At 46.6% G+C, this 71,526-nt stretch overlaps 5 protein-coding genes across 5 annotated transcripts in view; 2 read left to right on the top strand and 3 right to left on the bottom strand.

The window, feature by feature from the left end:
• Positions 1–4,163: 4,163 nt before the first annotated feature.
• PtA15_1A534 (uncharacterized protein) lies at positions 4,164–8,851 on the bottom strand (the record flags this gene model as incomplete). Its single annotated transcript, XM_053165572.1, has 7 exons — positions 4,164–4,433; positions 4,509–4,996; positions 5,063–5,090; positions 5,216–5,471; positions 5,585–5,767; positions 5,841–5,933; positions 8,808–8,851. The coding sequence occupies 7 exons, from the start codon at positions 8,849–8,851 to the stop codon at positions 4,164–4,166; spliced, it is 1,362 nt and encodes a 453-aa protein (XP_053016750.1).
• Positions 8,852–16,854: 8,003 nt separating this feature from the next.
• Positions 16,855–17,852, bottom strand: PtA15_1A533 (uncharacterized protein; the record flags this gene model as incomplete). The annotated part of the gene is made up of 2 exons (XM_053165571.1): positions 16,855–16,907; positions 16,973–17,852. The coding sequence occupies 2 exons, from the start codon at positions 17,850–17,852 to the stop codon at positions 16,855–16,857; spliced, it is 933 nt and encodes a 310-aa protein (XP_053016749.1).
• Positions 17,853–38,867: 21,015 nt separating this feature from the next.
• Positions 38,868–42,086, top strand: PtA15_1A532 (uncharacterized protein; the record flags this gene model as incomplete). The annotated part of the gene is made up of 13 exons (XM_053165570.1): positions 38,868–38,989; positions 39,052–39,172; positions 39,257–39,336; positions 39,431–39,611; positions 39,704–39,796; positions 39,873–40,056; positions 40,128–40,242; positions 40,311–40,512; positions 40,593–40,854; positions 40,931–41,363; positions 41,456–41,581; positions 41,667–41,825; positions 41,921–42,086. 13 exons carry the CDS (start codon positions 38,868–38,870, stop codon positions 42,084–42,086), a joined length of 2,244 nt encoding a protein of 747 aa, XP_053016748.1.
• Positions 42,087–61,348: 19,262 nt separating this feature from the next.
• PtA15_1A531 (uncharacterized protein) lies at positions 61,349–62,327 on the top strand (the record flags this gene model as incomplete). Its single annotated transcript, XM_053165569.1, has 5 exons — positions 61,349–61,379; positions 61,447–61,551; positions 61,682–61,915; positions 62,002–62,130; positions 62,209–62,327. 5 exons carry the CDS (start codon positions 61,349–61,351, stop codon positions 62,325–62,327), a joined length of 618 nt encoding a protein of 205 aa, XP_053016747.1.
• An 8,874-nt stretch (positions 62,328–71,201) lies between these two features.
• The window catches only part of PtA15_1A530 (uncharacterized protein), a gene marked incomplete at both ends in the record, with an annotated part of 4,320 nt that continues 3,995 nt past the window's right edge, over positions 71,202–71,526 (bottom strand). Inside the window, one exon of the mRNA XM_053165568.1 lies at positions 71,202–71,209. Coding sequence (XP_053016746.1) covers positions 71,202–71,209 — 8 coding nt within the window. The remainder of the gene's footprint in view (positions 71,210–71,526) is intronic.

Raw genomic sequence — 71,526 nt, 5'->3', positions numbered from 1 at the left:
CACAAGATCCAAAACCACCTGTTGCTGAAAGCCTTTCCGCCGGTCTTGGCCTTGCTGAGCTGAAAGCCCAAAAATCCAAGGGTATCAAGCTCCCTGAAAGACGCCACCCAACTGCCTGATAGCAAGGCCAGGCTGATTCTGGGCAAACATTTAACAAATTGTCAATCTCGGTGCAACAAGCATCATTACTCCCATCAATCTGATTCTCTACTGGAGTCCAATCTCTTCTGTCTCCTCATCCCAGTCTCACACACAATATCCTTGTATTGACACATTTCCTATAAATGTTGTGGCAATTCAACTTTTATTTCATATCTTTTTGAGATGTATTATTTTCAATTGACCCGGGATCTCAATCCTTTCAGTTTGGTTTTGGCCAAGATGATGATGATGGAAGAGATCTCCCTAATTCTAAAGATCATTTGGGCTTGCAAGGGGCCATGCGTGGGTGTGTGTGCAAGGGCGGTGTTGCAAGATGCAGGGATATGTTGCGGGGGTGGCAAAGTTCCCGCCACGCGCCCAAAGGGCTTGGGCCCTGCAGCGGCGTAGCGGCTTTGGCCTCTAGTCTTTTACCAAGTGAAAGACTTGCTGCAGGATACCTCAACAGAATCTTCACCCAGAAGACCTATCAGAGTAGGCCTCTGTATAAGCTGAAACATGTGTGAAATTTGAATAGATGTATTGGGTGGTTTGTCACAGATCATGGGGGAAGTTCATTTCCAAACAAAAAAGACTGTTTTGTCATGATGTAATGTGATTTGATTTTGGAAGATGGTGAATTAATTTTACGGACTTACTTTGTGCACTGCGAAAAACTCTTCGCGCACTGTGGGGGTCGTCGTCTCGACGTCCCACCCCCAGTGCGCGCTTCCGCCACGGCTCTTCGCGCACTGTGCATTCCCCCAACAAAACGGCTTACTTTTCTGGAGATATTTTTTGATGAGTCAATAGAACAACCTTTTATGACCCTCCCAAAAAATAATCAAGTCATTTGGTGGTCTCCTTGAGCCTAGAGAAAATTGACATGAAAAAATCATATTTTAACGCGGCAGGGACCTGTAATATCGCTTCCTGTGCCCCAGTAGCCCCAAAAATTTCACAGTATCATGGTACATGTGCAAATTCATTATCTGATAATTTTTAGAATTTTTCCCAGAGATATAAGGGGTGCGCAGCAGGCTTAGTAGGAAAATTACTGCTAACTGTATAGCTTTTTTGTTACACACTCAAACAGTCCCAAAATTTCAGAATTTTTTTTCATTGTAGATATTCTCCGCGCCATAAATTTCTTGGCAATAGTGCGTCATGATAACATGAGATATAAGGGGTGCGCGGCAGGCTTAGTAGGAAAATTACTGCTAACAGTATAGCTTTTTTGTTACACACCCAAACAGTCCCAAAATTTCAGAAATGTTTTCATTGTGGATACTATCCGCGCCATAAATTTCTTGGCAATAGTGTGTCATGATAACATGAGATATAAGGGGTGCGCGGCAGGCTTAGTAGGAAAATGGCTGCTACAGGTATAGATTATTTGTTACACGCTGAAAAAGTCTGAAATTTTCAGGAATGTTTCAATTTTGCATATTCTCTGCGCCATAAAGCTCTTAGCAATATTGTGTCATTAAAACATGAGATAAGTTAGCAGTCATTTTCCTACTAAGCCCGCCGCGCACCCCTTATATCTCATGTTATCATGACACAATATTGCCAAGAAATTCATGGCGCGGAGAATATCCACAATGAAAAAATTTCTGAAATTTTGGGACTGTTTGGGTGTGTAAAAAAAGCTATCCTGTTAGCAGTAATTTTCCTACTAAGCCTGCCGCGCACCCCTTATATCTCATGTTATCATGACACACTATTGCCAAGAAATTTATGGCGCGGAGAATATTCACAATGAAAACATTTCTGAAATTTTGGGACTGTTTGGGTGTGTAACAAAAAAGCTATACAGTTAGCAGTAATTTTCCTACTAAGCCTGCCGCGCACCCCTTATATCTCTGGGAAAAATTCTGAAAATTATCAGATAATGAATTTGCACATGTACCATGATACTGTGAAATTTTTGGGGCTACTGGGGCACAGGAAGCGATATTACAGGTCCCTGCCGCGTTAAAATATGATTTTTTCATGTCAATTTTCTCTAGGCTCAAGGAGACCACCAAATGACTTGATTATTTTTTAGGGGGATCATAAAAAGTCATCCTATTGATTCATCAAAAAATATCTCAAGAAATGCAAGCCGTTTTTTTGGGGGAATGCACAGTGCGCGAAGAGCCGTGGCGAAAGCGCGCACTGGGGGCGGGACGTTGAGACGACGACCCCCACAGTGCGCAAAGAGTTTCTCCCAGTGCGCGAAGTAAGTCCGTAATTTTATGTAATTTGTTTATTCATCAATTGGGTTTGTAATGTAGGCCAACTTCTTTTGTAGCAGCTTGCTATGACAGCTGTATTTTGAATGAAGTTGGTGGGCAAATGATTTTTATAATCCAACTATGCAACAATAGATCTAACTAGAGGCCAAGGCGGCTTTGCCGCTGCAGATCCGGTGTCATGTTACTTTCTCATCCATGTTCAATAGCTTCCAGTCCCAACCTGGCAAGCATAGCTCCCCCAAGAACACACCACCCCATGGAATTAACAAATACCCACAAGCATGATAGAGTTTTTTTAGGGAGCAAGACACTCAAATTAGTCATGCTTCAATCAACACTAGAGGCTAAGGCGGCTCCGCCGCTGCAGGGAAAAAATCCTCAAAGACACATTTGTTACACACAAAAAATCATCTTACCCATTTTTGAGCATGTCTGGATGGTTTAAGGGCAAAAAAAAAATGAAGCTAAGGGGCAAACACATGTTTACTGGAAATGCTTGATAGCCATCAGTGTAACAGCAGTTGTTCATCTTTCATCTTCTAGCATTTTTAGCCCCCATTTGCTGTGCAACATACGCATACAAGCCACCATGTGTAAAACTGATTCATATTATGTAATCATAATTTGTGGTTTGTGAAGCCCCTGCATGACATCAAATCTGCAGTGAGGCCAGTGACTTTGGATATGTCCGCGGATTGGTTCCGCTACAAGGACAAAACCCCAGACCTCCGCTGCACTGGCACCATCAAAACGCAGTATTTACTTGTTTTGATGGTCACAACAGACTACAGAGATTACAATTGATTTTTAGTATATACTGATCATGAAGGTCTAGTGAGAATATTTGTTATTTGGGATTGTGCATGCAGGGAGATGATTGGAACAACTGGTTGTCAAGCTATGTACACACATTCCTTCACAGCATAACAGAACAAATGAGAAATCAGAACTTGAGCAGGTGTGCCCTGATTGTTTGTGAGCCAGACACCAGGGTTGCCAAGGAGAGCTGCACATGTGACAATGGCCAGGAGATTGCTGGGTATAAAATATACATATTTATCTCCCCATCTTAAGGGGTATAGTCTAGCAGCACATTGCAGCTTATGGTGCCAAAAATAATCTTGAGGGATGGATTCTTCAAAATCAAGAAATTAACTTGCACTGCAGGCTGTAAAAGATCCTTGTGAAGAAGGCCTAAATTAGGGGGAAATCTAGCATTTCTTTCTAGTGACTCTTTTGGGTGCCAAAAACATGTTCAAAAAATTCATCAGTGCTAAATTCATTCATGTCATTGTTCACCACATTTTACAAACCAGGTTAGACTTGATTTATGAAGAGATCAAAGCCTTTAGGACAGCATGATCCAGTCCTCTCAAATACTTTGGAAATGTGTATCCAACATTGTGCAACAACTGCAAAATGCTGCGAATAGTAATGTCTTACTGAATGCCTCATGAAAAGGGGGGAAAGATTGATTACAACTGAGTAGGAATATACATGAGAAGACACATTAAAATATGAAAAAGAGACTTTCTGTTGAGCATAAATCATCTCCACATAATGATGGAGCGCTAGTTGAATACTAAAGTTCAAGTTTAAGATAAATAGGCAGGAGAAAGGAAAAATATGGACAATGGTGGGGAGAGCCTTGGCCTGCACAAAATGGTTGGCAAGGTGTGCCAGAGGTGCTCAGGATGGAGGCATGTCTGTGGGGGACGATGAGGGTTATGACTGGGGACCAAGCAATCAAACTTGTATGCGCTGAGGTCCTTCTGGAGCTTGTGGTTAGTGGTTGTCCAGAGCGACCGTCGTCGTTCGCGTCGTCATTGTTGAGGTGAAGGTGGAGGCCAGGAGGTCGACGCTGTGCACTTTTTGAGGCGCCGGCGTGAGTGTCTGCGGCTTTCGCGGGGCACACGTTGCAGCTGATTCGGCAGGTTTGACAGGCCGGGAGATGGGTGTCTTGTCGCCCAAGTCAATCTCCGGCTGAAGGGCCATGGGCGGCGTGAGGCAGCGCATCGGCGGCTCAGGAGGCGCCGGACCGCTCTCCGGGCTGGTCTGTGCCGAAGAAGAAGAAGACGACGCTGACGACGAGGTTGTTGTTGTTGTTGTTGTCTGCCCCTTCGGCGAGGCTTCAGAAGAGCCGTCGGGGGCGAACATGCTCTTGAGGATCTCGAAGTGTTTATGTACGCCGGGCGGGGCCTCCTGCGGGGCCTTGCCTGCGTCCGTCGTCGTAGGGACGGGCAGGGGGTCGAGTTCAGACGGGGAAGGGTCTTGAGAGTACGCGGTGATAGCCCGGACGCGGTCAGATGAGAACTTAGTGCGAGGGTCCCTCGAGCCTTCGCCGAGATCGATGAGCACGTTACAGGACGTCCACCACTCTTTATACTCTTCCTGGATCTTTTGGATCACACTGTACACGCGGTCCAGCGCCCCGGGACTCACTTGTTGACCAGCCGAGCCCGAGGCCGAGTCTTCCTGTTTCGCGGGGAGGTCCGGCAGCCGGTCCGGCTCCTGATGCAAATCTGAATCACTATCTGGCTCGTCCGCATTCGAAAAGCTCTGTGGACGGAGTGTCGCACGGAGCATCTTTCGATACGTCCGTCTCATCGATTTCAACCCTGTGCAGTGGGGAAAACAGTCAGCCGTCATGTTTCGAAAATTTCCCGGAAAGACATGGGACTAACCCTCAATTCCCCTGGCGAATTCCTTGACCTGATTGAGTTCGGTTTAGAGGCGCCCCTGCTGGGACGTGATCCTCGAAGGAATGCGCAGCTCACCCATACTGTTACTGCGTGTTAGGTTAGTAGGGTTCGGCAAGTTGCTGATATGGACGAGACGATTGGAGAGATCGTGTTCGCCGTCCGAATGGGAGTGGGCAGGGGTTCCGAGTAAGGCACCATGTGATTCAAAAGCACGCGCGTGTTGTAAGGATATCGCGCGCCCCACGCGGACGAGGTCGGGCTGAGGTCAACATGGGCTTGACCAAAAGCTGAGAGCGAATGCGCGAGGGCTGCGGGCGCATGTTTGACGCAGTGCCAGAGCCCTAGGATCGTCAGGGCGGAAGGGCTGGAGCAAATTGGCGGCTGGTCGGGCCTGGTGGAGGACCAGCAACAGGGAGGGTAGGAATCTTTCAACTGTGAAATGAAAATCATTGGCAAGAGCCCACCTGTTCATTCTCTCTGTGAAGACGAAGGGAAAGGACGGACCAGATAGTTGGAAGACTTGGGCCATGGCCTTGGCTACCTGGACAGAGCGGTCGGAATCGCGCAGCGCGGCAAGCTGAAAAGATTCCGGCGAGGATGAGGGAAGGGGTCGGAGAGGGCGGGCGAAAGAACAGCGCCATCATTGACCACTTGTGCTCAAGCGCATGCAAGATCAGCGTCTCGGCCCTGGAAACACAGGCCTGTGTCAGCGTTGCCTGTTTTGTTTGGATGAAGGGGCAGAGGTGGGGGCAGGACGCACGAGGCGTCGAGCTTGATCTGGTAGTTCGACGCCTTCTTGGGAAGATGGTTGAGCAGAAACAGCGCCAGTTGTGGGGACGTGGAGTACGGTTGACTGGGCAACAGCGTTGTAGTTATGACGAGGGCGCGATTGCAGTGGAATTGTGCACCCTCATAGTCAGGGCCGCACGGTTTGTATTGGGCAGTGGCGTGGCGGTGGGTTGTTGTTGTCGCATGAGATGCGGTAGAGCTGCTGTATCGAGTTGGCAGGTGTGTATAAATAGGAGCTCATTGGGTTCAATAAATCCTCAGGCGTCCTCTGCCGCTGTACTTCCAGCGTGTGGTTCGTCCTCACCCCCTCCGCTGTTGCACTTGCGCAGTTTGAGGGGCTAAACTTGTTGGCCCCCCTTTGCATAATGCCTTCAATGCGGCGCGCTGGGGGTCATCCTCTCACCATTTTTTAACCCTGCTAGACAGGGATGAATGGTGGGCCACGGTGCATCAGCTTGCTGATGTTAGGTGGCTGGGTGCAGATTATTTTTCTATTTTTGGTTGCTGTAATATTGTGGTTTTTTTGTTGATTTGGGAATTTGTAGAGGGAAAACCCTTAATATTTTTTTTTCTGGAAGTTGTAGAGGGGAAACCCTTGATTTGTTTTTGTGATTTTTGGAGATTTGTAGGGGAAACCCTTGAATTTTTGTTTTGTGATTCCAAGGCTTTAATAAACTTGGATTTCTGCCTAATTCAAAAACAAAGAGAATGATTTTGCTGTAAGTGGAAATCTACAGTATTTTTATCACTATTGTAAGATATTCCACAACTTCAATTTTTAGACACCCTTACAAATGTAAGAAATTCTGAGTGACTGAGTCTCTCAATTCTAAAATTTTTCATAACTTCCCAGTTTGGACACAACATTATGTAGAAATTATAACTCATCAGATTTTTGAAGAGGAAGATCATCAATGGCCAGATTAAAACAGAGTGTAAGGTTGAAGATGTCTTTGTAGTACACAGAGTATTCCCTGGTTGAGCACTTGAAAATTATATGGGGTTGGATAGTTGTTGGTGACCCTACCTTAGCTTCATTTTTTTTTATTGGGGTTGAGCTCCTCAACCCGTTGGGTACCAGGGAAGCCCAACTGCCTTCACACAACACAAGAGAAGAGGAGATCAAGAAGAAACAATAACACCAGCTTCTCTCTAGCCAATATTAAAATTCTAAGAACCCACCAGGTACCCCGGCAGGTTGAAGTGAGATCTGCTGCTGGTGGCGGGAGACAGGGTTGCACAAGGCACCATCCCAATTACTGCCTGCTCATAATACTAAAAAAAACACAAGATTCAGTGATTACCTTCAGGTTGGGTATCACATTGGGGAGAAGAATCACTTTGGCGCAGCACTTGCAGTCACACCCATAATCTGCTTGCGCACCACCTTCCCGTGCAACCTTGTCAAAAACGTGTGCAAACCCGTTTAGGCTGATCCATCTTCAACTGGGCCAGCAGGGCACCACGGCCCAAGCTAAGGGCGCCTGTTGAGGAGCAGGCACGGGAAGATCTGCTGCTTTGAATGCACCTTCCGCATGAACTGCTGTCACGGGAACTCTTTGAAGACATTTCTTCCACGAGCCCAGAGGTTTGTTTTTTGTTGTCAAGGGGTCCTTCTCTCCCAACAACAAGTCCTCTCGCGGCCTTGGAGGGATTTGTTTGGAGGAGTCATTGAAGACTTCCAGGACGGTTGAGTCTTGGGAGTCCAGCTTCTTAGGCGGGGGGGGGGGGGGGGGGGCAAGGGAGGAGTTCTTAGCTGTAGGAAGGATGTTGAAGACCTGCTTGGAGTGGTGTGCCTTGCTGTCGGAGTACCGCATCCATTTGGGCGCGGGGAGGCCCGTCCGCGCTGATCCGTGATCACGGGAAGCGCTCTGCGGGGTCGTCAGTGCGCCTGCTTTGCGGCGGAGATGCTTGTGCAGTCGCGGTGTGACCCGGTGCGAAGACAGGCCGTCCCTGTGCGGCGAGTGCTGGCCACTCTTCTGGCGCGTCTTCCGTGGAGAGGTCGAGCGCACGCCCTTCGTCGACACGGGCTATACGCGCTCTAGCGACTTTGACGGGTCTCGATTGGTGCTTCGTGCTCGGCTTCTGCTTCGCCGGATTGCCTGCGCTCTTCCATTCGTCGGGGCCAATCGGCTTGACTCTCTTCTGCTTAGCCGGGGCAAGCATGAATGTTTTCTCCTCCCGGGCCAAGAAGGGCTTGATGGGAACGGTCGGAGTGTGACAGTACAATGCAGAAGCCTGCAATGGACACTAATGAGAGTACTGCCGCTCCTGCTGCTGCGTATACATATGATGTACCATGAACGGTCCAGGATTGCTCACCTATTTTTACTGCTCATCAAGGATATTGCACGCCACCATCGCTGCATATACTCCCTTGAAGGCTAGCCACGCTTGGCGCTCTTGGTCAATCTGCGTGCGTTCGGTCGCAAGCGTCTCTCTGAAACTGTAACACATCATCCTTGGTTGTTGGTTACTTAAGCGCGGAGGGTCCGAAGAAGGAGGGTTGGGGAAAGCCAGTGCATTCTAGGGGGATGGTGTCGGGCGCTCGGTTCGTATGGGTGGGTGGTCAGGTTGGACGGATTAGCTAAGCTGCCCGGTAAGACTGGTGAACTGAGCCAGGTCACGTGGTTGGCAAGCTGCACTCTAACATCCAATATATTTGACTGGATCAGAGCCTCGAATCAGTCGGCCTTGTGGGTTCTTGGCCAGCCGGGCATAGGTAGCTTATAAATCTGGCGACCACGTCCAAATCAGATACATACATACATAAAGATAATTGTTGGATTTGTGTGCATTGCGCAGAGGTTCTTGTCGTGGGCAAGTCATGAGCTGCAGACCAGATACCAGGATGTATGACATTACACTTGAAGAATCACTGATGTAGTCAGCTTGTTTGTTGCCCTCCTTGTTGACGGACAAGTATGTACTCACAAACAAAATAATCGAGCTTCCCGGTACTTTTGCCACCTTGGTGGCCATGCAAGAGAGTGGTTCCTTTGATGTCCTGGCAATCCAGTTGACCACCCGAGCGCGTTGATGGACCTTTGCACAGGCTAAGGTGGGCAGGTTATGCAAGTGATGGTCTTGGCGATGGCCCAGCAATGGGATGACGAGCTTGATGTTGTGCCTTGGTATGTAAGAGCTGATAAGTGTGTAGATGACAACAGGGGTACATATCAGGTTGCTTTGCGGGAGGGCCCAAGGGCTGCCATGGCAAAGACAACTGTAACAAGACCAACAGGGGCTGTATGTACAACAGTGGCGGTGGCAGTTTTGTAAATGCAATGGAAAATGTGGCAACGGTTACAGTGGCAAGCGATACCGCCCAAGGGAGTGGGAACGGGTCAGTAACAGCTGGGAATGGGAGACGAGCTCGGATGTGGCTGGTGGCGAGTGCTTGTGGGGGATCCTCCAGAAAGCTTATTTAAGGAGTGCAGTTCCATGAGGTTGTCCCCCAGGGGCTCCGGTTTTGTCCTACCCCCTCCCTGGGAGCCCACTAATCACTTGATTAGGGCCTTCTTGGACTACTCTAACAACCGGCCCACTTTTGCTTGTTGCTGCGGCACAGCTGGAGGGTCATCCATAGGGCCTTTGGGCCTTTGGGGATTTTCAACTTGTGCCTGTGTTTAATTGTTGTGTGCTATTTTTTATTGTAGCTTTGTCCAAAAAAAACACCCCAAAACTTAGATCCAGTAGTCTAGAATTCTGTGGATTTAAGAAAGTGGGATAATATGCCTCCCTCTCATATAATGAACCATGAATTTATGTAATTTGATACTTCACTAGAGGAAAAGGCGGCTGCGCCGCTGCAGGGACCAGGTGCCCAGCTCAACTGTTTACTCTGTGGCAGTAGTTCATGCAACGGTGGTCCATACACTAACATTATTTGTTAGTGTAGTGTATTTTAGCCAAAACCAGCTAACAATAACAACATTTCCTGTTATCTTGTTTTTTGTGTTGTTAACAATACAGGAACTTGCCCAGGAAATAGTGATGGATAACAGCAATAACTGTTATTGTATCCTGTTAGTAGCAATAAAAGGCCTGTTATTGTTGTTATTGCTGTTATTTCCTGTTGTTGTTAGTATGGATACTTCTTTCTGAGATAAAAAATAACATAGTATGGATACTTGTATCTGAGCTAACAAATAACATGAATTTGGGAGTCAATAAATAACGTTAGTGTAGTGCAGTGGCCCATTGCTGGTTCATGTGTCCATGTTTTTGAATTCTGAATTTACAAAGGGTTTTGAGATATTTTTCATCCAGCTTGATTTGTATTTGGTGCCACAAACTATTCCTTAACCATGAATACAGGCAAGCACTTGAAACCCTAAACCCCTTTGTGCACAGAATTTGCTATGTGGTTAGGCAGTTCATGTGGTTTCAAGAGTTAGCTAGACACCAAAATTAAATTTTGGTGGACCCAAATGAGTGTGGGGTTTGGAAAGTTATGCCCTTATACATGAATGTGATTTCATAGGTTTGACTGTAACTTCCATTATCCATGATTGACAAGCATCATTTGTCTACCCAGGGTTTCACAATTAGAATTTGAAAAACTTTAGTACCCATTTTTCTTGAGGATGTAGCTCACATTAATGATGATTTTATGACTTTGTAATATAAAATCATGTACCTAGCTCAGAAACTCCTGTGACATTTGTCTCAGTGAAGAACTAAATACCTGTCACAAAAATTTTAAGCTGTTTATGATTTCCTTTTAAATTGATAAGCTGCATAGATCAATCAGCAATACTCAATCATGGAAGACTTGCCACAAATTAAAAAAAAATCCAAGTTTATTGAATCCACACAATCATGGAGCTCAAGATCATGGTTTTGGCCTATTTTTTTTCTCAAAAAACTGTTGAATTTACTCCCCAAACACTCCAGAGAGCACCTTGGAATCACCCTCCAGCCCGTGCCGCAGCAACACGCAAAAAAGGGTGGGTTGAAATGAATTTCAAGGAGGGCCTAATCAAGTGATTAGGGCAGCTCCAGGGAGGGGGTAGGACAAAACCGGATCCCCTGGGGGAAACACACCTCCTCCTCCCTCCTTAAATAGACGTTGGGTCGCCACCCAACTCTGAACCGAGGCAATACATACCTGTTTGTCACCCGCGGCCACCGCCACCGCCCACGCCTCGCTGTCGATAACAACGGGCTCCCACGCAACCTATCCGGATCAAACTCGTCTGTCTCCGGACCCTTCCCCTCGCCTCGTTGGTTCACAACCAACGCCACGGCAATAGTACCACCAAGCGGCATTAGAGATGTCATCAGGTACCTCTTTGCGGGTACCTTGTGTCCGTGGGCGGGTACCTGTTGGCGGCTAGCAGGTACCCGCCGGCGGGTGCGGGTGTCTGGCCTGATGAGCTGCTACCCCCCCACTACCCGTCTACCTCGCCAAGTGGAATCCCTCATGGCGAGCGGTATACAAACAACCCCTCGCCAAGAGGGATTCCACTCGGTGAGCTGGTATACATATACCAACTCGCCAAGATGAATCCTTCTTGGCGAGTGGGTATACTACACATACACCAGCTCGTCGCCGAGAGGGATTCCTCTTGACGGGCTGGTATGATACACCAGCTCGCCGAGAGGGCTTCCTCTCGGCTGGCTGGTATACATACACCAGCTCGCCGAGAGGGCTTCCTCTCGGCTGGCTGGTACAGCAAAAGCGAAAAAGCTTGCGGGTGCGGGAGGCCAAAAATTGCCTGCTGCATTTCAGCCACACAACTGTACAGCGGAGCTGTACAGGATGTCACATCGCCTCCGGGCGACTGGTTGAGCTTGATTTGCGTGTCGGGCCGACTGTTGGGTGGGGCAGATAGTCCTGGCGAAGGGGCCGATGAGGGTAAAATTGCACCAGGATTCCAATGGTGCAACCCTCAATACCCCAATGTTGATAAAGAAGGAAATAGCATTTTTCTTCCAATGATATTCCTGTATGCAGCTTGACATACAGGACCTATACAGGCTTGAAGGGCAGTGGCTAGATTCCAAAATTGGGCCTGCCGGACCGCAAGCTTTTTTGCTTTTGCTGTATACATACACCAGCTCGCCGAGAGGGCTTCCTCTCGGCTGGCTGGTATACATACACCAGCTCGCCGAGAGAGCTTCCTCTCGGCTGGCTGGTATACATACATCAGCTCGCCGAGAGGGCATCCTTTCGGCTGGCTGGTATACATCCACCAGCTCGCCAAGAGGGCTTCCTCTCGGCTGGCTGGTATACATCCACCAGCTCTCCGAGAGGGCTTCCTCTCGGCTGGCTGGTATACATACGCCAGCTCGCCGAGAGGGCTTCACGCCAGCTCCCAAGAGGGCTTCCTCTCGGCTGGCTGGTATACATATACCAGCTCGCCGAGAGGGCTTCCTCTCGGCGGGCTGGAACACGTACACCAGCTCGCCAAGAGGGCTTCCTCTCGGCGGGCTGGAACACGTACACCAGCTCGCCAAGAGGGCTTTCTCTTGGCGGGCTGGAACACGTACACCAGCTCGCCAAGAGGGCTTCCTTTCGGCGGGGTGGTATACATACACCAACTGGCCGAGAAGGCTTCCTTGCTTACTTAGCCGCAAAAATTCTCCACACCCGCGGGTACCTGCTTCCTGCTCCTCAGAGGGGTGCCGGTGCGGGTGCGGGTGCTGAGAATTAGTGGTTTTTTGGGGAGGTACCCACACCTGTGGCGGGTACCCGGGTATCACGTGACATCTTTATGTGGTATACCCAACGTAATGAGTTCATTTGTGTGCAACTGAAATTGACAACAATTTTTTTGATATTTAGCTTGGTGCCAGCACTTATCCTTGCAATTGGGACTACAAATGCTTGGGGTATATTGCTGATTGCAAGAGTGTTTTCTTGATGATTGATTTCAGTCTAGCACGTTCCACCCCTTGATATGACAGCTTTTTTTTGTTAACTTTTGATGTTTGACAATCTAGATGGCCCATATCTCAGGACTGATAGGCAAACCAGTGGAAACCAACCCCTTTGAGGAGTATGATGTGGTGATAAAGACAAACACAAAATGTCTCAATGACCACGGTCAAGAATGATATGTTTCTGAAAGGATAAAAATGAAACAATCAAGGATTGAATCTAGAAGGCGGTGTTCGCGGGCTGCCAGGGCGGGCCACACAATCACAAAATTGCGGCCATAGCGGTGGCTAAGCCGAGCTTTGTACATTAAGCGCGCCTAGCTTTGTAGATTAAGCGCAAGCAGTGATCAAGAACTGCAAGGCTCTTCTGGCAGAATTGTTGAGCTTGGGCATAACTGGAAGCAAGGTCAAGAAGATCTGTGATCTATGTTGATTCCACCCCTTTGTTCAAAAAGGATCCTTCACTTTTTGCCTGAAGAGACTCTCACTCTTGAGGTGATTCCTTTTTTTCAAGACTTGTTTACTATTAACAAGACAATTCCATTTCTGGTGACAACAAGCCCATGTACCAGGATAAGTCCAGCTATGAAGGTACCTCAGCAATCAACACACATCTTAGGAGATGAGTGAGAAGGCCAACTTCATGCATTGCTTTGTCCAGAAGCTAGATTTTTGACACTTTTGAGCAACCTTTTCTTGTCATCATCTCACTCCCCAAAGCCTTCAGGCCGAAAGCAGTCAAGTACTTCATCAACCATTCCGAGACAAGGCTGGTTGTCAACTCCTGCCACATCATTCATGAGCTGCACTACGCACATGTGACCTTGTCCATTAAGGTCATCATCTCCGCCAAAAGCACAGGAACTCCAGCCTGTTGAGCCCAAGACTGTCTTTGCTGCGGAACAACCCCGGCACCTGAAGTGATTGGACTAACAGCTTGGCATTAGCATCCAAGAAATTGAAGCAAGGATGTTGGATGCAGTGCTTTCTTTGGGACAAAAAGTTACACATGTGTAATGAAATCAACAACCTTTCACCAAAGCTTGAAGTTGTTCCCATCCTACAGCTCACATTCCTTCAAGTCCAGCCTCACTGAATTCATTTGGCTGCACCTCTGGGATGCTCGGGATGCTCAAAGGGGTTGCATGACTCAATCAAACCATTGCTCTTGTGTGGTTGTGCAACTGACCTGGCTCAGGTTGGACAAAAGGGCACAACATTGTGTTCTTCTCTAAACTCAGTGGCTACTGTGTCTCAGCCAACTAACCTATATATTTGATTGCAGCTTAGCTATGTTTTGAACTGCACTGATGCTCTGGTTAGTGAATTCTGCCTTTCTTTTCCCCCTCCCCCCACTTCCCCCACATTTTGTTATTTGTGACTCCTTTGACCTGCCAATTTTAGTTTATTTTTTCTGATGCTGGAGATTAGTTTTTTTTTTTCTGCAATGTCATGCATCCTGGGGGAAGAAGAAAAATTAAAATGAGGCCTGTCCTGATTGGGTGTTATTTTTCTTTTTTTGAGTTTTCTCAGATGTGTCAAACTGTGGTGAATGTTGAATGAGTCCCCTTGAATCTTTTGAACTGACTTATTTGTGATCCATACTTCAAATAAGAAGAAAGCAAAGTTTGATTTTCTCAAACTTATGGGTCTTTGTCAAGTTCACCCAGACTGTTCTGCAAAATCATGCAATGGTTGTACAGTGTCAGCCTTAGAGTCAACACAGCTGACCTAAAGTCTGCCTTTTTCTACTTTTTACATATGAATTACTTCATATCTTTTTCATCTTAAGAGATATCCTTGTTTTGACTTCATATTCTGTTTCCTCATGCAATTTTAACCCTAGTTACAACTTACCAATTCTCTGTAACTCTACTCCTTCCCTGAGTTCTTGAGTTGTGGCGCGCATGCGCAGTTGTGACGTGTCAGCGCTACCAGGCGCGCCAAACCACATGTAAATATGTAATTACATAAGCAAACTGTGAAAATTTTCGAAGTCAGGATCCCCCTTGCCTGAGGAGGATCTACAGACTTCAGCAGACCAGAACCACACCTCCAGACAACCCAGGATCACCAGAACAAGGCCACTACACTCCCAGTATCACCAACAGGAATATTGACAGTTAGTACCCTTTTCATTGAACCTTGATTATCTCAGAGGAGTTCCTCTCTGTCTCTTTGACTGCTTTCTCTCCTCTCTTGTTTGTTTCTCTCATCTTTGATCACAGGTACATATACCTCTAGACATCTACTCTCAAGGATCAAATCACTTCATATCCTTCTTTTTCTGTGGTTTTTGTCAGTAACAAACCACATAGGTTTCCCTTTAAAGAACCTTGACTATCCACAGAGAAGTCTAAAAAATTGTGGCTGATTAGACTTGTCTAATTCAGATACCTTCCACGTTTCCATTGTGAGAAGAGGCTGTTGCAATCTCTGGCACAGCTTGGCAGCACTCCCTTAAGGAGTAGCATTGCTAGTGGATGTTAGTTCCCACCTACAGGTCAACAGAACCTTGAATATCATCTCTCAGATCATCTATTTCTCTCTCTCTCTTTTTCTCTTACTGTTTGTTATTTCTTTATCCCAAGAAATCCAAGCAGTGCCCACCCATTTTTCTTGTGTCCTGCTGTCACATAAGAGACACAGGCTCACATACAGTGCCCTATCAAGTGTTTAGGGTGATGCCAAAGCTTTTCCACCAGACCTCTGGCTAAAAAAAACTCATAGGAACCTGTACATACCTGGTAAAATTGCTTTGTTGAAAGGTTTTCCTCCACTGAAATGTGGGAGAAATACTATGGAAAGATTTTCAAGTTTGAATTTGAGCTTGGTGGCCTCTTGCTGTGCTGGGGTTTGCAGCGGCGAAGCCGCCTTGGCCTCTAGTATTGAATAAAATAAGAATTATTTTGGTGTAAGTAAGGAACAGATAATTAGATTTCAACAACACAGCCCATGAAGTTGTGTGTATAAAGCAGAATCCTCTTGTGCACAATGTCATTTTACAGGCCTTTTGTGAAATTTATAGGGCCCACAGTTGAGATTCTCTCATTAATGCAGGACATTTTACCTTTTCCTGAAGGTGCTATGTCATGTGCCATCCAGAACCTGTGAAATTACAGGTCACTATGTCAGACAGGGCACCTGTGCAAAAGATGCCTGCCTGAAGTCCGTCACATACACATTAATTGTGCAGTAGTTTTCACAGAGCTTTCACTCTCATGACAGCTACCTGAACTGATGTCTTTTATTTTTGACAGGTCATGGCACATGCGCGTCCATCATGATTTGTGACATGATTGTGCAACCTGTAACAAAGTAATGTCTCATTTTCATGTGGTGTTACTATTTGCAACTCCCCCAGTCAAGCTTGCAAATCTGATAAGAAATTGATCTTAAGCACTTAGCACATACATTATTTGAGCTCTTCCATGTTCTCACTTTTTCTATTACTTATTATTTAATAATAGCAAATCAATCTTTCAATGTATTCCTTTTTGTGGTTTATTTGCTCCCCTTAGCTCCCCATTTTTAGTTTTCTTTGGATATATTGAAATCACATTTTGGCGTAGAGGCTTGGAAAGAAATAAAAAAAACTGATGAAGGGTGAATGTAATAATTAGCTAATTACTAATTAGGCACCTATGTGTCACATCATATTCATTTTTTTAAATTTTCTTTGCTTTGTCAAATTAACTGCCTCCTTGTTTTGGGATTCAGTGAGAAATGCTTCATAGTTTGAGTAGAAAATAATCTTATGGACCATCTCCGCAAGGCCAACTGTGTCTAATGGAAAACCCCCCTTTTTTTTGTTGGCGTAGTATCTAACAATTGACCAGGCAATCCCCACGAGGTCTGATGGAGAGCTCACACCCCCCAAAGGTGTATTGAAGCGCAGCACATCATGCAATCTCTGGCCAAAATCATGCTTGAGAATATCATCTGAACCTCTTTCAAGATCTTGCCAAACGCTTTTGAGGAAAAGCAGGAAATATTCAATGTAACCTTTTGTCAATTTCCCATTTTCATGTTGGTGGAAAACTGCAAGAGAGGCTATGTGTAGGAAAGTGACACATTTGGTTAGTCTTTTGATCATTTTAATTCTTGGCGGAATTGGATTCTCTAGTCTCGCGTTGGTGTGGGAAACGTCCTGTAAGTTGTCCTCAAGTTTCAGGGTCATGTATTCTATAATTTCTTTTGAAAAAACAGCATAACCTTCAAGATTAAGTTTTTCGTCTGACAGTTCTAAGATGGTGTTGAACGTCCGTACTTTTCTTTGTGAAGTTGTTAAGATTTTCTCGTCCGGATAGGGAACCTTTGATCTCTCCGCTCTAAACCGGCTAATGAAGGTTCGTTCATACTCTTTGGGAATCCAGAAGTATTCATTACTGGTTTGATCAAGCTCTTCTTTGAAGAGTTCTAACTCGGTATTCCTTTTTATTTCTCTCATGGCTTTGAAGAAATTCTCAGTGTGGTTTTCCTTGGACGCGCTCTGAGATCTGTCATCACTTTGCATGTTTGAATTTTTCCTGACAAAACTCCAGTCTTGAACATCAAACAGTACATGTTTTCTTTCATCCTCTTCGAGCCGGCCGAGCCTGATGTCCTGATTTGGATCATTCTGCGTAATTTTGTAGTTTTCAATTGTTTCCTTCTCTTTTTGTTGCAATTTCGCGGTTGTAGCTGTGATGCCTTCCGGTTTACTTGCATTCTCGACTGGCCAGTTATTTTGGTATTTTAACCTAGTCTTCTGTCTTTGGTCCAGCCTCAGGTCAATCGGCGCCTCTGTTTGTCCGTGTTCTATACTAGCACCAACAGTCTTCCGCTTGCGGGGACTGGTCGGATAATGATTCACCCGAAATGTGTCTGACGTAGAGGCCATTGGCAAGCAGTGCAGTCCGACTTGGTCGCTTTGTGCGACAAAATCTCCCTTCAAAGAATCGGAGAGAGGAGTCGGTTGTAAGGGACAAAATCGAGGCGTGGTAGGAGGCTCATCCGGCGGGAACTCGTTTAAATCGAAAAGTAATCTAGGAATCCTATGACCTCCTGAGTCCAGCGTGGTGAGTAGAAAGGCATTCTTGGTCAAGAGAAGCATGAAATGTAGTTGTCGAAAGAAATGGAATCCCATGTTGTCCAGTTTTTGTTCGTAATGAACAGATCTCTGCGCGAACTTAGGGAGTTACGCCTCAAGTGAAGGCCCAACCTGGAATTTTTGTCTCTGCATGTATGATCATCCGGAAGTCCAAGGCCCTTCCTGACACCAACAAGCCCGGAATTGAAATCACGAAACACGACCAAGAGGTAGGTATCTTCAAGTATAACAGATCGGAAAGAAAATGTTGTATCAATTTATGTATGCCAGTGTTCCAGGCTTATTATTTCTATATTAGGGGGGTTCAAAATTAAATCCAGGTCTCCAGGAGCTCGCACAGGTCCCAGATTCCAGGAAAAAAATCCCCTGCCAAAAAAGAGGCTCTGGGCTTTCAACTTTGAATGCCCCATGTTGGTCAAAAGCCACCTGTACTTGCATTCCTGAGCATCAGGTCTGGCAGTCTGGGGTTTCAGGAAGTCCCCTCCCACAACCGGGGTCCCAAAGTTCTGCCAAAAAAAAAAATCCGGCTCGGTTTCCCTGCAGTCATAATCGGAATCCACGGCATTCAAAAGGGTGTATGTTACACATACCCTACTGGAAGCACCACTCCCCTCCGTTGAACAGCCCAGGCTGGTCAGCCAAAGCAGTACACACCAGCCACTGGGAGCAACGTATTCCCATTGATGGCCGGTTTGTTTGCTCATCGGGAGGAGTACGCTTGTCCGTTTGTTCATTGGGAGCTCCCCTTGATGGACTGTCCTTTTGGACATCTTGAGGAGTATGTACTCCTCAAGATGATTGGTTCTTTCCAGCAAGTGAGAGGAACCTACTCCTCTCAATTACCGGTTTGTTCCAGCCATCAAGGGAGCATGTAATCCTCCCAATGACTGGAACAAACAGGTCATCAAGAGGAGTATGCACTTTTCTAGATGACCGGAACGGGCCGTTCATCCAGGGAAGTGATTACTCATATCATTTCCCTTGATGAACGGTTTGTTCCGATTGTTGGGAGGAGTACATACTCCCTTGATGACCAGCCCATCATGGCCACCAAGAGAAGTAATCATTTTCCTCAATGACCGGTTTGTTCCGGTCATCTTGAGAGGTACATACATGCTCCTCTCAATGTCCGGTTTGTTTTGGTCATCTTGAGGAGTACGTATATGACCGGAACAAACCGGTCATCAAGAATTATAGCAAATGGCTATTGATGGGCAGTACGGACCCGGCGTTAAGGGAGGAGTGTACTCCTATCAATGACCAGGCCGGCCATTAAGAATATACAGCCTACTGACCGGCCATTGTTCATGGTGGGGTGTGTATGTACTCCGCTCAATGAATGGCTTGTGCCGGCCATCAAGGGTGCAGTGAGCTGCTCCGATGGCCGGTTCTTTCTGCCATGTGTATATGGTTGAGGAGGATAGGCCCCACTATACTTGTGGGTCGGGGGTGGCCGGGGTGTGGAAAAAGTCTTTGATAAAGTTGTTTCCTGTTGTTTCAGCCTGATTCCTGGACCTGGAACGACCCTCCTAGAGCCTCTTGCTAAGCAGGCCCCCAGGTCCCCAGGAGACCTTCCAGGTCCAATTTTCTTCCTGGATTTTCGGACCTGGAAAGCTTCCTGGATCAATTTTGAACCCCCTGTACAAACACAAAGAGGACCCTGGAAACCCCCTATAGAAGTGGGTAATGTAAAATCTAGAATTTTGGTTAAATTCAGACACATTTCATGCCTATGCTCAAAGGTTTTCCAACTTTTTCAAACATTCTTGCTTGACATTGTTTCCCCTGGAATGCAGAAATCCCACTTCTGATCAAGCTAGCCAATTTTAATAGCTTTAGGAGCACTGGAGCACAGCAGAAACACAAAGAAAAATCACAAAAATGAAGAAGTATTGAATTTTTGTATGACAGCTGAAACTTTCTCCTTCTTCTTAGAAACAGTTTTGGATTTCTTACATTTGATACCCCCTATTGTTATCAAATATAAGAAATCCACAATTAGAAACCAGTGGATGACTTCCTGTGGAGATCTGTGGGTCTCCCAGAAGTGATCTAGAGCCCAACAAGCCAGATGCCCCTGAAAAAATCTAGACATTTTGGGTCTAAACCAACATCTGCAGGGGTCCCCGATTGCACAGGAAGTCCTCCAGTTAATTTTTGATAACCCCTGACTTGGATCAGAACAGGATGCTATGGCCTCTCATCCTTCAAGTTCGCTGGGAACTTGGATTCCTGGAGGCCTGTCACAAGCATGTCATCATCTCCTCACGCGCCATGCGCACGCACTACACAACCAAACCAAATTCAAGAGAGGAAGAGGGAAAGAGAGGAAAAGAAAACAAAAGTTCAGAAGGAGGAAACCAGAAATCAAACTGAAGAAGAGCTCAGGAAAAGGAAAGAGGGCCAAAATCTGAGAGATGAGAGGAAAGAAAAGAAACCAGAGACAGCGGATTTGGCGGATTTCCTACTACCGCAATGCGCCATATCCTGAGATATGGTGATCCAAATGCCCCCAGAATATTTATGACACATAAATACACTCTCTAGAACATATTTTGAGATTTACGGGTGTATTACACATCAGGGAAATCCTGTGTAGCCGGGGGCGGATTAGGCAAATTTCCTACTGCTTATCCTCACTTGAACCCTCTATATCTTCTGATCAAGAAGAGATAAAAAATTTGGAGGCTGATCAAAGGATTCCCTGCCCTCTTATCTACAATTACCGACACATACCGCAAAAAAATTCCTAACGGCGTAGGACAGTGCAGAGGAAGAAAACTACAACAATTGCCTTAGTAGGAAATCCGCCTAATCCGCCCCCGGCTACACAGGATTTCCCTGATGTGTAATACACCCGTAAATCTCAAAATATGTCCTAGAGAGTGTATTTATGTGTCAGAAATATTATGGGGGCATTTGGATCACCATATCTCAGGATATGGCGCATTGCAGTAGTAGGAAATCCGCCAAATCCGCCCCCGGCTACACAGGCTCTCCCTGAGGTGTGCTAATGCCGTGAAGCTTAACATATGCTCTAGAGAGTGTATTTATGTGGCAGAAAAAATCTGCAGGCTTCTGGAGCACCGTAGCTCAGGATTTGGTGGTTTGCCTTAGTAGGAAATCCGCGAAATCCACCCCACACTCATATGAGGTGTTGCTGATGTGTAATCCCGCCGTGAAGCTCACAATATGCTCAAAGGTGTTTCCCCAGATGGCTGTAAAATTTTGGGGGCATTTGGATGCCCCATTGAGGATTTATTGAATTTATTTGATTTGATGGAAATATTTTGGAATTAAATTTCCGACTCCCAAACTTTCGGGAGGAATTTGAGTTCCGACTCCCAAAAGTCGGCCGGGTCAAATTGAGGTCTGGTTGACCCGCAGCGGACGTCTTGCGGCGGTCTCCCGGACGTCCGCGACATTTGGGAGTTGGAACTCTAATTTATGGGAGTCGATTAATTTGAAAAAATTGGAGCAACTGAAAAGGATTTATTCCAATCAGAAACTAGTACAACTAAAATCTCGAGACAACTTATAATGTAAAACAAGAAGGTCTGCGCATGTAGTACCTGAAAGCAACTCAAGGCGGACTCGAGTTGTTGCTGGGATTGACTGGGGAGACAAGGATGTGGTAGCTTGACGAACTCCGTGCGGATTCGCTGATAGGTTTAGTTATGGAAACTAACTGTGGTCCATGCAGCCATGTTGGTCAGCAATGAGAACTCATGTCTCTTTTGTTTTTCTTGTCTGGTCTCCAACTCACCAGTACGGGACGAAGCTAGTTTAGGATCTTCATTTTGTCCCTGCGGCAGAGCTCTGTCGTGCTGTTTTGGTCTGCTTGACAAACGAAGTTTGTTCAAGTCAGCTGTTGTACTTTCTTTTTTTGTATGTCTATGGTCTGAGGACGTTGGATCACTTACCAGTCGTTAGACCGTTTGTGATCCTGTCTAGGAGGGCGTCTTTTGGTTTGTTGCCGAGTCGTTCCGCGAGTGTTCTGTTTAAAGAACAAGATTCAGTCAGCCTTGCTAGAAGTGCTGCGATCTTATCTCGGGACGTACAGGGTTTTGAACTTTAGCGCTGGCTTTGTCTTGGCTTTGGCCGGGGTGGCTGCCGATGAAGGTTTGGGTGCTGCAATCGACGGAGCGATACAGTTAGCTTTTGGTCTGGGATCTGGGTTAGGTCTGGGACTGCGAAAGGGGCTTACAGCTTACCTGTGAGCCTGAGCCTCTATAGTGGCTACAGGACACAAGAAAAGTGGGAGGCACTGGTTGTATTTCTTGGGATAAAGAACTACAATCAGAGAGAAGAGAGAAAGAGAAAGAAGGAGAAAGAGACAGAGAATATAATGATCTGGAGGGGGTCTATCTACTCCTTGTAGGAGGATCCTCAAAAGTCTACTTGAATCACCTGGAAAAGTGATAAGGACAGCTGTGCCAGACCAACAAGGGCTACAGCCTCCGCGCGCACCAAGGAGACGGTGGGGGGACACAGAATAGTAATACTAATCTGCTCTGATTTTTAGACTGAGTCTAGGATTAACAGAGTAACCTTTGATCTTGAGAATAGTAGAGGTGAAAGCAATAAAGAGGAGCAATCAGGAGGCACAGAGAATCACTCTGGATAATCAAGGTTCAAATGAAGAGTATACTTACTGTCAATATCCTAGGCGCCTGTGACGGTAGGAGTACTGGGAGCGTGGTATCCTCTTGTAAGGTGATCCTGGGTTATCTACGGCGTGGTTCTGGGTGGTCTGAAGTCTGTAGATCCTCCTCAGGCAAGGGGGATCCTGACTTCGAAAATTTTCACAGTTTGCTTATGTAATTACATATGTACATGTGGTTTGGCGCGCCTGGTAGCGCTGACACGTCACAACTGCGCATGCGCGCCACAACTCAAGGACTCAGGGAAGGAGTAGAGTTACAAAGAATTGGTGAGTTGTAACTAGGGGTAAAATCGCGTGAGGAAACAGACTATGAAGTCAGAATAAGGATATCTCTTAAGATGGAAAAGATGTAAAGCAATTCATATGTAAAAGTAGATAAAAGGCAGACTTTGGGTCAGCTGTGATGACTCTAAGGCTGACATTACCTTTCTTAGCAGCTGGGGTTTGGGTTTGGATTTTGTCTTGCCGCGCGAGCTTCCTATGCGGTTGCTGCGGGTTGGGGTCTGGTCCTGTATTCTCACATAATTAACCCCCAAAGAAAAAGACCGCTCGAACCAATTCCACACAAAGTAAAGAGGAAACAGTCGTTGAGCACAAAGGTCCCCAAGTCAGCACATAGAAACTAAGAGCTAAAAGGAATGCAAAACTGCTACAGATAATGTTGCGCTAATCCTTTGCCGTTTTGCTGAGAATCAATCAAACAGACCCTAAGGGCTCAAGGCTCATAGAGTGTAAGGAAACAAACCTAAGAAATGCAACAAAAGGAATAATAAGCTGATTATGATGGTTAACGGGATGCAGATTGTTGAGACAATATACGCGGAACTCGCGCTTCTTTCTACTCCCATCATCATTCCTTCCCACTTGTTGAAGAGCGGCCCGTTTGCTTTCTCCTAGGTAAATTCTTAGTCCATTTCCTATGCGCAACTATACAACAGACCACATTGTTATTGAGCCACATAAAGTCTAATTAAAAGAAATAAAATCCTAGTTCTGTGAATTCTTTTAGATTTGACCCAAACCATCCGACAAATTGTGTCCGCCGGGCTACTATATTAAGTTAGAGCCCAGCTAACTGATATATAACAGCTGTTAAAAAGTACGCATTTTGCCCCTATAAAATGAATACCATATTCATTATTGAACAATAATAGCGGCGCAGAGCGCTGCGCATACAAAAATGAATAGGTAATAAAAACCCTCTCCTCGAACAATGCATAGAGTCAAGGAGAGACTGTCAAAACTCCAGCCGCAGGTAGCGGCCGGAGAGAAGATAGTAGCCATGATTCAAAAAACCCGTTCTCAGGCCAAGAGAACGGGTTTGCTATTTTTGAACTAACAAAAAAACCCGTAGAACGTTCTACAGGAAACGGCCGGAGGAGAGTAGTGAAGAAGTAAACGGCTGCGTCTCCCCCGGCCGAAGACGAACAACAAAGAAAACGTCATAACAAGTGGAACTCTTCCTTGGACCAAGGAAGAGCAACACTTGCTGTTGAGTAAAGAGGACAGGAGTGATGCGAGCAATAGAACGCTCTACCACTCCTGTCCTAACTAGTTCTTCCCACGGCCAAGAAGCCGCGATGAATTTGAAAATAGAACAGCGACCTTACCGGTCGCTGCAAGAATATATAAAGGGAGGCTTTTGAGCGAGTAAAAGCCTCCCCATATTCATATTAACCACTTCGCAAGTACCGCCAGCCTCGCCCTCGTCTATTTGACCAGTTCGCCAGCCTGCCAGTCCTTTGACTTCGGTTTTTTTTGAGTTGCCTGTTTTTTGCTGTGGACTTCCTCGACAAGTAAGTCCACTAGTTTCCTTTCTTTATTGGGATCTCTATCCCCTAGCCTGGGAACGTTTATACGTTTGAAACACACCCTTAGTTGGGCCCCAGAAGTCACAGGTTTTATAAAAACCCCTGCGCATCTCATGCGCAGGCCCTGTAAGATCACCGGAGGGCACTTAAATACCCCAGGCGCTCCTGGCCCCTCCATTAAATCCCTTTTGGGTCTTTTCCTAAAAATAACTTTAAGTTATTTTTATAATTCTACCGCGCTTTTATTGCGCTTACCACCGCTCTGCTGCGCAGTCACCGGTGTAGCTAGAAGAGTATACTACTCTTGGCATCACCACGCCTGACAAATTGAAGACTTGATCTGAGATCAAGCAGGATCGGGAGGGTGAACCATCTTTCCAAACCTGATGCTGAAACTCGCGTTGGATTGATTCAATTCTAAACTGGGAGCTCGAGGAACTTGGTGGTCTGAGAATTCCCTCTCCAGGCGCTGCTTCCTAGACCATTCCGCGACCTTCTTCCAATGAAACATAGAAAATCCAATCTTGCTATGCTGACTGATGATAATCAACCGTAACAAAGCCAAACTAGAAAAAGAGAAGGGCGACCGCGTATGGCTCACAATAGTGGCAGGACGTAGGGTTTTGACAACACAGTATGGATCTGTAGGAATACAGACCAAGACCGGCAGCAGGAACCATTATGGAATACTGCGCGGTCCCCAGAACTTAGACTCAGCTGCGTTGAAAGGCAAGCCCTTCCGCAGTCCCCAGAACTTAGACCCAGCTGCGTTGAAAGGCAAGCCCTTCCGCGGTCCCCAGACCCGCTGCGACCCAAGAGGAAGCACGCGCGGTTAAGCCCAGCAGCACCGATTGCAGAAGCAAGCCAGAAAACCCGACAACCTCTTGGAGGAAATCAATGTTTGAAAAGCAGACCCAGAAGCTACGCCACCGTACGCGCAGGACAATACAAGAGAAATACGCTACTCAAGCTATTTACTTACGGAGAGACAAGATATCATCAATATTGTTGATAGTCCGAGACCCTTATTCAACCTAAATAATTTTCTTTTATCACAGATCTCACTCAGCCTAGACTGCACAGTCCTAAGACTATTATCAGAGTACAAACCGTTGTTCTGCTTTCAGTTATTCCAATTCTTTTAGATTTACAGTCTTGTATCGCTTGGAGCAACTTCCTCAATTGATAACTGAAAGCAGGACAACAAGCTAGGGACTCAAAATCGGAGTGCAAATGGCGGTGAAGGTAGTGCCGGCACAGCTTCAAACCCAAACACCGTTCAAGCCGGCAACCCTCATATCGCAAGCCGCTGCAACTCCCCAAAGAAGCTAGAATGACGCTTACAGTCCAGACAAAGACCACGTTAACGTGACAAAATTGGATGGTTCAAATTTTCCGCTCTGGGAACGGAAACGTATGAAGCGCACGCAACTAGAAGAAAGTCTGGTCAACTACAGCCAACAAAGGGTAGTTACATTACGTTGCGTTATCCGCGCAATTTTGGTAACGTAACTATCCCCATTATCCGGGGCCCCCCGTTACTTTACTAGTAACGGGGCCGTTTTAGGCCCCGCGCGTAACGTAAAGGGCCTCATTTTTGAGGCCCGTTATCGCGTTATCCCCCGGATAACGCGATAACGGACTGTTTAAGGCATTTTAGCCGCATTTTTTGCCCGCTCTCAGGGGCTCCGCGCGCCCGGATAACGCAACTAGCATGAAAAAACCGGCTTAATGTGGTGCAATAACGCAATTGCACCGCCGTTACGCGTAACACGTAGATAACGACAAAAATTCTGTTATGTTGCCATTATCTACGCGTTACGCGTAGCGTAACTACCCTTTGTTGCTACAGCTAGATTGGTCTCAAAGTACCGGACGAACTCATAGGCAATGCTCTCGCCAAACCCAAAGAAATGACCGTGAAGCTCAGGGACATCGGTCGACATGAATCCGCAATTAATCGGAAGGTGATGGATGAATCTGAACTCAGCTCATCGCCAGTCGTTGCCGCCCACAGACAGTTGTCATTGTCAACTTGTCCTGGTATCATTGTGACTATCAGGGAATCCCATCGCCCATCAGACTTGAATCTTTCATTATCAAACGACCGAGAAATCACCGAGCCCTTTAAAGACAACAACGATAGTTCTTATCCTCCTAAAATTCCTTCTCCTACCAACGAACTAAGGTTCACTCCAAGATTCTTGATGACTTCCGGTGATTCTGAGGACGATTATTCCGATGGGTTTTCCGATAGCTCGGGGGACGACCTTGTTTTGACCCAAAAATTACTTACCCCCCTGGTCGAGCGCAGCGAGCATGTCAAATCACTGGTTGATCGATTCCTCGAAGAAGAGAGAAGAAAACACGATGCTGCACGTTGTGTCTAGCGTCCGGCGCTCCCGGCCACCACTACGGCTAGGCCACTCAGTCTTCTTCAGCTGAATTGGGTCTCGATAGCCGTACTGATGCACTAGAGACCCAGTCCAGCACATTTGTGGCTTGTCTCGGACGCCACGAGAGCTCAATCATTGACTGTCATGAACTAGACCCTCGTGGCTAACAAACACAACCTTTGCTCACTCTTTTTGATGGTTCCTCACATTTATCCAAGAACCTTTTGTGTTTGAACGCAATGGGGAGTACTAGCCTAATCTATCAACAGCAGAATAAGGAAGATGAAATCAGACGCCTGGATATCCTCGCTTGCTTTTCTACCTCAACAGCCGTCTCTACGAGTACTGGTCACAAACCACGCAAGCCGACCGGTCCGCCGACCATCTGCAGTATAGGGAGGTACAGACTTAGTCGATATAAGCATCATCACGGGAAGCGGCTGTGCAAAACTTGTGGTTGTAGCTCGGGGAACTGCTCATCTATATCTTGAATTGAGACAAGTAATCACAGTACGAGACGCTTTGTTTGTTTCAAACCCAACAAGAAATCTTGTGTAAATGATACAACTACTCACATGCAAGCCAAGCATCTTTGAACAAAACGGAAGCTACGTAGTTAAGATGAAGAACGAGAAACCCTTCCGAGTGGACGTGTCTACACGGCGGACGCAAAACTCCAAAGTATCTCCAAAAGTATTTCGGAGAGCCTCCAAAGTACCCGCCAGCAGCAGCGGACGGTCGGCACTTGGTCAAAATATCTGACGAAGTTCCTCCGAAGTAAGATTTCAACGGAACTTCGAATGTCCTTCGGAGAGCCTTCGGAGGAAAACCCTCCTCCAAAGGCTCTCCAAAGGACATTCGAAGATTCTTCAGCAGGCCTTTGGAAAAACTTCGAAGCCCCTTCGAATGCCGACTTTGAAGAGGCTTCGAATGTATTTGAACAGGCCTTCGAAGGCACTCGGAAGATTCTTCAAAGGCCAATCGAAGTGCGCGTCCTGTTGGGCTCCTCAGATTGCCCCCCCCCCCGATCGGGCTCCTCCAATCGGGCTTGATTGGACAGGCTTGAGGCTTGATCGGACGGAATGTTCCGGGATCGGGTGGGCCCGTGCCCCCCCCCCCCCCCCCCCCTCACAATTGTGTAGGATATCTTTGTGTATTTCTTGTTTGGCTAATATATGGTAGTACATACATGTAGAGAGAGGAGAGAAAGAAGGGGGGGAGAGAGAAAGAAGGGGGGGGGAGAGAAAGAAGGGGGGGAGAGAGAAAGAAGGGGGAAAGAAGCCGTAGATCGGGCGCAGGGTGCCCTCGTCGTACCAGGAGAGGCCGACCGAGTCAAGGTAGGCGCGCAAGCCGTTGGGATCTCAGATCCGGACCCCCGCCTCACTCAGCTCGCGTTGAAGTCAATCCCCGGATGAACCAGAGCAGCTTGTGGATGATCACCTTTGTGTGCACCTTTTTCGTCGTGATCAGCGGCAGGGTCGAGTCCGATAGGCTGAAGCGCAGCTGTGGGGGTGCAAAACACGACCGACTACAGGCCATTAATCAGCTCGATCCCTTCACGGGTGGGTATAGTTCTAAGCTTGGCTTACGTTCCAGTCCCAGTCCTGTCCGGTCGGTGTTGGCCGTGCTGGATTACATGGTGGATCAGGTTGAGGGGAGCTTGGAGAGGAGGAGGAGAAGGATGCGACGGACTTGCCGTTTCTGACAACATGAGTGCCGGCGTAGCCAATCTCACGTTGCTCGCCTGTCCGCCCATCACAGGCCAGGACCTTGATGACTTGGTTCGGTTTGTCGACTGTGTGTGGCAGGGTGGTAGGTCAGCCTCTGTTGCTGCTAGTCAGTCTGCTTCTGGCTAGGATGGTGGATGGACAAGACATGGTAGATAAGGATTGCTTTCCGATTGAGAGAGAGAGGGAGGCAGAGAAAGAAAGGCAGAGAAAGAAAGGCAGAGAAAGAAAGGCAGAGGCAGAGAAAGAAGATGTTATCCTGGGTGGTCGTTTGGTTCCTGTTGACCGTCGCCAGCAGTGGGTGGCAGGTGCTGAGTCAGCTGACTGCCGGTGGGATGGCATTCGAAGGGCCTGCGAAGGCCCTCCGAAAAATAATCGGAGGGGAGGACTCCGCCTCCGAAGATCCATCGAAGTCAGGAACATTCGAAGGTCCTCCAAAGGCCCTTCGAAGAATATTGGGAGGGGAGGGTCCCTCCTCCGAAGATCCATCAAAGTCTGGAACATTCAAAGGTCCTCCGAAGGCCCTCCGAAGGCCCTCCGAAGGCCCTCCGAAGAATATTGGGAGGGGAGGGTCCTTCCTCCGAATGGACTTCGGAGTAGGATAAGATTTCAGATAATAAGGTTTTATCCGGTCCAACCCGGTGGTTGGACGGATATTTCTGTCACCTTCGAATGTCATTCGAAGTTTTTGCCCCACCTTCGGAAAATCTTCGGATTTTCTTCGAAGATTGACCGAAGGACCCGACTTGGGAGGTTCTTCGATTGAAAATCAGCACTTTGGAGAACCTTCGGCGAAAAACCTTAAAAGTGCGTCCGCCGTGTAATGATCTGCTCAGAATCTTTGGCGTTAATCTCCCAGCGAACGCAGCGTTGAGCATGCACACCGCATCAGCTCTGATCAAGTGAACTTCAGATGTGACATCATCGACCTGGTTACGCCAGCCCTTGTCGCATCGGCGAAAGCGTACCGGACAAGCTGAATCTCACCAAGACAAAGCTGTGCGAGGCTTGCATGAAAGGCAAGCTACCCAGGGTGCCGTTTAATGGGCGCTTCAAACCAACTGCTGTTCCACCGGAAATCATTCATGGTGATCTCGACGGGCGGATTTCTCCGCCTACCAACGGTGGCGCCCTGACTCTGGGGGACCAGTTTACTGGAGAAAATCGCAAGGATATCTTGAAGGTTACTAATTCAATTGAGGAATTCCGGATCTTCCTTGAAAAACAGACCGGATCAAGCACGAAGAAGCTTACTAAGAGCAGAGTATTGCCCCTCGAACTGATTTTGAAGATGCGATTGAATGTGAAGTTTTCCAGGATGTTTGGGCGCGTTAACAGTCTTCCAAGCCGAAGGTCAAGAAGAAGAACGTGGATCTCAGTTGAAGAAGAAGAACACGCAATCTCAAAGTTGAAGAGGAAGAACGTGTGATCTCGAATTGCCGAAGGTCAAGAAGAAGAACGTGCCATCTCGAAGTTGAAGAAGAAGAACACGCGATCTTGAAGATGAAGAAGAAAAATGTGTGATCTCAAATTCAACAAAGAAGAACGCGCGATCTCTGATATTCTGGGCAAATCGCAAAGTCAGGAGTCGCCACAAGCGTATGGTACATATCTCGTATCTGATAAAGCAACGGCCCCTCCTGTTGCTGAGAATCATCGTTATGCGTGGACCACCGCCAGACCGCGTCGACGCCCAAAGCAATATCGAGCACCATCCAACTTCTTCACTATCTCTCAGGAACGTAGCACACTGGACTAGCGTCCAAGAGGAAGACGGGCCTTAAACTCAAAGTCCTTGCTGATGCCGACCGGGGCAACTGCCTGGATACACGACATTTGGAGAAGGGAGTCGTTGTGGTGCCTGGATTCCGTCACTCATCCTGTTACATGCAATCAAACTACACTACGTGAACACCAGAGCAACTGCGGTGGACTTCTTCACCAAAGCTCTCAGTCAATCAGTTATTTGGCGCTCATTGGCATAACTAGGCGTAATCCAAGTCTTTGACGCTGCTTCTAATCTTGCGACTAGAAGCATGGCAGGCTATAGGAATACAGACCAAGACCGGCAGCAGGAACCATTATGGAATACTGCGCGGTCCCCAGAACTTAGACCCAGCTGCGTTGAAAGGCAAGCCCTTCCGCGGTCCCCAGACCCGCTGCGACCCAAGAGGAAGCACGCGCGGTTAAGCCCAGCAGCACCAATTGCAGAAGCAAGCCAGAAAACCCGACAACCTCTTGGAGGAAATCGATGTTTGACAAGCAGACCCAGAAGCTACGCCACCGTACGCGCAGGACAATAAAAGAGAAATATGCTACTCAAGCTATTTACTTACGGAGAGACAAGATATCATCAATATTGTTGATAGTCCGAGACCCTTATTCAACCTAAATAATTTTCTTTTATCACAGATCTCACTCAGCCTAGACTGCACAGTCCTAAGACTATTATCAGAGTACGAACCGTTGTTCTGCTTTCAGTTACTCCAATTCTTTTAGTATCTACCCGGAGGCGCATACTAAGGAGAAAACTTACTTCTAGTCTCTCTACCTCCACTGAAACTAAACCTGCTCGATTGCGCTCCGATGGAAGTACCAGTAGTTCACCCTTGTTGCAGAGAGTCACCTTGGGTGTGAGAAGTTGATTGGAATTGACTTCTAGATTGTTCTGCTTAGCCGCAGGACCAGATTTGGCCGTCCAACTTGAGTCAAAAGGGAAGAAAAATTTGCTAAGACCCAAAACAAAACATGTACTCATGTTGACATGAACGATTTGAGAATCTGAATGCTTGAACCAAGATTGACTAAGATCCAGAGAGAGAGCTACGCCCAAATACCTAGCTAGGAGTCCAAAATCAGAACCGAAATCTAGGGTGCTGGATATGCTCAAGTCGACGTCGCAAGACCAACACCTTTCTTCAGGAGACCCGCAGGACGTGATATCTTCACGTTGACTTGAATCAAATTCAGATTGATGATGGCTGTCATTAAGAGATCGTGATATGACAGCGGGAGCATCCCAAGAGTGAAAAACAAAATCCTCTTTGGATTCAAAGGAAGTTTGTGGTGACCGGAAAGAAACATTGATGAGACCAATAGGTTGGCCAAGATCCAAGCTAGCAACTTGATGAAATTTAACAGCTGAATGTTCCCTTGTCAGGCGCAGCTCCCAAACCCACTTGTTGTGCCTTTTGAGGTGAATCAAATGAGATCTGGTCCCGCTCAAACAATTGATGACGGTCGGTATTATCGCGGCCAACCTGGAAAAAGCAAGAGGCGACAGGGTGTGGCTCACAAGAGTGGCAGATTGTAGGGTTTTGACGACTGGGGTGGCATCTACCCTGGGATGCATGCTATGGAGGGAGAACTTACTTTCAGTCTGGCTCGCCTCCACAATAACAAAAAGTTCCAAAGTGATCGGATGAAAACCAATGACAGAGCATAGTGCCGCCAAAATCTTAACGCCCGTAGAACCTGTCCTGAATTTGACAATTGGTCCAATATGTCCAGAGCTTTTCCTGCAAAATTCTTGCCCTTGCTCCAATTGAAGAAGAATTAGTTTACCCTTGTTGCGGAGACGATCTTCAGATGTCAGCATTTGATTGGAGCCTACTCCAGTCCGCCTCTGCGCGAAACTAAGATCCGCCTCGCCGCCTGAGGTCACCAAACCAAAGCAAATGCTGGAATCAAAGTGTGCAACAAAGCCAATGCAAAGGTCGAGAAAGCCACAAAGAGATGAAAGATTGAAGGGAATCAAGATCCTGTTGTCGTCCCCAGTGGCGCTCCAAAGCTTATGACGCTCGGACAGTTGATCATTAAAGATGGTAGGATGATGCAAAGCCTTGATTACAAGCTCAGAGGGATCCGGGGAGGTGACTCTCTTCCCTCCATCAACGATTTCCACTGTTTCCCTAGCTGACAGTGCCATCATGGACAATTTGGAGTCCAAGGGATACACAACTTGTGGATCAGAGAGGATTTGAAGTCTGCCTTTGTATTTGCAGGCGACAAGATTGGACTCCGTAGAGAGGCCTCAGGAAAGCTTGGCTTGACAGGTGATCTATTCAAAGGCTTTGTCAAGGATATTGATTCCGACTGAGTGGCTTCAGGATGACTTAACTCTTCAGTTGATCGCTTGAAAGCCTCAGGATTGGCAGATGTATAAAGAAGATCGGAGAACTTGTAGCAGGCTGTTGGCATAAAATCTTCAACAACACGCGGAACCGGTGTAGAGACTGTAAAATGAAGATGTGTCTGGTGAGAGTTGAACTCACGACCTCAGCTATGCTGAGACACATACTACTAGCTAGAGTGCTGCCTTTACCAACTAGGCTACAGACGCTTGTGGCTGCCAGCTGGATGGTTGGTTGGTAGTGCTCATGGGTCAATCCAACAGCCCTCCATACTGTGGTGATAAATCATGGTAGCAGACTAACAGACAACTCAACAACCGGGAGAGATTCAAAGGACTCAGAATCTTCAGGAAATTCTCTGGCAGGATCAGCGTAACTCAGCCCTTCATTCAATGGATCAAAAGGCTCCGACTCAACGCCTGTACATCTCTCTTCTGGTTCAGCTCTAGCAAGAGGCTTGGATGCGACAACGGCGGGAGGATCAAATAGTTGGCGGCTTCTGCAACTTGCATTCAACGGTTGTGGGGGCTGGGAAAAGGCGCGACTTGGCTCTTCATTTGACTCATCAGAGGAATCCGACTCCATGTCCCAATCTTCTTTATCAAATTCCAGGGATGTCTTGGGCAAGCCGTCCGCGAACCGGGTTGAAGGGGGCTCCAAATGAGTAGTCTGAACTGTTATTGCCGGTCAATCAATCACTCCCAATGAACTGGATGAGCTGAGCAAGGAGAGTCAATAAGCCGAGCAAAAGGCTTGATAACCCAGTTTTTGAATTTCTTCTTCATCCACATCTTGATCCCTGAGTAGATAGTAGGCGATTGGTTCAAAAGATAGGCAAAAGTAAGGATAATCTTTGGCAGGAGAGATCCCTTCCTTCACCTAAGGTGTTCAAAATTGATTTTTGAATATCATTTTACATAAAATCATAAGATTTATCAAAGTTTTGAGAGGCCCTTGAAATGAAGAGAACCCTCAACTTTCACCCCATCAAAAGTTTGGACATGTAGATCTTATGATTTTATGTAGAAAGTGGTTTGAAAATCAATTTTGAACACCACAACCAACCAGTACCGCATCAAGTCTTCCAAATGCTGAAGGGTGAACTGAGCTGTGTCAACCGGTGCCCAGTAGGCGAGCATAAATGCCTTGAGCTTGCTCCAATCATGATCCTGTTGAAATTACTCAGGAGAAGAGAATTGTGTGTTGTGGGATTTGAACCCACGACCTTCTACATTCATGAGAGCTGCTCTTATACCACTGAGCTAAACACACAGTTGGTCTTACTGGTGATTTTTGGATATTAGATCATATAGCTTGGCCACTCAAATGGGGCTTGAAGCATATATTCCAACAGATCCTCGAAGCCATCCAGGGTTGCAACCACATCCATCAACTCTTTTGTGTGAAGGAAGAAACAAACCTGCTGAGCCATATCATATTCCAAGGCTCCATTGGCTTGGGCCGCCATCTGATAAGATTTGAGAAATTCCTTGACATTGGTACCGTCAAACGCGAGATCTTGATCTTGAGGTATGATTTCAACGATCTGAGCTGGGAAGATATGGTCTGCCTTGACCAAAATCGACCAAACAGGACCTAAAGAGGAGACCGCGGATCCGAGGGGCTTGCAAGAGTGGCTAAAGTGATGCTTTGACAACGTGTGTAGAGAAACCTGGAGGGGCACTATGGAGGGGACTTGCTTATAGCTCTCCTATGCCCCGCTGCTGAACACTCTAAAAAATAAAAGAAAGAAGGATCAAGGACCAGAAACGTCTTGATCCTGAAAACGGGGACTAGACCAAATCCTGAAACGAGATCAACAGCAATGAATGGATGGGATGTACTCTGAGGCACTGTTGGTGCCTCAAAGTACTCCGCGTCTTGTTTCGCGAATGCTCAAGAATTGATTTGGAAGGAAATCATAGCCGGTTCCGCTAGGATTCTGAGATTTGAACGGATGGGAACCAAGAGAAGAAGGAAAAAAAAGAAATTTATAACCGCCAACGCCTCAAAACCACAGTGCAAGACTGTAAATCTTGAGGTCGCTGGTTTGATCCGGGAGCGGGGGAAAAAATATGGAGCTCTGCTTGGTGCTAGGCCGGCGGCAGCGCGGGGAGGGGAATAGGTGCTGATCTGGGAGCTGCCCTCTTGGATGGTCCGGATGAGTCGCACGGATTCAAGGTGATAGCTGGGGGGGAAGTGGTTTTGAGAATTTTTTTTGCCAGGGTTTGGATCCTTGGCAGCGGTTGGGTTTGTTGATAGGACTCTTGAAGGATGAATGGATTCTGGGATTCAGAATCTTGGGACTCTTGACTCAGAAAAAAAAAATCTTGATTTTGATAACCCCTGACTTGGATCAGAACAGGATGCTATGGCCTCCAATCCTCCAAGCTTGCCAGGAACTTGGATTCCTGGAGGCTTGTCAGAAGCATGTCATCATCTCCTCATGCGCCATGCGCGCGCACTACACAACCAAACCAAACACAAGAGAGGAAGAGGGAAAGAGAGGAAAACAAAACAAAACAAAACAAAAGTTCAGAAGGAGGAAACCAGAAATGAAACTGAAGAAGAGCTAAGGAAAAGGAAAGAGAGCCACAATCTGAGAGATGAGAGGAAAGAAACGAAACCAGAGACAGAGAAGAGAGCAGGGGAAGAAAATCAGAAACAACACAAAAAAAAGAAATAAACCCACAGACAACTCTGTGTTAGGACCAAGAAAGAAGAAGGAGAGAGGGAAACAGGATACAGAGAAAGAAAAAAAAGGGGGGGGAAACCTTGCTGTCTTGAGGTCTTGAGCTTGATGTAGATGAGGGCACCAGTGAGATTGAGAACTAAAAGCTGGTCTGACTACCATATTGGCCACCACACCGGTCATGATAGGATGAACAGTCATCAGATAGGATGACCAGTCATCATATAGGATGACCAGTCATCAGATAGGATGACCAGTCATCAGATAGGATGACCAGTCATCAGATAGGATGACCAGTCATCAGATAGGATGACCAGTCATCAGATAGGATGACCAGTCATCAGATAGGATGACCAGTCATCAGATAGGATGACCAGTCATCATATAGGATGACCAGTCATCAGATAGGATGACCAGTCATCAGATAGTATGACCAGTCATCAGATAGTATGACCAGTCATCAGATAGGATGACCAGTCATCAGATAGGATGACCAGTCATCAGATAGGATGACCAGTCATCAGATAGGATGACCAGTCATCAGATAGGATGACCAGTCATCAGATAGGATGACCAGTCATCAGATAGGATGACCAGTCATCAGATAGGATGACCAGTCATCAGATAGGATGACTAGTCATCAGATAGGATGAATCAGATAGGATGACCAGTCATCAGATAGGATGACCAGTCATCAGATAGGATGACCAGTCATCAGATAGGATGACCAGTCATCAGATAGGATGACTAGTCATCAGATAGGATGAATCAGATAGGATGACCAGTCATCAGATAGGATGACTAGTCATCAGATAGGATGACCAGTCATCAGATAGGATGACTAGTCATCAGATAGGATGACTAGTCATCAGATAGGATGACCAGTCATCAGATAGTATGACCAGTCATCAGATAGTATGACCAGTCATCAGATAGTATGACCAGTCATCAGATAGGATGACCAGTCATCAGATAGGATGACCAGTCATCAGATAGGATGACCAGTCATCAGATAGGATGACTAGTCATCAGATAGGATGACTAGTCATCAGATAGGATGACCAGTCATCAGATAGGATGACCAGTCATCAGATAGGATGACCAGTCATCAGATAGGATGACCAGTCATCAGATAGGATGACCAGTCATCAGATAGGATGACCAGTCATCAGATAGGATGACCAGTCATCAGATAGGATGACCAGTCATCAGATAGGATGACCAGTCATCAGATAGGATTTCCAGTCACCATCACGGCCAGTCATGACTGGTCATTCAATAGGTTGACCATTTAAACATTAAGACCACCACATACTGGATAAGACTGCCGTTTGAACGGACATTGATAGTATGACCGGTCATTTGACTGGATGACCGGTCATTCATCTCATTCATCAATTGGATACTGGACAACTGGTCATTTGACTAGATGACCATTCATTCAATTGGATGACTGGTCAGTCAACTGGATGACCAATAATATGATTTGATGGCCGGTCATCCAATTGGATGGCTGGTGATTCAATTGGATGACCGGTTTTCCAGTATCCAATTGATGAATGAGATGAATGAGTAGTCATCCAGTCAAATGATGTTCATACAGCAATTCCAAAAAAGCTTGGATGCTTTGGAAGGAATTTCCACTGGAATTTCCTATGGGATTTTCCAACCTTGTATGCAATAAAGTGACAAGGTTGGACACTTTGATATATGCAGGATGCATATATCAAAATCAGGCATGCTCAATCATAGACTTCCTGTTAGTTTTCCCAGATTTTGATTCCAGAATCAGAATCCTTGACCAATTTTCACCCTGGACTGCCATTCCAATGAACGCACCTGGGTGTCAGGGTGCTGGTCCCCCAGCGGCCTGCATTATTTTTTGCTACCAAACGGTGCCGCCAATAGCGACTGCGCTTGCGGGGATGGATATCCATCTGTCAAAACTTGCTGTTGGATACACACAGGTTGGAAAATCCAGAAGGAAATTCCCTGTAAAACATCCAAGCTTTTTTGGAATGGCTGTACTATCAATGACCATTCATTCATCTCATTCATCAATCGGATACTGGACAACCGTTCATTTGACTAGATGACTGTTCATTTAATTGGATGACCGGTAAGTCAACTGGATGACCAGTCATACAATTTGATGGCCAGTCATTCAATTGGATGACTGGTCAGTCGACTGGATGACGGGTCATTTGATTGGATAACTGGTCAGTTGACTGGATGATTGGTCATATGATTTGATGGCTGGTCATATGATTGGATGGCCGGTCATTCAATTGGATGACCAGTCATTGGTGGTATGACCGGTCACCAATAGTATGACCGGTCAGTCAATAGAATTATGGTATTCAAAATTGCATATGCCACTGTTTACATAAAATCATAAAGCCAATTTTGGCTGGGAGATGTCAGTGTGCATAAAACTTAAAGTGACATCTCCCAGCCAAAATTGCAGTTTATGATTTTATGTAAAAAAATCTTATGCAATTTTGAATACCATAAATACCAGTCACCAATAGTATGACCGGTCAGTCAATAGAATACCAGTCACCAATAGTGTGCCCGGTCAGTCGATAAATCAACTGGCCACCAATATGTATGACTGGTCAGACCATTGATAGGATGGCCAGTCATTTTCCATCCTAGAATGACTGGCCATTAATGGTAGGGCGCCATCAGCGGTGTTGTGTTACTTACCGAGGGGTGTATGTATGTACATACATATACAGGAGAGTGGAGTTGCTGCTAGTTGGTGTCGTTATCTAAATCCATGTTGCGTATCGAGCCGATACCGGCTGGCGAGGGTGGATTATTTCTTTAGCTAAGCAACCGAGCCTCCCGGGACTCGCTGGCTACCTAAATATTTACAGCAAAAGCAAAAAAGCTTGCGGTCCGGCAGGCCCAATTTTGGAATCTAGCCACTGCCCTTCAAGCCTGTATAGGTCCTGTATGTCAAGCTGCATACAGGAATATCATTGGAAGAAAAATGCTATTTCCTTCTTTATCAACATTGGGGTATTGAGGGTTGCACCATTGGAATCCTGGTGCAATTTTACCCTCATCGGCCCCTTCGCCAGGACTATCTGCCCCACCCAACAGTCGGCCCGACACGCAAATCAAGCTCAACCAGTCGCCCGGAGGCGATGTGACATCCTGTACAGCTCCGCTGTACAGTTGTGTGGCTGAAATGCAGCAGGCAATTTTTGGCCTCCCGCACCCGCAAGCTTTTTCGCTTTTGCTGTACCTAGACGGTGGTGGATGCTCTTAAGCTCGGGAAGTCAACCAGGGGGGACTTGAAACAAGTTGGAAAAAGGCTGTATTTTTTTTGTGGTACCCGTTCATCCGGGTGTACCCCAATCGGTGCGAACCCGGCAGGAGTGTCCATTTCGGGGGTTATGATGTCAGATCGGTTTCGATCTGCAAACCAAACCAGCCGAGGCCAGCCCCACTCTCGAAAATCTCCAAAGAACGCACCACGGGACACCCGATGCGAAAGGTGAACGACAGCTTGTCAAGACACACACGATTTTCGGGCTCATATCCCTCCAACAGACCATCGATCGAAACATCCTATCAAAAAAATGAAACCTTCCAATTCCGGTCAAGCTCACGGAAGCTCCTCTTCCACACATCTCAAGACCGCACCCAGTCCGATGGAAACCCTGGCCAACGAACGTCGCGAATGTCCCTTTGATTTATGGAGGTGAGAGGAATCCCCTTTTTGGTCTGGTTGGAACGGGTCTGCTGATCATCTTATCTGTCTAGGATGACATGTGTCTTACACGGTGGGGAAAAGTTGGTGCTGCTTAAGGATAAGTTCATGCAAGAAATTGAACGTGATCCAGCTTTTAAGCTCGATGACATCCATGACCTCACGAAGGACCAGGTGTGTATACGTTGCCTCATTATAACCAACGCATGCTTGGCCTGGTAGCAGAAATTATGGTTAATTCATACATATTTGCTCTAGATAAGAGAAAGAACGATGGCCAAGTTTGCCAACATGGTACATTACGTGACCACTGAGAGATTAGATGTGTTTACGAAACGGTAAGTTAAGGCAAACCAGTCTGCATACAATCCCGATCCTTTATGTGTACTATTAATTGACTGATCCCGTCTTTTGATTACCAAAATTGGACAGGATGGAATTGATTGGTATTGCTGACCCAGCCTTTTGGACTAGATTTGGAGTTCACTACGGATTATTCTTGGGTGCCATCCGATCAGGTGCCACTGCAAACCAATTTAGCTACTGGCTAGATAAGGGCGTGTTGGGTCTAAATGGCATCACCGGTTGTTTTGCAATGACTGAACTGGCCCATGTTGGTCTTCATAACCTTCTCCCGGGGATTTTCTTCTTCTTTCTTTTGTGAAAGTAGTATTTGATCAGAAATGCTGACCCTTGCTTTCCTAGGGCTCCAATGTCGCGGGTTTAGAAACTACTGCTACATTCGACCAGCAGGCCGATGAATTCGTTATCCATACTCCCACTATTTCTGCTACCAAGGTTGGTCATTACCTCTCGGTAGCATGCATAGCGGTACAGGCTTGCTCAACTTTACGCTTTCTCCTTTTTGCGCCAGTGGTGGATCGGTGGGGCTGCTCAAACGGCTACTCATTGCTCAGCTTTCGCTCGGTTGATTGTCAAAGGAAACGACTACGGGACTAAAACCTTTATTGTCCCTCTGAGAGATCCTCGCAACTTTTCACTCCTACCTGGAATAAACATTGGTGATATCGGCAAGAAAATGGGCAGAGATGGAATTGGTGGGTTCATGTTGAAGCAACCCATCCACTCATCACGTAAACTGACTTCTAGTCACCTTTCGTTGCTCCAGACAACGGCTATATTCAATTCACAAATGTCCGCATCCCTCGTGCGTACATGCTCATGAAACATACTCAAGTCACTCGAGAAGGCAAAGTCTTCGAACCCCCTTTGGCGCAGTTAACGTATGCAATGATTTTGACCCTTGTCATTAAAAGTAAATCCAACTAATGTGTTCCCCCTTCCCCTCCAGCTATGGTGCCCTTCTTCAGGGGCGCACAGCCATGGTAGCTGATGGCGCGAATGTCGCCAAAAAGGCTTTAACCATCGCCGTTCGCTACGGAGCAATTCGTCGACAGTTCAAGACCGGCAACAATCCATTCGAGACGCAACTGTTAGATTACACGACTCATCAGCGTCGATTGATGCCTCTGGTAGCTCAAGCTATTGCCATGGTCCGTCTTTTCTTCTTCTTTTTCTGAGGTGACGCATGTCAACACGCCCTAATGCTTATCTTCGGGCTTCGATCAATAAGGGCTTTACTGCCTTGAGAATGACAGACCTATACGAAAAGCTTTCAATGGAATTAGAATCTTTCGACGCATCATCAGATAAGGAGCAAAACGACAAAGTACTCGAAACTTTAAAAGAGGTCCATGCTTCGTCCGCGGGCCTCAAAGCATTTTCCACTTGGCAGTGCCTTGAGACAATCGACAAATGCAGACAATCGCTCGGTGGTCATGGTTACTCTGCCTATGCTGGATTGTCATCTATGTATGCTGATCAAGCCGTTCAATGTATGTCGTATGGTGCTTTTCATTTTTCTTGTCTCCCTGCGACTCTGATGGCGTCAACACCTGTTTTATTCTCAAGGTACATGGGAAGGTGACAACACCATCTTATCTTTACAAGCGGGAAGATCCCTGATTTCTGCATATCAAGATGCCCAGAAAGGGAAAAAGCTTTCGACTGGTACAGCGTATCTCAACGACAAATCAATCTTGAAAGCGCGCTGCCGATCCGACGAAGTAGTCGTTGACTTGGATACAATGGACACCGCTTGGGGGGCTATTGCGGCCAACGTCGTCAAGAAGGCTGCTGATGTCTACGAGAGCAAAATGAAGCAGGGCTTAGGTAAAGATGTGGCGATGGAGGGATGCGCCCACGAACGGTTTTGTGCGGCAAAGATCCATACAATGGGTTATATTTTCCGTCAGTTTCGTGATGCCCTGGATTCTGTCGCTGAGGAAGAGCCTCGAACGCTCAAGACCCTCCACACGATTTGCCAGTTATACGGATCTTTTCAGTTAGTCCATTTTTCATGGGTTGTAATTCGGTTGGCCTGATCAATCATAATGCCGAGCCTGACCACTGACCGTCGATTATCGAATCTTCAAGGATTGAGGAAAATGCAGCCTACTTCCTCAAGTATGGTTTCTACACTCCCAAGCAGATGGATATTGTCTCAGAGACCGTGACTCGACTTTGCGCTGAAGTGCGAAGCTATGCCGTTTCATTGGTCGAGTACGTGTGGCAATGATAAAAGCTTGGTAGATGTAAACGGCAAAAACCATGGCTAATTCAGAACCCTGCCCTTCTCCTTTTTCAGCGCGTTCCGATATTCCGACCATATCATCAATAGTCCTTTCGGCAGATATGATGGCGACGTTTACTCTGCTTACTTCAATGCAGTCCGAGCGGCAAACCCACTCCCGCCCGTGCATCCCTACTTTTCAAAACTCATCAAGCCCCTCTTAACTCGAGAACCGTACGTTCATTAATGTCTTCTCAAGAAACAAACAATTTCTGTTCATAGCGTGATGGGCTTACACCACGCTTTCTTGTGGGTCCTTGTCGCTCAAGGTTGGAGCTGGACGATGCATCGGAGATCGGAATCGATGAGGAGATTGAAGAAATCCAACAGGAAAGATTGCAAGGCGTCAACGAAACCGACGAAGGGGCTATCCCAGTGACTGAGAGTCAAAGACAGGAGACCGAAGGAGCCGCCGAATGGGAAAAGAAACGCTGAATAGTTCTGGCGTTATTTATCTGATACAAATCTTTATTTAATAGGTAAGAAGTGAAGGATATGGTCCTTTGTTTCATTATCAATCAGGCTGGCTATCGTCATAACTCAGATTATTGTCCTCTCGTCTCTTTTCATCTTAAAACAATCACGTGTATAGAGTCCACGCCAGCCGAGGTCCAATAGAGTTCACCACTATCCCACTCCACCAATCCTCATATCTTCTTTTTGTGTTCATTTTCTTTCACTTTTTATCGACTACATAATTGTACAAGCTAATCATTTGTTCATAATCTTCGAGAGCAAACTTTCGATATTCGGATATCGATCTCTTCCTACCAGTTTAAATCCACGATCCTGTCAATCCAGCCGTGTAGCAAGACCTTCCCCCCTGTTGTTCATCGATAGAATAAGTTTCTTAGCCGCTGGTGTTGAATTGGTCAAATGCTTGCTGCAACATGTGTACTGTAGTTTCCCTCCCTCCTGACTCTGATCTGTCGTTATAGCAAATCATTCATGCTGTTTGCAATCATCTTTCCCTTTCTACACTTTTTTTGAATAGAATGCATAGATAGATACATGCCTCCCTTTCTTTGTTATCGTTGTACAACAAATCATCATACATAGTCTCTGGTTGAATTCCTTCACAAAAAACAGCTTGTTTGCATGTACCTCTTGTGAGCACTGGCTTTTCAGAAGACCGGGTCTTTCTCTTGACAGATCTGAGATACCATCAGGCATCATGTAAACGTGGATTTATCTTAACTGAACAAACCCCTTTATGTTCGCAAGTGGTATGTACCGTCAAAGATAGATGAGTCCCACCGTCCTTGTGTGAGACCAAATTGCCTTTTCATGTTTTTTTTTCCTTCCACTGTAGCCCTGGATGGCTCGAGGTTATCTCCTCCTCACTGAGTGCTCAAAGAATCCACCACATCATCGGCGAATTCCTAAACAGGCCTAGCCTATAGCTGCCACCCAGAGTATTCAATTGCCTCTGTGGACCTTCTTCCCTTGAACCAACGGTGGGCCGCTACGCTACCGCCAATTTTGAATAGCGTTAGCGCGCTGTTAGCGCCGCTACGCTGCGCAAATTTTCAGCGGCGCTGACAGCGCGCCAATTCTTTGTTAGCGTTAGCGCGCCGCTACAGTCCTGCGCTACAGCGCGATTAGCGGAAAAAAAGATGTGTGGAAGAGGAGCTTCCGTGAGCTTGACCGGAATTGGAAGGTTTCATTTTTTTGATAGGATGTTTCGATCGATGGTCTGTCGGAGGGATATGAGGCCGAAAATCGTGTGTGTCTTGACAAGCTGTCGTTCACCTTTTGCATCCGGTGTCCCGTGGTGCGTTCTTTGGACATTTTCAAGAATGGGGCTGGCCTCGAGCTTAACAAAGCCTCCCAGTGAGGCAGCCCCGCAGGGTCTCTGTCTCACAGAGAGGCTTACCTGCAAAAACCTGTATCTGGCCTGAGAGCCCCAGGAAGATCAGCCTGTATCAGGCTTTTTTTCACTTTTTCCTTTTTTGTAAATCAACTGTCAGCCCGCTGAGGCTGCCCCTCAGGACTTAAGAAGTGCTCGGGAGTGCGCTTTTTCTGATGCAATTTAGGCCTTGTAGCTGCCAATATAAGGCCTGATCCTTGCATTTGAAGTTTTCAAACACCAAGAAAAGCGGACCATATTGAGAGATTTTTTTTTTGTAAATACATGTGGCTTTGTATCAAAAGCTGTTTCAATATATTAGGGGGTTTCAAAGTAGACCCGCACGTGCATGCAGGTCACTTTGCATAACCCAGTTTTGCAGGGAGACTGCAAGCCGACATTCAACATTTGAGTTGAACGCCGGCTTGCCTTGCCTTGCAAGTGGCATGCGCGGGTCTACTTTGAATCCCGCTATTGAAAGGCAGTTAAATACTGCTGTAAGGGTTGTGTCCCTTCACTGGAGCAGATGGCGGATGCGCGGTGGAACAGGCGCAGAGGAAACGTTCTAGGACCAAACAGGGGGAGCTTTAGATTGCACTGACTCAGAGAGAATGAGTGTCAGTTCTCTACTGAACTGAGAGAAGAGGGGAAACAACAAGAGAGAGGGAAAAGAGCTTACCTGGCTCAGAGAGAATGAGTGTCAGTTCTCTACTGAGCCAGGGAAGGAATGGGGCCGGGCTATCTACAAGGCTGTGACAGGGCAGGTGTCCATTGGTGACACCTTGTGAACCCCAGAGGAGGAGGGGGATTTACAGTCTCCCCTCCTATAAAAGAGAAGAAAGAACAAGGGAGAAAGGAATAAGGCAAGGGAATGGGGGCATAGGGTACAAAAGAGTTAGGTGGGGCACTCCAGAAGTTGGTGGTAGGGGGGGGTGGAAGGAACTGAGGCGGGATTGGTAAGCCACCCAACAAGGGGGGAATGAGACTTGGGGCCCCTGTGTGGGACTTCAGAAGCGGCAATGAGGTCCGCCACTCCGTCTGGGTCGAAGGACGGTTCCGCGAACTCACTACAGATGTGCGGGGACGCGAGGGTAAGGGCGGGGGTGACGAGAGGATAGCTGGCGGCGGGGGGACATACTCTACAGCCTCAATTGAGTGTCAGTAGGCTTCCAGGTCTTCATAGTCCTCCACCAATGAAACGTGGAGGTCTGGGGGATAGATGTTGTCCGCGGGGCCATCCAGCGCGTCCTCCGCAATAGCTTTGTCTACCAAGGTCATCGCGGCGGCGTTTGCTATGTTGTACTCTTGGATCGCCGCTACAGTGGCTGCTTGGGTTGGTGGTCGGCCCGCCGGCGGGTTGACAGGTCTGCTGGGGGCTGGTTGGGCGGGTCCACGCGCCTTGGGAGCAATGTCGTTAGCCGGTCTTGGGGGTGTGATGAAATCGGCTGGGACGTCAACATAGCGTTTTTCAACTGGCCCCGGGCAGGACCCCGGAATGTTGCCGCAAGCCTTCTTGCAGAAATGGCATTGTCCTTGCAAGTCGAGGTACAAGTGAATTTGCCAAATGAAGTCCTCGCGCGCTGATTGCACATTGGTTGTTGGTACCTGCCGGCCAGGATTGAGTTGGAGTGTGGATTGGCCCAGGGCTAGTGCCGATGCATTTACTGCTTGCTCAAACGCCCCGTAGACAAACAGAGTGGCATCCAGAAGTTGGCGTTTGGCGACCCGGTGTTGCAATGCCTTGGGGAGTCCATAGACGACGAATTGAGCCAAATCAGCATCCAATAGAGCGGTGACTTCTGTGGCGTCGAAGTTGAACAAGCTCTGGAGCGTACGAGCCCTGGTACTGTAGGTCTGGAACGACTCGGCCGGCCCCATTTCAATTTGCCTGATTTTTTTCTTCAGCTCCGCTCGCCAGTTGAGCGGAAGCGCAAACTTGAACATCCGAGCTTTGAATTCAGACCAAGACTTGGTCAGATAACAGGAGGCTTTGTTCCTGTAGAACAATTTCAAGTTAGTTTCGGCAATAAGGTTGCCAACGATTCGAACCTCGTCCAAGGAAATGGTGACCGCTTTGGTCTCAAAGAATATCTCAACTCCGTGGATCCAGGTGAGGAACGGCTTGGCAACAAGAAACGGGCCAACAAACAAGGGCCCATCTGAAGTCCGGAATCGTTGTAGATCTACACCCTCAGTCGCTGGTCGGCCCGGGTGGTTGGAGGGCTCGGCTTTTACATGCATACCAACAATGATCTCCTTGAGCCGGTCGGTTTTTGCATGCATGCCAACTATGATCTCCTTGAGTTGGTTGGTGCGGGCCGCGTTGGCCTTGATAGCGGCTTGGAATGCTTGTAGATCAGCTCGTCGGTCAGCTTAGCCTGCTTGACTGAGGCGTGCTGAAGCTTCAGTACTTGCTTAAACCAATCTTTCGCGGTGGTTAGATCAGCGGCCTCGGTTGTTTGGGTCAACTCGGCGGAATGCTCTGGGCCTCCAGCGGTAGGGGTTGTATCCGACATCTCTATTGGTTGTTGAGGGTTGGGGCGGCTGGAAGATGTGGTGAGGAGCTGGGCCAGCCGTCTGCGCTCGGCGTTACCGGATCGGAGGATGGCTTCAGGATCCGAGAGAGGGAGGAGATTCTCGACGTTGGAATTCCGACGAGTTGACATCCACGGGCCCCTTTAAGGGTTGAAGATGCTCAGATAAAAGAAAAAATTGGGTTTGGGCGGGACGGGCGGTGGGCGGGCGAAACGGGCTAGAAAAATTGAAGCAGGCGGTAATCAAGGAAGAACAGGCGTTTTTGGGCGGGCAAAAGGATTATTGGGCGGGCGTATGAGCGATTTTGGGCGGGCAGAAGATTTCTCAGGCAGTCGGAAAAGGGGAAAGGAGTTTGGAAGGTAGAAAAAAAAAGTGTAAGGGTTGTGTCCCTTCACTGGAGCGGATGGCGGATGCGCGGTGGAACAGGTGCAGAGGAAACGTTCTAGGACCAAACAGGGGGTGCTTTGGATTGCACTGGCTCAGAGAGAATGAGTGTCAGTTCTCTACTGAACTGAGAGAAGAGGGGAAAAAACAAGAGAGAGGGAAAAGAGCTTACCTGGCTCAGAGAGAATGAGTGTCAGTTCTCTACTGAGCCAGGGAAGGAATGGGGCCGGGCTATCTACAAGGCTGTGACAGGGCAGGTTTCCATTGGTGACACCTTGTGAACCCCAGAGGAGGAGGGGGGTTTACAACTGCATTCTTGCTTACATCAGCAGGAATGCGTCTCAAAAAGAGGCCTTTTTCAAACTTCTCTCCAGGCCATGGACCAAGGGCTATCAGCCTGTGACTGCCGCCACATTAAAGAGGAGAAGCAGGCCTTTCTTTGGTATCCAGGGTGGGGCTCAGTTCTTTTGGGAAGTGGGGTTTTTGGGGGCACAAAGTTGGTTACCTGCAAAAACTAAGAGCTGTAAGCGGGGCTCTCAAGCCAGGAATCAGGGATTCCATGCAAGTCCCTCCCTGACGGGAGGTCGCACTTTGTGCAAGGCGCTTCGCGCTGTGCCCCCTGGCAGGCGAGGGACTTGTGCTAAGTTCGGGCTGGCCTTGGCTGGTTTGGGTGGACAGGTTTGCAGATTGAAACCAATGGGGCAGGCTTTAGGCACGCCAAAAATTTACTAGATGCACGCCAAAAAAGGCGTGAACCTCCAACCACTCCAATATTTTTGGAGTGGGAGGTGGTTCACTCCAAAACCAGACCTTTTTTGGAGTGCACATCCCTACACTCCATGCTGGTTGTAAGTGAGCAACTGGGCACTCCCTTTTTGTTAGGGGCAGGCTTTAGGCACGCCAAAAAATTCCCAGATGCACGCCAAAAAAGGTGTGCACTCCTGACCACTCCAAGATTTTTGGAGTGCAACATGGTTCACTCCAAAACCAGCCCCCATTTGGAGTGCACAACCCTGCACTCCAGGTGGTATGGAGTGAACACCCCGCCACGCCAAACCTCAATGGCCGGTCTGCGGCGGCTACACATGTCCCTCTCAATGACCGGGACTGTCAGCCGGCAAGCAAAACCAAGTTACCCTTAACTTGCCAACTTTCTGTTTTGCTATACCGTCTGCAATTATGACTAGTTTCACACTCATTTCACTTGTTTCTTCACATTTCACACTCTTTGATTTTATTATTGACATAGCTTATGTATGCTTGTATCTAGTCAAACTCAAGAAGCCTGATACATAAGTTGTACTCCTCGAACTCTATTGTTCCCTGGACTTTCAGAAGAGAAGAACATAATAAACATCTTTTATTCATTCCTCTTTATTTGAAGATACATCAACACATCACTACTTCAAATAGCCAGTTTCCCTCATATCAACAAATCACTGTCCGGAAACTCAAGCCTGACTGTCTCAAAACTTATCATCGGCTGGATGTAAACTCTTTGGATCAGATTCAACCCCATCTACAACTCGGAGCCACCGGATTATTCCAGTAAACTTCCATCGAGTGGATTCCCATCTTCCCCCGAGTAACCCACCGCTGATAGGGACAGACCGGTCATCAAGAGGACACACCCCTCTTGATGACCGGCACAGACCGGTCATTGAGAGGACACAACCCCTCTTGATGACCGGGACCAACCAGTCATCAAGAGGACAAACACACCCCTCTTGATGACCGGGACGGACCGGTCATTGAGAGGACACAACCCCTCTTGATGACCGGGACCGACCGGTCATCAAGAGCTGTATCCCTTGTAACCGGTCCGGTCTGTCCCGGTCATTGAGGGGGGGTTTGTCCTCTTGATGGCCGGTCTTTCCCGGTCATCGAGAGGGGTTTGTCCTCTCAAAGGCCGGACTTTCCCGGTCATCAAGAGGGGTTGTGTCCTCTTGATGACCAGCGTCCTCTCGATGACCGGTCCGTCCCGGTCATCAAGAAGGGTGTGTTTGTCCTCTTGATGACCGCTTTGTCCCGGTCATTGAGAGGGGTTGTGTCCTCTTGATGACCGGTCTGTGCCGGTCATCGAGAGGGGTGTGTCCTCTCGATGACCGCTCCGTCCCGGTCATCAAGAGGGGTGTGTCCTCTCGATGACCGGTCCGTCCCGGTCATCAAGAGGGGTCTGTTTGTCCTCTTGATGACTGGTCGGTCCCGTTCATCGAGAGGGGTGTGTCCTCTCGATGACCGGTCCGTCCCGGTCATTGAGAGGGGTTGTGTCCTCTTGTTGACCGGTCTGTGCCGGTTATTGAGAGGGGTGTGTCCTCTCAATGACTGGTCGGTCCCGGTCATCGAGAGGGGTGTGTCCTCTCGAGGACCGGTCCGTCCCGGTCATCGAGAGGGACATGTGTAGCCGCCGCAGACCGGCCATCGAGGGGAGGAGGGCTGGTTTTGGCGTGGCGGGGTGTTCACTCCATACCACCTGGAGTGCAGGGTTGTGCACTCCAAATGGGGGCTGTTTTTGGAGTGAACCATCCTGCACTCCAAAAATCTTGGAGTGGTCAGGAGTGCACGCCTTTTTTGGCGTGCATATGGGAATTTTTTGGTGTGCCTAAAGCCTGCCCCTTTTGTTACTATTCTCCAAGGCCCACGGAGGCCGGCCATCAAACAAAGGCACTTCCCTCGATGGCCGGTCTGCGGCCATCGAGGTCAGTACATATTTACCGCCACACATATACAAGGCTCTCAATGACTGGGACCAACCAGTCATCAAGAGCCTTGTATATGTGTGGCAGTAAATATGTACTGACCTTGATGGCCGCAGACCGGCCATCGAGGGAAGTGCCTTTGTTGGCCGGCCTCTGCCGGCCATGGAGAAAATAGTAACAAAAAGGGATTGCCCGGTTGTTCACTCCCAACCAGCATGGAGTGTAGGGATGTGCACTCCAAAAAAGGTCTGGTTTTGGAGTGAACCACCTTCCACTCCAAAAATATTGGAGTGGTTGGAGGTTCACGCCTTTTTGGCGTGCATCTAGTAAATTTTTGGCGTGCCTAAAGCCTGCCCCAAACCAATCTGACATCGTAACCCCCGGAATGGACACTCCTGCCGGGTGCGCGCCAATTGGAGTACATACACCCGGATGAACGGGTACCAAAAAAAATACAGCCTTTTTTCAACTTGGTTCAAGCCCCCCCAGGTTAAGTTCCCAAGCTTAACACCTCGGAGAGGCTTACATCTCATGTACTGGCCCTACAGACTTGGGATTTTCTGGTAAAAAACACCTATTTCTTTCCAAACTGTTTTTGGTATTTTGTTTAAAAAAAACCTGAGTAGACAGACTTGTAGCCTACTATCTCAGCTTGCATTCCTTTTTTTCCGCTAAAAGCGCTATAGCACAGCGTAGCGCGCGCTCTTTGGCGCCCTCTGTGTGTAGCATTAGCGCAATTGCTTGCATCTGCGCTAACGCTACACTAACAGCTAAATTAGCTGCGCACCCTGTGCGCGCAGCATTAGCGCAGAGATGACGCAATTCCGCTAACGCTACGCTAAAAGTTAGCGGAATTCCGCTGCGCTATGCCACGCTAAAGCTACGGTTAGCATAGCTGGCCCACTGTTGCTTGAACTGACAGCTCTGTTTATGAAGCTTAGGGCAAAAACCCGTCAAAATTAAGGGTTTTGGGCCCTAGCACTATAACTGTGCTGATGTAAACACTAGTAATGTAAATTACTAAACTTGTTACGTGGTAATTTGGCCACTACAAGGGTTTTAAACACTCTTTAAAAAGAGGAGGATTTATTATGTAATTAATAATATATAATCGGACTTACTTCGCGCACTGCGGAAAACTCTTCGCGCACTGTGGGGGTCGTCGTCTTGACGTCCCGCCCCCAGTGCGCGCTTCCGCCACGGCTCTTCGCGCACTGTGCATTCCCCCAAAAAAACGGCTTACTTTTCTGGAGATATTTTTTGATGAGTCGATAGAACGACCTTTGATGACCCCCCCAAAAAATAATCAAGTCATTTGGTGGCCTCCTTGAGCCTAGAGAAAATTGAGATGAAATAATCATATTTTAATGTGGCAGGGGCCTGTAATATTGCTTCCTGTGCCCCAGTAGCCCCAAAAATTTCACAGTATCATGGTAAATGTGCAAATTCATGATCTGATAATTTTCAGAATTTTTCCCCGAGATATAAGGGGTGCCGGCAGGCTTAGTAGGAAAATTACTGCTAACAGTATAGCTTTTTTGTTACACACCCAAAGAGTCCCAAAATTTCAGAAATGTTTTCATTGTGGATATTCTCCGCGCCATAAATTTCTTGGCAATAGTGTATCATGATAACATGAGATATAAGGGGTGCGCGGCAGGCTTAGTAGGAAAGTTACTGCTAACAGTATAGCTTTTTTGTTACACACCCAAAGAGTCCCAAAATTTCAGAAATGTTTTCATTGTAGATACTCTCCGCGCCATAAATTTCTTGGCAATAGTGTGTCATGATAACATGAGATATAAGGGGTGCGTGGCGGGCTTAGTAGGAAAATTACTGCTAACAGTATAGCTTTTTTGTTACACACCCAAAGAGTCCCAAAATTTCAGAAATGTTTTTATTGTGAATACTCTCAGCGCCATAAATTTTTTAGCAATAGTGTGTCATGATAATATGAGATATAAGGGGTGCGCGGCGGGCTTAGTAGGAAAATTACTGCTAACAGTATAGCTTTTTTGTTACACACCCAAACAGTCCCAAAATTTCAGAAATGTTTTCATTGTGGATATTCTCCGCGCCATAAATTTATTGGCAATAGTGTGTCATGATAACATGAGATATAAGGGGTGCGCGGCGGGCTTAGTAGGAAAATGACTGCTAACTTATCTCATGTTTTAATGACACAATATTGCTAAGAGCTTTATGGCGCAGAGAATATGCAAAATTGAAACATTCCTGAAAATTTCAGACTATTTCAGCTTGTAACAAATAATCTATACCTGTAGCAGCCATTTTCCTACTAAGCCCGCCGCGCACCCCTTATATCTCATGTTATCATGACACACTATTGCCAAGAAATTTATGGCGCGGAGAGTATCTACAATGAAAACATTTCTGAAATTTTGGGACTCTTTGGGTGTGTAACAAAAAAGCTATACTGTTAGCAGCCATTTTCCTACTAAGCCTGCCGCGCACCCCTTATATCTCATGTTATCATGACACAATATTGCCAAGAAATTTATGGCGCGGAGAATATCCACAATGAAAACATTTCTGAAATTTTGGGAATCTTTGGGTGTGTAACAAAAAAGCTATACTGTTAGCAGTAATTTTCCTACTAAGCCCGCCGCGCACCCCTTATATCTCATGTTATCATGACACACTATTGCCAAGAAATTTATGACGCGGAGATTATCCACAATTAAAACATTTCTGAAATTTTGGGACTGTTTGGGTGTGTAACAAAAAAGCTATACAGTTAGCAGTAATTTTCCTACTAAGCCTGCCGCGCACCCCTTATATCTCTGGGAAAAATTCTGAAAATTATCAGATCATGAATTTGCACATGTAACATGATACTGTGAAATTTTTGGGGCTACTGGGGCACAGGAAGCAATATTACAGGTCCCTGCCGCGTTAAAATATGATTTTTTCATGTCAATTTTCTCTAGGCTCAAGGAGACCCCTAAATGACTTGATTATTTTTTAGGGGGATCATAAAAAGTCATTCCATTGATTCGTCAAAAAATATCTCAAGAAATGCAAGCCGTTTTTTCGGGGGAATGCACAGTGCGCGAAGAGCCGTGGCGAAAGCGCGCACTGGGGGCGGGACGTCGAGACGACGACCCCCACAGTGCGCGAAGAGTTCTCCGCAGTGCGCGAAGTAAGTCCGTATATAATTATTAATTACAGGGAATAAATTTGGCGTAAAAAGTAGGTGGTAAGCGCTCAAGCTGATTGGCTGCTTGTCAGAGGCGGGGGTCTTACGGCAACTACTTTTAAGGATAACGCTTGTAAATATGCTAATAAGGGATTTTTGATATTTAAAGGTTTAATCCAGTGGATTTTACGTGCTGGGGATGGTTTAAAGGGAAAAGGGGCTACAGTAGTAGCAGAGGAGAATATTCACGGCAAACTTACAGTTTAATGGCGGTGAATGGTCTGGGGAATCTTTTCCTGAGGGCCAAATAGGCCTCTATTTATAGAGGGGACTTCAGTGGGCGTAAACACTGAGTCCTTTTCTCCCTATGGGAGTATCCATGGGTGTAGCCGTGAAAAGGGCTTGGCTGTGGGTATTTTAATTGTATTGTAATAGACTAATTTCCCTGACTCAGTCACATGACATGTTTATAACCAATTGTCATGTGAAAGAGCTTCATTAGAAGTCTACATAATACTTTCACGGGGTATTTTTACACGAGTAATATTACTCATTATTGTACAACAGTTTATTTTTATTTACTTTAATTGTTTTACTAAATTTTTGTATGTAATACTATTTTTGGGCGCTTTCTGTGGCCAATTCTTATTTATACAATTAGTACATGAAGGAATAGGAATAAGGGGGTACTTTAAGTGGGTGACCCCCCTTAATTTATGATGAGGAATCTGATTCTGCAATAATAATTTAATAATTATTATTATTTACTAAGTTATTGCAGTCTTTTGGATACTTGATGTATCTCTAAGGCTGACATGAACTGATCCCAACTTAACACAAGTCCCTCGCTTTGGAGGGCCCTGGTGCAGCCTGGGCTGGCGCAAAGGGCAAGCCTCCAAAGGAGGGACTTTTGACTCAGCATCTCCACCTGGGGAGGCAAACCTGGGTTGCTAAAACACAAGGATGGCAACTCAAGACTGGAACCCATGTTTGCTCTAATACACACACATACCAATGACCTAACTAGATGTACAAGCAAGGGTGAAGCGCTGCTGCTGCAAAAAGCTCAGCGCAGAGGGTTTTGGGTGTGCTGCACTGCGCTAATTTATGGCGCTGAAGCCACTGTGCTTCAGCTAATTGGATTGGGGGGAAAATTTCTTGCATTTTTAGCGCACTACTTCAGCGCAAAAACTCTACAATGTCATGAACAATGTCCTGAAGGAGGAGACAAACCAGACAAAGATGCCAAAAATAAGAGAACAGATTACTTTTTTGGGTTAAGTTTTGAGCTCTTTTCAGCAGCCCCAATAACAACCTGACAGACAGTCTTGGAATTCTCCTGTCAACCTAGCCCCACCCCAGAGCCACATGAGGCTTCTAACACACTGTTCAATTGTTTGAATTGCCAGACACAACCTCCCTGACCCGCATAAATTGACTGCAGTGACAGAGGCGCTTCCAGCACGTTAACTGCACAGTTTCATTCACCCAATCAACCTCCCCACCACCCGTCCACCGCCCATTGGACCTCACCTGACCTGGTCCTTATGACCATGTTGGGGCCCTGCGAAATCAGTGTGCAGATTCTGAAAAAGTGGTCAGAGGTCATTCAGCGGTTTTTCCGCTGCACTGCTGCTGTTGTCAGCGGTTTTCCGCTGAAACCAGCGTCAGCGCAGTGGTTGACCGCTGATTGACTGCTCATTTAGCGGCGCTGAAATCTACAGGTTTTTCCGGTGAAAATAATCAGTGGTTAGTGCAGCGCTTGTCCCACTGATTTTCAGCGCAGCGCATCCCTCCCAAAAACCGCTGAGCTGACCGCTTTTCTGCGCTGTTTGCAGCGCAGTTGTTTCACCATTGCCAGTACAGCTGAGAATACAAATTTGACTGTGGCCAAGCTGGTTTCACAGGCAGGGTAATCCTTGGACTGGGGATTCCTTGCAGTGTAACTGAAAAAGAGAATAGTAAGAAATGAAATAGCACGGATTTATCAAAATAAAGATGATTCACCTTTCACCAATCTACTCTAGCACCTTCCATTTCCTGTCCAAGGGGAAGCTTCCCTTGTTGTAATGACTCAGTTTCATGTTCATCTCAGGTATTTCTAAGTTGGTTGGGTAGAATTTGTAGTCTTTGCCATCCAAGTCAGCATCTGACTCTGATTCTAAATTGGGGCCATCCTTTGATTGAGCTTGGGGTGCTTGGGGGGGGGGGCAACAGTGGGTCAGCTAAGCTAACCATAGCTGTTAGTGTAGCGTAGCACAGCGCAAATGCACTATTTTTTAGCGTAGCTTTAGCACAATTGCACGCATCTGCGCTAACGCTACGCGCACAGGGTACAAGGCTATTTTAGCTTTTAGCGTAGCGTTAGCGCAGATGCGCGCAATTGCGCTAACGCTAAGCACGCAGGGCGCAAAAGAGCGCGCGCTACGCTGCGCTACAGCGATTTTCGCGGCAAAAAAGGCGTTTTTTTCCGCTAAAAGCGCCTTAGCGCAACACAGCGTAGCATAGCGGCTGTAGCGGAGCGCTAACGCTAAACAAAAATTGGTGTACTTCTAGCGCAGCGTAGCGGCGCAAACAGCGCGCTAACGCTATTCATTCAAAAAAGGCTGGTGCTTTTTGCCGCTACACTAAACTTTAGGGCTAAAATAGCATAGTTTAGCGTAGCGGCCCAGCGTTGGGGGATCTGGGATAGTTTCAGTTCTTTTTTGCAAGCATCAAAGACTTCCTGGATGAGGTTATGATAAAGGTGAGTTTCAAAGCTTTTGGTGAAAAGAATCAGTTGCCAGGCTGGGTGGAGAAATGCTGCAAAGAAGACACTATCACATTTCATGGCAATTGTTGAAGTACTTAATTTACGTCAGCTTGATCATTGATCCAAACATAGGCAGAAATCACTGCAAGAAAAAGTCAGGCAAGTGACAGCAGTTGAGATGAGGCATTCTCCAGTGTGACTTCCATTCTAGCTCCACTCAAGCAGAAATTGGTTTTTTTGGCACAGTCACTGTGCATTGAAGCTTGGTTGAAGGCAAACTATGAAAAAGGCTGAAGTTCCATCACCAGATTCCTTAGAGCTCTCATTTCAACTGGTTACACTTGCTTGACTTTTTCTTGTAGTGAAATGGTGACAAAATGAATTTTGAAGCTTCCTTGTTCTTTTCAAGAGAGTCTTGTAACCAAATTTACTTGTACAGGGCCATGTTCCATCAGCAGATCCCACATTTCAAAGCTATACTCCCTTGCCTGGACCTGCAAGTGGACCCCATACATCATGTACAGCACCAGAAACCTTGCTTTTGCCAACCACCCAATCAGACTTCGTGTTGCCTACATGGATTGATTTAGGGGGAGCTGCTAAACCTTGTTTGCTGGTGAAAACTCAATCTTGATCATTTTTCACCAGCCAGCAAGGTTTGGCCTTTCCCTCCAGATCAAGCATTTCAGCCCACAGTAAGTCCTCCATTTACAAGAAGAAAGAAATCACACCACCATAATCTTCAGCATTGCATCCTGACTGGACATTGAGAGAAGTACATCACTCACCTCTATAACCAGTTGGGTAACAGGAAAAAATGCTAAACTTCTTTATTGCTTAAAGAAAAAGACCAGAACTAAAAACAAGAATATTTAAAATAAGAATGTAGAGAAAAGAAGAAGAGAAACCAACCCTGAATAGAATATGAATATATCAAAGACAGACAACTGAAAGATTAGACAACAAGGACAATGAAGAGACTGATGGAGGATTTGACAGAGATTAGTTAGAGTTCTGAGAAGTATTGAATAAGAAGAATAACAAACCCTTTATACTGGCAAAAGAAAAATTGAAAAGTTAGATGAGGAGTCAACAAGGATCTGAGACACAAGAGATGAGAGATAAATCAGAAGTAGCTAGTAAGTTTGATCAATTGGATGTGTTAAAATGAAATGATATACAAGAAAGGGGGTTGAGAAATTGACTCCCATAAATTAAAAAATCGACCCCCAAATGCAGTTTACGTTGCGCAGACCGGGTCGCGACGTCTCCCCCGGATCCTCATGACCGAATTTTGATCCGGGGTGGCTTTGGGAGTCGGAATTATAATTCTGCAATCCCAAATGGGAGTCGGGATTTTAATTTTACCAAAAACCCCAAAAAATAAAGAAATATTCATATCTCCTCACTGGAGGACCCAAACAGTCCCAAATTTTTAAGGCAATCTAGATACACTGTCTAGACAATATGTTGAGATTTACAGAAGTAGAAACAATCAGGAAGGCCGTGCGGAACAGGGGGGTTAATTTGACGGATTTCCTACTAAGGAAATCCCGCAAAACCTTATCTAAGGTGCTCCAAATGGCCCCAATTTTTTTCTGCAATAAGAATACACTCTTTAAAACATATTTTGAGCTTCAAGGCATTAGCACACCTCAGGGACACCTTGTGTAGCTGGGGGGTGATTTGGCGGATTTCCTACTAAGGCAAACCGCCAAAACCTTATCTATGGTGCTCCAAACACCCCCAGATTTTTTCTGCCGTAAGAATACCCTCTCTAGAAAATATTTTGAGCCCCAAGAAGGTATTACACATCAGGAAAACCTTCTATAAGTGAGGGGCTAATTTGATTTCCTACTAAGGAACTGCACCAAATCCTTATCCACAGTGCTTTATAGAAGGAGTTCCTGATGTGTAATACCTCCTTGGGGCGCAAAACATTTTTATAGAGTGTATTTATATGGTAGAAACAATCTGGGGGTGTTTGGAGCACCGTAGCTAAGGATTTGGCAGATTGCCTTTGTAGGAAATCCGCCAAATCAGCCCCCGGCTACACAAGGTGTCCCTGAGGTGTGCTAATGCCGTGAGGCTCAAAATATGTTTTAAAGAGTCTATCCTTATTGCAGAAAAAATTTGGGCCCATTTGGAGCACCTTAGATAAGGTTTTGCGGGATTTCCATAGTAGGAAATCTGCCAACTCAGCCCCCGGCTACACAAGGTGTCCCTGAGGTTTGCTAATGCCGTGAAGCTCAACATATGTTTTAAAGAGTGTATTCTTATGGCAAAAAAAATTTGCAGCCATTTGGATCACTGTAGATAAGGTTTCGTGGGATTTCCTTAGTAGGAAATTTGCCAAATCAGCCCCCGGCTACACAAGGTGTTCCTGATGTGTGATACCTCCTTGGAGCTCAGCATATTTTCTAGAGAGGGTATTCCTATGGCAGAAAAAATTTGGGGGTGTTTGGAGCACCATAGATAAGGTTTTAGTGGTTTGCCTTAGTAGGAAATCAGCCAAATCAGCCCCCGGCTACACAAGGTGTCCCTGAGGTGTGCCAATGCCGTGAAGCTCAGCATATTTTCTAGACAGTTTATCTATATTTCTGTAAAATTTTGGGAGCGTTTGGGGACTCCAGTGAGGAGATATAAATATTTCTCTATTTTCTGTGATTTTTCGTAAAATTAAAATCCCGACTCCCGTTTGGGATCACGGAATCACAATTCCGACTCCCAAAACGCCCCTGGGTCAAAATGCGGTCACAATGACCCGGGGAAGACGTCCCGAAGCGGTTCGCGCAACGTAAACTGCGTTTGGGAGTTGATTTTGTAATTTGAGGGAGTCAATTTCTCAACCCCTACAAGAAATGCATTGAGGTGCATTTCTCACTGAGTTGGAAGCTAATCAGGCTGTCCCAGTTAAAGCCTTGCCAAGAATCACAAGGATTGATTTGAGTGAAGAGAGAGTTGTTGGAATTGATAGAATATGTGCTTCATGCCCAATATTTGTGGCTGGGCCTTATCATTGTATCATCCAACAGTTACCTGTAGGAACAATGTGCGTTTAGCTCACACTGCGGGCATCTTGATGTCGCTGCACAAGGATTTGCATTTGTCAGTTGCAGCGATGAGTCTCAATGAATAGCTTAACTAAGCCTCTCCAAGGAGGTGCAAAGTGTCTCTGAAGGAGAGGCTTGTGTTTCAAATCACAATCTTTGCCTGAGGCCGAGAGATTTTTAAGCAGAAAATCATGATTTTTTTACTTACATCTCTTTTACCACTTTCTCTCAGCTTACACTGCAAGCCCTTCCATACCAAGTTGTAGCTCTGCATCTCCTCTGTCCTTTAATTTTTTTTAGTTAATTTCATCAAAAATTGGCTATGCAGAAGCCATTCTTGTGAGGGCCTTTTCTGAGCAATGCGATGAAGCCATTGTATCATCTGGATGTCAACGTTGGACACACTCTCAGGGGAGTTTTTGGTATGAAATGAATACCCACTGGGTTATATTGTGTACATGCCCAGGAAAGTATGGCTATGTGTTTAGGCCAGGCTGGCTATCCGGTCTGCATCAGGTTGGATGACCACAGAAGTCCAATTCTTTACATTACAAGTAATTCCAAGGAATGGGATTATACACATTCTTGGATACATGAAAAAGTGTAGAAAAACAAGCTAATCCTGATGGTTTTGTAGGCTGTAAAGAAATCAGATGGGTACATTGTACTTTCTTCCCTTGATGGCCAGTATGTACACTGACCATTGGGAGGAGTACTCCGGGTTTTCCTGGCGTGCCCAGCTGACAGGAGCAGGACTGTAAATTGGAGTGCACAGGAAGGCACTCCCTTTCCAGCCAGCCAAAGTGTTGAATTCTGCTCGCTGTTAGACACCTCTGTGATAGCCGTGCAACAGAGACAGTAGAATCTCTTCCTGTCGTCCGTGTTTTCAGTGCTTGCTCCCCAAGATTCCCGAGTCCACTCCTTCTTCATCCCTTCCTTACTCCTCATCTCCTCATCAACTCCACCGCTTCCTCAAAACTTTATCCTCAGCTTTCTACATTGACTTCGTTGTAACTCTCATCTCAATCCTCAACATTGCTCAAGATCAAGATCAAAGGATACTCTCATCCAACCTTGATTTGACTGCTCATCAAGAACGGCTCAACTCTCCAATTTGGTGAGAAAAGCACCTCAGCCTCAATCCTTCCTATCTTGGCTAATTGTCTCAACTCCTTCCTTTCTTATTCCCAGTGTGCTTGTTCCTTGTTCACCTTCTTTATCTAGTCCTTTGGTTGTCTTATACTCTCTCTATCCTGTGGTGGTAAATTGCTCTCTTCTTATATTTGTTCTTGTCTCATGTTTTCTCATCTAACTCCATGTCATGTGTCTTTAGTCTGGTTCTTGATTTCTTAGCAATTCAGATAAAATCCTCACACAAAGGTTCAAAAAGGGGGTGCCAGGGTGTTCACTCCAAACCAACTTAGAGTGGATGACTTCCTGTCAATCTGCAGCCCCCTGCAGGACCAGATCTGCAGCCAGAAAACTTTAATTTTTGCAAGGACATGCTGTCCCAGAGGCTGTGATCTGGTTCTTCCGGGTCTGTAGCTGATCTTGACAGGAAGTCCTGCAGTGCAGGGCTGTGCACTCCAAAACTTGCCAGATTTTGGAGTGAACTAATGTTCTCCAAAAAAAGTTGGAGTGAACACTAGTTCACTCCATCTTTGCTGTGCATGTAGTAAATTCTTGGTGCCCATTTAGCCTGCCCCTTTATTTTCTTTTTGCAAATTTGACCGGTCCCTCAAAGCAAACTTGTTGGGGAGTGCTATAACTACAGCCTCATTGTGGGTTTACACATTTAGTAGTACCACCATGGTGCGTAATGTCAAATCAATAAGCATTATAAACAAAAAGGTCTTTGACCTACATTATTATTAACAAGGGTCCAGCCTAGAATGGCCAATGGTTTGAGAATCATGTACCCTCTAGTGGTCTTCAGCAGAGATCGAGAGAGAGAGAGAGAGATGACTTGAGGATGTAGGCAGTTTATAGCTGAATAGCTTGTTGAGCTTCGGCTCGCAAGTTCTTCCGACATCGACAGATTCTTGCCACCATCTGTACCTGAAAGGCTGGTTGTCGGCCATCCACCACACCACGTATTGAACCGAGCAATCTGTTTTTTTCGATCACACATCTTGCGGAGATCCTCAGGAGAAGCACGCGATCTGAAACAATTTTTTATGTGTGTATGACATATATTGTATGTATCATCATCACAGGCTCCCGCTCAGCATCTCGATCTCTCAAATCTTCCGCTTCACAGTCTTCTCGTTCAAAGAGCAGTTGCAACACTAGACCTGTTACATACCTTGAAGGAGAAAGTGTGCTTTGGGGTGGCGGATGAAGGGTTTTCACAACAGTCGACGATACGTATGATTTCCATCCGACTTCATGGGCGAGTTGATAGAGCCGATTGACGAGCAGCTCGGCCTGGACGGAGAGATGGATCAAGACACCCGCGAGAAATCCACGTGCTCGTTCCGCAAGCTGAAATTGTAGCGATGGCAGACTGGATGGGACATGTCCAGGCTGCTGGAAGGAAACTTGAATTTGCTTGACAAGGACATGAAGGCGGTCGACCAATTAGAAATAGGGGGAAAGCTGACGAGATGGCCGCCGGCTTTCTCCTGAACCGCCGACTGGCCTCCTCCTCTTCGTCCTCCTTCTCCTTCTCCTCCGAAGAGGGTCATTGGCAATCGCTCGTGATACACACGCCCTCGTCACACCGCTGTGGCCTATAAGGACTGTGGGCTGAGCAGATGGTGTGTTTCGTCCATTCCCTGGGTATCTTGGATCTCCAGACGGCCACCGGCGACCATCGATGTCGATCTCCGAATCCAGCCGTCACCAGGAACCTCGGTGTCGAGGAAGGCCATTGGCCTAGTTAAGTACTTAGTAACTGACCGCATACAACTTGTTTATGTACAACCACTACCACACCTCCATCGCCTCTTGTCCACCTTCCTTCCTAGTAGTGCACATCCGTCTCCAACTGGCAACAACAAGAACAAGAAGCAGAGCAACAAGAACTACCTACGTCAGGGAAGTAGCTTGCGCTTGCGGATCGCAATACACCCTTCTGCTCCCAGATGGGCCATCAACCTTCGCACTCTCTCGTCTCGATTTCCCCCAACGATTATCATTTAAATATTATTATCTTATAATCATCGTAATTATTAATTGGCCCCTTCCAAGGGCTCATATTCCTCCACCTATTTATATTCATCTCATACAGAACAACACGGACTCTGATCATTCCTACCCAGAGATGGGCCACCTCCGTCGATTCTCTGAATCTTGTAAGTTGTTCAGACAGTAACAGGAGATAACGCACTCTCTCTCTAAAGACTTTCATTGTTTGTGAAGCCGTCCGCGACAAGTACGAATCCTATCCGGCCAACTGCTATCGTCTATGGGTAACGAAGCATCCCAGCGGCGCTCGTCCGGCCCGCATGACCCGCAGGTCCTTCGGTAAGCTCTCTCCTGAGCTCCTTTCCATTCGTCAAGGGCCACCCTCCTCTCGCCGACTTGCACATTGGAGGGCACCTTATAAATACAAAAAAAGAGGGGAAGACTGAATGGGCTCGCTGTTTATTCTCAGATTTCCCATTGCGGGCAGGGACAGGCGGATTGAAGAGTGTGCCCATGGGCTCCTTCCTGAGCCCGACCGTGGAAGAGGAGGAGATGAGCGGGTCCGGAGACGAACCCGGCCTGGCGGACGACAAGAAGGGCGATAAATTGCACGCTCCAGAGTGCCGGACACGGTTCCATCGACATCAGGGCCCGCTCCGGAGGGAACAAGTCCTGGCGCCATCATGCGAGCCCGGCAATCCTCGTAGGTCAAGATAGCCGCTTACTCGCCTCCCTCCATTTCACTCTTTCTGATCTCAACCTCGCCCACTTCAATTTTCTTACTCCTAGATCCCCGAGGAACTGCCGGCTTGAAAATCCTCATCAAGAGACTCTCGCTCTCCCTCCTCAAAACGCGCTCTTTTGTCCGCACTCGTTCCCAACCTGAACTCTTCATGGTGCACTCTTTCGACCATCCAGGTCAGTCTCTCGTCTCTTTTCTGCTCAATAAAATACGCTACTTATCACGCCCTTTTTTGAAAAAATAAAAATAAAAAGCAGGTCCATCTAGAGTCGACCGTCAAGCGTTAGTCTTCGGAGACGAGAACCCAGAAAAGATCGACGAAAGATCCGCCGAATTTTACAAAACTTTCTTCCCCTCCTTGGTGCTTGGATAACAGAAACCCTATCTCCTTTTTAACTCTTTAATCCGACCGTAATACTCCCCCATTTCTTCCAATTCTATCTTACAATAAGGGTAAAGAAAGGAGATAAAAAAGGTGATGGTTGGACCAGTCCTGTAGTATTATGTGTTGTTGTATTGCAAGCTCGACCGACCTCGCTCGAACGTCCATCGGAACACCAATCTGTCTTGATTCACAAGCCCGCTAAATCTTGTCTTCCTCCGCTTTCTTCGGCTTTCTTCTTGTTGTTTTCCTCTACCATTTTTCTTGTTCCTTCCTTCCGAGATACTTGACCCAACCACTGCAACCACGGACTCATTTTTTTATCTACAGCCAATCCGAAAAAGCTTGGATGCTTTGGAGGGAATTTCCACTGGAAATTCCTATGGGATTTTCCAACCTTGTATGCAATGAAGTGACAAGGTTGGACATTTTGATATATGCAGGATGCCTATATCAAAATCAGGCAAGCTCAATCAGAGACTTCTGGCTGTTTTTCCCGGATTTTGATTACAGAATCAGAATCCTTGACCAATTTTCACCCTGGACTCCCACTCCGACGAACGCACCCGGGTGTCATGGTGCTGGTCCCCCCAGCGGCCTGCATTTTTTTTTGCTACCGAACGGCGCCGCCAATAGCAACTGCGCTCGCGGGGATGGATATCCATCTGTCAAACTTTGTTGTTGGATACACACAGGTTGGCAAATCCAGAAAGAATTTCCGCTGGAAATTCCATCCAAAGAAACCAAGCTTTTTCGGATTGGCTGTATGTGCACCACTTTCAACCCAGTTGGGTGTGTCCCACAGACAAGAACTCAAAACAACCCCATTGGGTCCAGAGCCATTCTTAAATGAGTACCAACTGTCACAGCATATTCCCTTGCACTATGTTGTGACAGTGTGCAAAGTAGCAGAAATGTGAGGGGTGAGAATTAATACGGCATTATTTGGATGAATGAAATTTTGAAAATTATTTGGGTTGAAAACCTGGCTCAGAAATGCAGTAAGAGCATCCGCATCGGTGCGGGTGTGACTCGAGGAGTAACAGATCTGCTTACTCCTGGATTAGCGGTAATCCCGGCCGGCAACCGCATTGGTGCGGGATAAAAATCTGTGTAAGTATGTGGTATGCACCTACAGCTTATGTAAGCTGTGTTTGGTGCATATTTTTGGGTGGGGAGGAGTGTCTGAATGCATGTGAATATGCATGCAGCGCTTACTCCCAGGATTAGCAAGGAGTAACTTCACTCCCGCTTACTCGGGAGGAGTTTAGTCCAGTTAAATTGGAACCAATGCCGTTGCCAAGGAGTATTAGTTACGCTAATCCTCCCTTATTCCGCAACCAATGCGGATGCTATAAGAGTAGCTTATTAGAGCATCCGCATTGGTTGCGGATTAGGGAGGGATTAGCATAACTAATCCTCCTTGGCAACTGCATTGGGTCTGATTTAGTCCAACTAAACTTACCCTTGGAGTACGATTTGGACTAAGGAGGAGTAATTTTACTCCTTGCTAATCCTGGGAGTAAGCTTTGCATGTGGGCACTGCTCCCCACTCAAATGTATGCAGCAAACACAGCTGACATAAGCTACAGGTGTATACACCGTACTTACACATCAATTTGGCACACACCAATGTGGTTGACGTCCAAGATTATATAGAACTAATCCAGTAGTAAGCTAATCTGCTACTAAGCATCTGAATTGGTGCAGGAGTAAGTCCGGTAGTAGCAGATTAGCTTACTACCGGATTAGCGCTAATCTTGGCAGTCAACCACATTGGTGAGTGCCAATTCAATGTGTAAGTATGGTGTATGCACCTGCAGCTTATGTCAGTTGTGTTTGGTGCATACATTTGAGTGGGGATAAGTGCCCGCATGCAAGGCTTACTCCCAGGATTAGCAAGGAGTAAAGTTACTCCTCCTTAGTCCAAATTGTACTCCAAGGAGGAGTTTATTCCAACTAAATCGGACCCAATGCCGTTGCCAAGGAGGATTAGCTGCGCTGATCCCTCCTTAATCAGCGACCAATGCGGATGCTCTTAAACAAGATGTATCAAGCCCTTGATAAAGCGTAGAAAATCAAATTTTGGTGCAGGGAAAGGGCCTGCTTGTCTTTTCAACAGGATATATCTCATCCACGCGCAAGCGGACTAGGGTTGATGGTGCGGGCCAATGAGCGCGTACAAAACCCCCTCAAGGGGTGTGTCTTTGGCTGGCGCAAGGGCGGCGCGCCCAGAGGGTTTTGAGCATAATGATGACCACAAAAACTGCCGCAGCTAGCTTACCTTGGATATCTCCCCATAGGTACCCCCAAAAGAGCTCCCGCAGAATATAGTTCAAATATGGTGCTTGGGCCCCCTGATCTCATCCAGAAGTGGGCTGCGCGCCCAAGCTTAAATATGCCAATTGTGGTGAGCGGGTCTGGGCACTAACTTATCAAAGTCCCTCCCCATGTGCATTGTGTGAGGTTGGAGTTCAGAGTTTGGGTGGTATCACATTTGGGTGGAGCTTAAGTTTGGCTGGCAGCAAAGCCACCCCTCCTGCAGAGAGGGATGTAGGCCTAATGCAGGGGTCATGGCACGTAGACCAACCACAAAAAAGTGACAAAAAAACAGTCTTTGAATTTTAAAGCCTACAGTTTTGATGTTGTCCATACCAGCTACCAAAAATTAGAAGCTCATCTATGGTGCCAATTTTTAGAGCACACCCCGCCCCCATCAATCAACCAACCCAAATATTTTTGGTGGATTTTTGAAACAAGTCAAGCAATGATGTAACCATTACAATATATTTAATATAATGGCTACTATACTGTATTGTAATTGGACACTGTTACACAGACTTAAAGAAATTAGCCTGTAGCACATTGAAGAACCAATGCACTACCAATACAAAGTATTGAATGCAACAATACATGATTTCACAACTCATTGTAGCACATCAATCCCCCAATACAGTCCCATTACAGCCTATTGTGTATCAGAGTGATGGCACATTGGCCCCTGTATATATGAATTTAAAAAGAAACTGTGGCACACAGGCGCGTCTTTACACAAAACAAACATTACTGTGTAACGCAGTGAGCACATTTTACAATACTATTACAGTGTAACAGCAATATATTAAGATATTTAGACGCTGCTACAAATAAATTTATTGTAATGGTTACATTGTTGAATCAAGGCAAGCCAGAACCACCCTCATCTCACATGGTGCTTGAGACTGGCACTGGCAGCACAATTAGCTGAGTTGAGTTTATCCAAGTTAAACTGGGATGACTTCATCCCAGCCAAATATGCTGGCAGTGTGGGGGTCCAAGAACATCCAGTTTTTGCTTGTCCTCTTCATTCATTCTTTTTTATTTGACAAGACCTTTTAGATTCTGAGATCATAGAAAGATAGCCAAGATGCCAGAGCATCTATTCATGCTTGGGACTTTGTAGGTATGTAGCTCACAAAAAAGCAAGCTACAGCCTCCAGCAGCTGAACCACATCTTTGTGCAATGCTCTACATTAAAACACCTCCAAATTATTCCTGATTCCATCCCTGCAGTTGTCAGCACTTTGTTCACCACTCAGCCCCGCGTTGGGGGTATTTTGTTAAGTTTGGTCTGTGTGGTAGCACAGTCTCACCAGGGAGGCTTACGTTGTAAGACTCAAAAGCAGCTGTGAAACCCTTTTTCTGAATGGAAAAGGGGATGGTGGAGTTGCAAGCTCTGCCCTTCTAACTACCTGATAACAAGACCCACCAAGGTAAGCTTGGCAAGTTTTAATCACATGATAGGATTGGTCGGTTCAGGATGAAGTTGTTTCATCAATATGTGTATAGAGTATAGAGTACTAATGAGTGTTGGTGATGAAGACGTGAAGAGGGGGGATTGAACTGAGGTTGGGTGAGGTATTGGTATCAATGACAAGGGCCGGGATGGAACCCGGGTTGGCTCAGGTGAGGCGTGAAGGGTGTGGGAGCACTATGCTTCAACCAGGATCGGAACCAAGGATGGGGTACTGGCACTAGGCACTTGTTATATTGATGCTGAGAAGAATGTGTTAGACTTTTATTTGCACATTTAAGGGTAATAATATGAAATTGTAGGTAGTATATAATTTGGTGTGATGAGGAGTGATATGGTGTGATGTGGGGGAAACTGCCAGCATGAGGAACAAATGGCTGGAGAGAGGCCTCCTTTTATACTTGTGGGTGAGGGATTTTAGCTCCAGGGGAACAGGCTTTGGTGGGCTAAATAGCTAATGGGGTACATCCCTACAACATATAGTTTGACAGGAGCACAGCCTCAAAGGGACCTACCCTAAAGAAACAGGGTGCTCCCTACAACAGAAAGGGTACAACCAAGCAAAAATTATGCATATTCATTATGCACATGTAATACAAAGTGAGCTTGAAGAACAATAAGCAAGAGAAACATTCTCTGTGACAGGTTGAAATCTGTGTAACTCCTAAACCGGTGGAGATAGAGGGGTCATTCCAGTGGGTGAATATAGGTTATTTCGTGTGAAAAGTACATCTCTGGGGTTAATTTTACATTATATATTTTTTGTATAAAGAAGAAAAGGAAATTATTATATTTCTCTGCATAGAAACACAGGAATAAACACCACAACATGCAAAAGCTCAAAGCTTGCATGACCTGGAAATGATATAAACACCATCATTTCTCCCCTAGTTTATATGCCACTCATTGATTTTTTTTCTGACAGGTTACCACCTTGATGTTTCAGAATTATTTTCATTGTTGTATTGTCAGAGCATCTGCATTGGTTCAGCTAAATGCTAAGGTAAAGTACCTCTCCCTCAGAGCCAAATTTAGTGAAGCAGATGGTACTCCACGCCGTTTGAGCCAAATCAAATGTTAAACTCATTTGTATGCACCCTCCATGACCGGTACAAACAAGTCATTGAGCATCCAGCTTGAGTCTACTTAAGAGCCGGTACAAAATGGACATCAAGAGGAATCACACTCAATGGCCGGTACAAAAAATTACAAAGCACTCATCACAAGGGTTGTACCCTCTTGATGACCGGTTTTTACCAGTCATCAAGAGGTTGTATTTCCTCTTGATGAACGGTCTGACCGGCCATTGAGAGGCTGTATGTCCTCTCAATGAACAGTCACTGCCAGCTAATTGGCTGGGATGAATTCATCCCAGTTTAACTGGGATGCACTCAACCAATTTAAAATGGGTTGATCTCATCCAATGAAATATAAACCCAAGGGGGGTACCTTGGATTTACATTTCATCAGTTAAGATCAGCCAAGTTTAAATTGGTTGAGTTCATCTCAGTTTAACTGGGATAACCTCAACCCAGCCGATTATGCTGGCAGTGAGTCTGACTGGTCATTGAGAGGCTGTATTTCCTCTTGATGAACGGTCTTAACAGTCATTGTGTATGTCCTCTTGATGACTGGTCATCAAGCAGCTTGAGTCCTCTCAATGATTGGTTTGTACCGGTCATTGAGAGAGTTGAGTACACGTGATGACTGCTAAAAACCATTCATTGCAAGGGTTGATCCCTCTCAATGACCAGTTTGTACTGGTCATTGAAAGGCTTGATTATGTAGTGTCAAGTCCTCTCAATGACCGGTCTGACCGTTCATTGAGAGGCTGTATGTCCTTCTCGGGGCAAAGTTGGAGAGATGCAGAGCTGGGTGAGGGAGGGATGTGCAGCTATAGGATTGTTGATCACCCTTGCTATATTTGCCAACCTTTGTTGACAAAAGCCAAATTGTTTAACAACAAGGGAAATCGCGGCTGCGCCGCGGAACATGAATTGTACAGAATGAAAAGGTTTGCCATAGCAAACAGGAACGTAACAAATCATTTCGCAGAGCTATGATGGCTTGTAACCTAACAGGATAAAACAGCTGAGGACTTTTCAGAACGACGTATGAGCCTTGGTCTTTTGATGTATTCCAATTATATCATGGAATGCCAATTCCTAGATTCATCATTGAACATATTTGTGTATGTTCTTGGGCTCCTACCCACCATTTCTGAGAATTCCTCGGTGCCAATGCAGGAACAGGCAACGAACTAAATAAGCCAATTCCTTTTATTGGTCAATGGGTTGACAGTAATGACATGTACCAGGTGGAAAAAAACTAGAGATGGCCCCGACGAACCCGTCGCGGGTACCTGCTATCCGCTGGCGGGTACCCGCCCATGGTTGGCGGGTACCCGCCAGCGTGTGCGTGTTCGGGTGCGGATGCTGGATTTCTGAGAGAAATCGAGCGGGTACCCGGGTATTCTAGCGGGTACCCGCTCTTGTTTGGGCAGGTGGCGGCTGCCACGACAACCGGAAGGACTGGGGAAGTCTTCCTTCCGGTCGAAGAGGTTCTGTAACCCCTTTGACCGATTCCTTCCGGTCGAAGTGGTTTTGTAACCTCTTCAACCGGAAGGCCTTTCCAGTTGAAGAGGTTACAAAACCTCTTCGACTGGAAAGGCCTTCTGGTTGAAGAGGTTACAAAACCACTTCGACCGGAAGGATTCCTTCCAGTCGAAGAGGTTAAACCTCACCTCTTCAACTAAACCTCTTCGACTGGAAGGAATCCTTCCGGTCAAAGGGGTTACAGAACCTCTTTGACTGGAAGGCCTTTCCAGTCGAAGAGGTTTTTTAACCTCTTCGAAGGCCCTCCAGTTGAAGAGGTTACAAAACCTCTTCGAGCGGAAGGATTCCTTCCAGTCGAGGAGGTTTTGCAACCTCTTCGACTGGAAGGAATATTCCTTCCGGTCGATTTTGAGGGGCAGGTACCCGCCGGTACCCGCGCGGGTACCTGCAGGTACCCGCTCTGACTGCCCCAGGCGGTGCGGGTGCGGGTGCGGGTGTCGAACTTTTGGCAAAAAAGCGTGCGGGTACCCGCATCCGAACAGGTACCCGGGTTCACAGGGGCCATCTCTAAAAAAAACCGTTACCGAAAGCGATGCTCTTGAGATCCCAGAGGACAATTTAAATAGACTACGTCAAGGGCTATGCTCTGGGTGCGGAAAAGGGGTTCTCAACTGGTGAACTGCATGGAACTTCTAATTGAGGCAATATCATCTCCACGTCCGAACAGATGGAATGTTGCTCGGTCATTTTTCATAACCGGTTTCAGTGTGCAGGTCCATAACAAATAGCATTACTGCCCCTGGCAGACAAATGTCACGTCTACCCACTTCGCGCCAAAGTCAGCAACTAAACTCTCAGACCCCCTGGGGTTGGTTTATTTTGTTACAATTGCAAATGTGAAGAAAGCAGGCCAATATTTACAACATTAGTAGTAACAGGACTATCTTCTTCTGGCACATACGCCACGGCCCGGGCAGAGGAGCATACGAATTGGTATTTCTGCCCGGAATTGTGAGCAACGCCTTCCTATTGCGGTTCTGGTTGGACGTGAACGGCGGTAGCATCGACTCTTGATGGGTTCGGCTGAGATATGAACGCAGTCTCAGATAAGGGAGGAGGGATGCGCGTAGTTGAAATTGAGGCAAGAAGTCCCGGTCTTGATTGATGAAGATTTACAGGCAGAGGAGCGTACGAATTGGTATTTCTGCCTGGAATTGTGAGCAAGGCCTTCTTATTGGGGTTGATGACAGGCTGGATTCGCGTTGGTCGGTCAACGTTTCCGGGTGAACGATGTGGAACCTCATCAATAATTGTTTTGATAAAGGAAGAACCTGTATTGCTGGTGATTGTAGATTTTTTGATCAGGGGATAGAGGTAGGGGGGTTCGACACGAATCGGGAAAATGAATGAATTACCGGTGTGATGCAGATGGAAATGGTGAATAGGGAACAAAGAACAGGAAGAATGGCCTTACAAATACAATAGAATTGAGAGCGATGTTTGTGTGCGGCGGCGGCGTTGAGCAAGAGGATTGGAAAAGTATAAATAGAGCTTCTTGATGAGAGGAAATGCACCAGGGCTCCGGAGTTTCAGGCTTGCTATGGAAGCCCTCAGGTTGTGGGAAATGCTGGAATTTTTTTTTCAGAAACTGGGAAATCTCTGGTTGGGATACAAGGGGACTTACATAACAACACCAGTGTGGTGTTTCCGTCACTAAATTTGGCTTAGCACAGGCTTTAACTCAACTGATGTGGATAGGTGGATAGATGTGGATGCTATCACCCCTTCATATTCAACAAGCAGTATGAATGCACACAGTCCTTGTCATATGAGGTGCAAGCCAAATCAAAGTTCAAAATCTTGAACTTAACCTGCCCACAAACCCGGGCTTACTTGACTTTAAGGCTGGCACCCGGGTGTTCGGGCGGGGGGTCAGCCTCATCCCGAACCCCAGATCCGAAACCACCCGGGTGGAACGGGATCCACCCGGGTGGTTAAGCTTTTTTTTCGCCCCTGAGCTGAGCAGAGGAGACTGCTGGAGTTGTGGCCGTGCACTTGCAGTCTCAACGATCTATAGCATCCTCAGTCAATATGAAGCGCAAGAAAACCTCTCACCCTGCCCCCGCTGGCCCTGTGAATTCCACCAGTTCCACCTCCAAACGCTCCAATGTTATTGAGATTGAAGTTGACGACGAAGACGAGAATTCAAGCCAACCTCAAAGTCAATCAAAGAAGCGTAGTTGGGTGTGGACCCATTTCAATGAAACCGAAGATGGAGGCAGCGCAATCTGCCAAGTTGTTGGTAAGAATAACAGGATGTGCGGCGCGACGTTGAAGAAAGATCAAAGTGGAAGCACAAAAAACTTCCACAAACACCTTCAAAATCTCCATTGACTTGTTGATCCGAGGCTCAGTAAAAAGATCGATAAATCACAAACTGACATTGGATGATGGACAAAAACCAATATTCTGGCCCCAAAGGTGAATCTCCAGGATCTTTTGCATTGATTTTTTGTATCAACATGCTGAAGGCCCCGGAAAATTCTCAGTTACAGTTGAACCAAGAATCCCTCAAGACGGCGTTGATTTATTTTATTGCCGACACTGATCTCCCGTTTTCGGTTGTGGATAGACCTTCGTTCAAAAACCTGATTAGACTGGTGAATGAAGAAGCGGCAACGTTGATGGAACCCATCAACCGAAAGACTATGGCGAATCATTTGACGAGGGTATATCTCCACTCCAAGAAAAGATGAAGACTCAATATCTCCGGGGCCAAGATTTTGTCTGCTTCACCCAGGATGCATGGACTGCGCCGAATTCAACTGCTTTCATGGGTGTA

The sequence above is a fragment of the Puccinia triticina genome, chromosome 1A (assembly GCF_026914185.1).
Source record: "Puccinia triticina chromosome 1A, complete sequence".
In the NCBI taxonomy this organism is placed as follows: Eukaryota; Fungi; Basidiomycota; class Pucciniomycetes; order Pucciniales; family Pucciniaceae; genus Puccinia; species Puccinia triticina.
Note: the sequence above shows the minus strand (reverse complement) of the source record. Positions and strands in the feature narration are given on the sequence as shown.